The sequence below is a fragment of the Chiloscyllium punctatum genome, unplaced genomic scaffold, assembly GCF_047496795.1.
Source record: "Chiloscyllium punctatum isolate Juve2018m unplaced genomic scaffold, sChiPun1.3 scaffold_409, whole genome shotgun sequence".
In the NCBI taxonomy this organism is placed as follows: Eukaryota; Metazoa; Chordata; class Chondrichthyes; order Orectolobiformes; family Hemiscylliidae; genus Chiloscyllium; species Chiloscyllium punctatum.
Window position 1 is genome coordinate 1,053 of NW_027310143.1, and position 72,089 is coordinate 73,141.

The window sequence follows — 72,089 nt, forward strand, 5'->3', positions numbered from 1 at the left end:
TTAATATCCCACCCAGTCTAATCCCACTCTCCCCCCTCACTCCCTATTCCCTTTAATATCCCACCCAGTCTAATCCCACTCTCCCCCCTCACTCCCCACTCCCTTTAATATCCCACCCAGTCTAATCCCACTCTCCCCCCTCACTCCCCACTCCCTTTAATATCCCACCCAGTCTAATCCCACTCTCCCCCCTCACTCCCCGCTCCCTTTAATATCCCACCCAGTCTAATCCCACTCTCCCCCCTCACTCCCCCCTCCCTTTAATATCCCACCCAGTCTAATCCCAGTCTCCCCACTCACTCCCTTTAATATCCCACCCAGTCTAATCCCACTCTCCCCCCTCACTCCCCACTCCCTTTAATATCCCACCCAGCCTAATCCCACTCTCCCCCCTCACTCCCCCCTCCCTTTAATATCCCACCCAGTCTAATCCCAGTCTCCCCACTCATTCCCTTTAATATCCCACCCAGTCTAATCCCACTCTCCCCCCTCACTCCCCACTCCCTTTAATATCCCACCCAGCCTAATCCCACTCTCCCCCCCTCACTCCCCACTCCCTTTAATATCCCACCCAGTCTAATCCCACTCTCCCCCCTCACTCCCCCACTCCCTTTAATATCCCACCCAGTCTAATCCCACTCTCCCCCCTCCATCCCCGCTCCCTTTAATATCCCACCCAGTCTAATCCCAGTCTCCCCCTCACTCCTCACTCCCTTTAATATCCCACCCAGTCTAATCCCACTCTCCCCCCTCACTCCCTTTAATATCCCACCCAGTCTAATCCCACTCTCCCCCCTCACTCCCCACTCCCTTTAATATCCCACCCAGCCTAATCCCACTCTCCCCCCTCACTCCCCACTCCCTTTAATATCCCACCCAGTCTAATCCCACTCTCCCCCCTCACTCCCCACTCCCTTTAATATCCCACCCAGTCTAATCCCACTCTCCCCCCTCCATCCCCGCTCCCTTTAATATCCCACCCAGTCTAATCCCAGTCTCCCCCTCACTCCTCACTCCCTTTAATATCCCACCCAGTCTAATCCCACTCTCCCCCCTCACTCCCTTTAATATCCCACCCAGTCTAATCCCACTCTCCCCCCTCACTCCCCACTCCCTTTAATATCCCACCCAGTCTAATCCCACTCTCCCCCTCACTCCCTTTAATATCCCACCCAGTCTAATCCCACTCTCCCCCCTCCATCCCCGCTCCCTTTAATATCCCACCCAGTCTAATCCCACTCTCCCCCCTCACTCCCTTTAATATCCCACCCAGTCTAATCCCACTCTCCCCCCTCACTCCCCACTCCATTTAATATCCCACCCAGTCTAATCCCACTCTCCCCCTCACTCCCCACTCCCTTTAATATCCCACCCAGTCTAATCCCACTCTCCCCCCTCACTCCCCACTCCATTTAATATCCCACCCAGTCTAATCCCACTCTCCCCCTCACTCCCTGTTCCCTTTAATATCCCACCCAGTCTAATCCCACTCTCCCCCCTCACTCCCCACTCCATTTAATATCCCACCCAGTCTAATCCCACTCTCCCCCCTCACTCCTCACTCCATTTAATATCCCACCCAGTCTAATCCCACTCTCCCCCCTCACTCCCTTTAATATCCCACCCAGTCTAATCCCACTCTCCCCCCTCACTCCCCACTCCATTTAATATCCCACCCAGTCCAACCCCACTCTCCCCCTCACTCCCCACTCCCTTTAATATCCCACCCAGTCTAATCCCACTCTCCCCCCTCACTCCCCACTCCATTTAATATCCCACCCAGTCTAATCCCTCTCTCCCCCCTCACTCCCTTTAATATCCCACCCTGTCTAATCCCACTCTCCCCCTCACTCCCCACTCCATTTAATATCCCACCCAGTCTAATCCCTCTCTCCCCCCTCACTCCCTTTAATATCCCACCCTGTCTAATCCCACTCTCCCCCTCACTCCCCCACTCCATTTAATATCCCACCCAGTCTAATCCCACTCTCCCCCCTCATACCCTTTAATATCCCACCCAGTCTAATCCCACTCTCCCCCCTCACTCCCCACTCCCTTTAATATCCCACCCAGTCTAATCCCACTCTCCCCCCTCCCTCCCCACTCCCTTTAATATCCCACCCAGTCTAATCCCACTCTCCCCCTCACTCCCCACTCCCTTTAATATGCCACCCAGTCTAATCCCACTCTCTCCCCTCAATCCCCACTCCCTTTAATATCCCACCCAGTCTAATCCCACTCTCCCCCCTCACTCCCTGCCCCCTTTAATATCCCGCCCAGTCTAATCCCACTCTCCCCCTCACTCCTCACTCCCTTTAATATCCCACCCAGTCTAATCCCACTCTCCCCCTCACTCCCTGCTCCCTTTAATATCCCACCCAGTCTAATCCCACTCTCCCGCCTCACTCCCTGTTCCCTTTAATATCCCACCCAGTCTAATCCCACTCTCCCCCTCACTCCCCACTCCCTTTAATATCCCGCCCAGTCTAATCCCAGTCTCCCCCCTCACTCCCCACTCCCTTTAATATCCCACCCAGTCTAATCCCACTCTCCCCCCTCAATCCCCGCTCCCTTTAATATCCCACCCAGTCTAATCCCACTCTCCCCCCTCACTCCCCACTCCCTTTAATATCCCACCCAGTCTAATCCCACTCTCCCCCCTCACTCCCTTTAATATCCCACCCAGTCTAATCCCACTGTCCGCCCTCACTCCCTTTAATATCCCACCCAGTCTAATCCACTCTCCCCCTCACTCCCCACTCCCTTTAATATGCCACCCAGTCTAATCCCACTCTCTCCCCTCAATCCCCGCTCCCTTTAATATCCCACCCAGTCTAATCCCACTCTCCCCCCTCACTCCCTTTAATATCCCACCCAGTCTAATCCCACTCTCCCCCCTCCCTCCCCACTACTCCCTTTAATATCCCACCCAGTCTAATCCCACTCTCCCCCCCTCACTCCCTATTCCCTTTAATATCCCACCCAGTCTAATCCCACTCTCCCCCTCACTCCCTGCTCCCTTTAATATCCCACCCAGTCTAATCCCACTCTCCCCCCTCACTCCCTATTCCCTTTAATATCCCACCAAGTCTAATCCCACTCTCCCCCCTCACTCCCCACTCCCTTTAATATCCCACCCAGTCTAATCCCACTCTCCCCCCTCACTCCCCCGCTCCCTTTAATATCCCACCCAGTCTAATCCCACTCTCCCCCCCTCACTCCCCGCTCCCTTTAATATCCCACCCAGTCTAATCCCACTCTCCCCCCTCACTCCCCCCTCCCTTTAATATCCCACCCAGTCTAATCCCACTCTCCCCCCTCACTCCCTTTAATATCCCACCCAGTCTAATCCCACTCTCCCCCTCACTCCCCACTCCATTTAATATCCCACCCAGTCTAATCCCTCTCTCCCCCCTCACTCCCTTTAATATCCCACCCAGTCTAATCCCACTCTCCCCCCTCACTCCCCACTCCCTTTAATATCCCACCCAGTCTAATCCCACTCTCCCCCCTCACTCCCCGCTCCCTTTAATATCCCACCCAGTCTAACCCACTCTCCCCCCTCACTCCCCGCTCCCTTTAATATCCCACCCAGTCTAATCCCACTCTCCCCCCTCACTCCCTTTAATATCCCACCCAGTCTAATCCCACTCTCCCCCCTCACTCCCTTTAATATCCCACCCAGTCTAATACCACTTTCCCCCCTCACTCCCTTTAATATCCCACCCAGTCTAATCCCACTCTCCCCCCTCACTCCCCACTCCCTTTAATATCCCGCCCAGTCTAATCCCACTCTCCCCCCTCACTCCCCACTCCATTTAATATCCCACCCAGTCTAATCCCACTCTCCCCCTCACTCCCCTCTCCCTTTAATATCCCACCCAGTCTAATCCCACTGTCCCTCCTCACTCCTCACTCCCTTTAATATCCCACCCAGTCTAATCCCTCTCTCCCCCCTCACTCCCTTTAATATCCCACCCAGTCTAATCCCTCTCTCCCCCCTCACTCCCTTTAATATCCCACCCAGTCTAATCCCACTTTCCCGCCTCACTCCCTGTTCCCTTTAATATCCCACCCAGTCTAATCCCACTCTCCCCCTCACTCCCCACTCCCTTTAATATCCCGCCCAGTCTAATCCCACTCTCCCCCCTCAATCCCCGCTCCCTTTAATATCCCACCCAGTCTAATCCCACTCTCCCCCCTCACTCCCCACTCCCTTTAATATCCCACCCAGTCTAATCCCACTCTCCCCCCTCACTCCCTTTAATATCCCACCCAGTCTAATCCCACTGTCCGCCCTCACTCCCTTTAATATCCCACCCAGTCTAATCCCACTCTCCCCCTCACTCCCCACTCCCTTTAATATCCCACCCAGTCTAATCCCACTCTCTCCCCTCAATCCCCGCTCCCTTTAATATCCCACCCAGTCTAATCCCACTCTCCCCCCTCACTCCCTTTAATATCCCACCCAGTCTAATCCCACTCTCCCCCCTCACTCCACACTCCCTTTAATATCCCACCCAGTCTAATCCCACTCTCCCCCCTCACTCCCTTTAATATCCCACCCAGTCTAATCCCAGTCTCCCCCTCACTCCCTGCTCCCTTTAATATCCCGCCCAGTCTAATCCCACTCTCCCCCCTCACTCCCCACTCCCTTTAATATCCCACCCAGTCTAATCCCACTCTCCCCCCTCACTCCCTTTAATATCCCACCCAGTCTAATCCCACTCTCCCCCCTCCCTCCCCACTCCCTTTAATATCCCACCCAGTCTAATCCCACTCTCCCCCCTCACTCCCTATTCCCTTTAATATCCCACCCAGTCTAATCCCACTCTCCCCCTCACTCCCTGCTCCCTTTAATATCCCACCCAGTCTAATCCCACTCTCCCCCCTCACTCCCTATTCCCTTTAATATCCCACCCAGTCTAATCCCACTCTCCCCCCTCACTCCCCACTCCCTTTAATATCCCACCCAGTCTAATCCCACTCTCCCCCCTCACTCCCCACTCCCTTTAATATCCCACCCAGTCTAATCCCACTCTCCCCCCTCACTCCCCGCTCCCTTTAATATCCCACCCAGTCTAATCCCACTCTCCCCCCTCACTCCCCCCTCCCTTTAATATCCCACCCAGTCTAATCCCAGTCTCCCCACTCACTCCCTTTAATATCCCACCCAGTCTAATCCCACTCTCCCCCCTCACTCCCCACTCCCTTTAATATCCCACCCAGCCTAATCCCACTCTCCCCCCTCACTCCCCCCTCCCTTTAATATCCCACCCAGTCTAATCCCAGTCTCCCCACTCATTCCCTTTAATATCCCACCCAGTCTAATCCCACTCTCCCCCCTCACTCCCCACTCCCTTTAATATCCCACCCAGCCTAATCCCACTCTCCCCCCTCACTCCCCACTCCCTTTAATATCCCACCCAGTCTAATCCCACTCTCCCCCCTCACTCCCCACTCCCTTTAATATCCCACCCAGTCTAATCCCACTCTCCCCCCTCCATCCCCGCTCCCTTTAATATCCCACCCAGTCTAATCCCAGTCTCCCCCTCACTCCTCACTCCCTTTAATATCCCACCCAGTCTAATCCCACTCTCCCCCCTCACTCCCTTTAATATCCCACCCAGTCTAATCCCACTCTCCCCCCTCACTCCCCACTCCCTTTAATATCCCACCCAGCCTAATCCCACTCTCCCCCCTCACTCCCCACTCCCTTTAATATCCCACCCAGTCTAATCCCACTCTCCCCCCTCACTCCCCACTCCCTTTAATATCCCACCCAGTCTAATCCCACTCTCCCCCCTCCATCCCCGCTCCCTTTAATATCCCACCCAGTCTAATCCCAGTCTCCCCCTCACTCCTCACTCCCTTTAATATCCCACCCAGTCTAATCCCACTCTCCCCCCTCACTCCCTTTAATATCCCACCCAGTCTAATCCCACTCTCCCCCCTCACTCCCCACTCCCTTTAATATCCCACCCAGTCTAATCCCACTCTCCCCCTCACTCCCTTTAATATCCCACCCAGTCTAATCCCACTCTCCCCCCTCCATCCCCGCTCCCTTTAATATCCCACCCAGTCTAATCCCACTCTCCCCCCTCACTCCCTTTAATATCCCACCCAGTCTAATCCCACTCTCCCCCCTCACTCCCCACTCCATTTAATATCCCACCCAGTCTAATCCCACTCTCCCCCTCACTCCCCACTCCCTTTAATATCCCACCCAGTCTAATCCCACTCTCCCCCCTCACTCCCCACTCCATTTAATATCCCACCCAGTCTAATCCCACTCTCCCCCTCACTCCCTGTTCCCTTTAATATCCCACCCAGTCTAATCCCACTCTCCCCCCTCACTCCCCACTCCATTTAATATCCCACCCAGTCTAATCCCACTCTCCCCCCTCACTCCTCACTCCATTTAATATCCCACCCAGTCTAATCCCACTCTCCCCCCTCACTCCCTTTAATATCCCACCCAGTCTAATCCCACTCTCCCCCCTCACTCCCCACTCCATTTAATATCCCACCCAGTCCAACCCCACTCTCCCCCCTCACTCCCCACTCCCTTTAATATCCCACCCAGTCTAATCCCACTCTCCCCCCTCACTCCCCACTCCATTTAATATCCCACCCAGTCTAATCCCTCTCTCCCCCCTCACTCCCTTTAATATCCCACCCTGTCTAATCCCACTCTCCCCCTCACTCCCCACTCCATTTAATATCCCACCCAGTCTAATCCCTCTCTCCCCCCTCACTCCCTTTAATATCCCACCCTGTCTAATCCCACTCTCCCCCTCACTCCCCACTCCATTTAATATCCCACCCAGTCTAATCCCACTCTCCCCCCTCATACCCTTTAATATCCCACCCAGTCTAATCCCACTCTCCCCCCTCACTCCCCACTCCCTTTAATATCCCACCCAGTCTAATCCCACTCTCCCCCCTCCCTCCCCACTCCCTTTAATATCCCACCCAGTCTAATCCCACTCTCCCCCTCACTCCCCACTCCCTTTAATATGCCACCCAGTCTAATCCCACTCTCTCCCCTCAATCCCCACTCCCTTTAATATCCCACCCAGTCTAATCCCACTCTCCCCCCTCACTCCCTGCCCCCTTTAATATCCCGCCCAGTCTAATCCCACTCTCCCCCTCACTCCTCACTCCCTTTAATATCCCACCCAGTCTAATCCCACTCTCCCCCTCACTCCCTGCTCCCTTTAATATCCCACCCAGTCTAATCCCACTCTCCCGCCTCACTCCCTGTTCCCTTTAATATCCCACCCAGTCTAATCCCACTCTCCCCCTCACTCCCCACTCCCTTTAATATCCCGCCCAGTCTAATCCCAGTCTCCCCCCTCACTCCCCACTCCCTTTAATATCCCACCCAGTCTAATCCCACTCTCCCCCCTCAATCCCCGCTCCCTTTAATATCCCACCCAGTCTAATCCCACTCTCCCCCCTCACTCCCCACTCCCTTTAATATCCCACCCAGTCTAATCCCACTCTCCCCCCTCACTCCCTTTAATATCCCACCCAGTCTAATCCCACTGTCCGCCCTCACTCCCTTTAATATCCCACCCAGTCTAATCCCACTCTCCCCCTCACTCCCCACTCCCTTTAATATGCCACCCAGTCTAATCCCACTCTCTCCCCTCAATCCCCGCTCCCTTTAATATCCCACCCAGTCTAATCCCACTCTCCCCCCTCACTCCCTTTAATATCCCACCCAGTCTAATCCCACTCTCCCCCCCTCCCTCCCCACTCCCTTTAATATCCCACCCAGTCTAATCCCACTCTCCCCCCTCACTCCCTATTCCCTTTAATATCCCACCCAGTCTAATCCCACTCTCCCCCTCACTCCCTGCTCCCTTTAATATCCCACCCAGTCTAATCCCACTCTCCCCCCTCACTCCCTATTCCCTTTAATATCCCACCAAGTCTAATCCCACTCTCCCCCCTCACTCCCCACTCCCTTTAATATCCCACCCAGTCTAATCCCACTCTCCCCCCTCACTCCCCGCTCCCTTTAATATCCCACCCAGTCTAATCCCACTCTCCCCCCTCACTCCCCGCTCCCTTTAATATCCCACCCAGTCTAATCCCACTCTCCCCCCTCACTCCCCCCTCCCTTTAATATCCCACCCAGTCTAATCCCACTCTCCCCCCTCACTCCCTTTAATATCCCACCCAGTCTAATCCCACTCTCCCCCCTCACTCCCTTTAATATCCCACCCAGTCTAATCCCAGTCTCCCCACTCATTCCCTTTAATATCCCACCCAGTCTAATCCCACTCTCCCCCCTCACTCCCCACTCCCTTTAATATCCCACCCAGTCTAATCCCACTCTCCCCCCTCACTCCCCACTCCCTTTAATATCCCACCCAGCCTAATCCCACTCTCCCCCCTCACTCCCCACTCCCTTTAATATCCCACCCAGTCTAATCCCACTCTCCCCCCTCACTCCCCACTCCCTTTAATATCCCACCCAGTCTAATCCCACTCTCCCCCCTCCATCCCCGCTCCCTTTAATATCCCACCCAGTCTAATCCCAGTCTCCCCCTCACTCCTCACTCCCTTTAATATCCCACCCAGTCTAATCCCACTCTCCCCCCTCACTCCCTTTAATATCCCACCCAGTCTAATCCCACTCTCCCCCCTCACTCCCCACTCCCTTTAATATCCCACCCAGTCTAATCCCACTCTCCCCCCTCACTCCCTTTAATATCCCACCCAGTCTAATCCCACTCTCCCCCCTCACTCCCCACTCCCTTTAATATCCCACCCAGTCTAATCCCACTCTCCCCCTCACTCCCTTTAATATCCCACCCAGTCTAATCCCACTCTCCCCCCTCCATCCCCGCTCCCTTTAATATCCCACCCAGTCTAATCCCACTCTCCCCCCTCACTCCCTTTAATATCCCACCCAGTCTAATCCCACTCTCCCCCCTCACTCCCCACTCCCTTTAATATCCCACCCAGTCTAATCCCACTCTCCCTCCTCACTCCCCACTCCCTTTAATATCCCACCCAGTCTAATCCCACTCTCCCCCTCACTCCCCACTCCCTTTAATATCCCACCCAGTCTAATCCCACTCTCCCCCCTCACTCCCCACTCCATTTAATATCCCACCCAGTCTAATCCCACTCTCCCCCTCACTCCCTGTTCCCTTTAATATCCCACCCAGTCTAATCCCACTCTCCCCCCTCACTCCCCACTCCATTTAATATCCCACCCAGTCTAATCCCACTCTCCCCCTCACTCCCCACTCCCTTTAATATCCCACCCAGTCTAATCCCACTCTCCCCCCTCACTCCCCACTCCATTTAATATCCCACCCAGTCTAATCCCACTCTCCCCCTCACTCCCCACTCCCTTTAATATCCCACCCAGTCTAATCCCACTCTCCCCCCTCACTCCCCACTCCATTTAATATCCCACCCAGTCCAACCCCACTCTCCCCCCTCACTCCCCACTCCATTTAATATCCCACCCAGTCTAATCCCACTCTCCCCCCTCACTCCCCACTCCCTTTAATATCCCACCCAGTCTAATCCCTCTCTCCCCCCTCACTCCCTTTAATATCCCACCCTGTCTAATCCCACTCTCCCCCTCACTCCCCACTCCATTTAATATCCCACCCAGTCTAATCCCACTCTCCCCCCTCACTCCCCACTCCATTTAATATCCCACCCAGTCCAACCCCACTCTCCCCCCTCACTCCCCACTCCCTTTAATATCCCACCCAGTCTAATCCCTCTCTCCCCCCTCACTCCCTTTAATATCCCACCCTGTCTAATCCCACTCTCCCCCTCACTCCCCACTCCATTTAATATCCCACCCAGTCTAATCCCACTCTCCCCCCTCACTCCCCACTCCATTTAATATCCCACCCAGTCTAATCCCACTCTCCCCCTCACTCCCCACTCCCTTTAATATCCCACCCAGTCTAATCCCACTCTCCCCCCTCACTCCCCACTCCATTTAATATCCCACCCAGTCCAACCCCACTCTCCCCCCTCACTCCCCACTCCCTTTAATATCCCACCCAGTCTAATCCCTCTCTCCCCCCTCACTCCCTTTAATATCCCACCCTGTCTAATCCCACTCTCCCCCTCACTCCCCACTCCATTTAATATCCCACCCAGTCTAATCCCTCTCTCCCCCCTCACTCCCTTTAATATCCCACCCTGTCTAATCCCACTCTCCCCCTCACTCCCCACTCCATTTAATATCCCACCCAGTCTAATCCCTCTCTCCCCCCTCACTCCCTTTAATATCCCACCCTGTCTAATCCCACTCTCCCCCTCACTCCCCACTCCATTTAATATCCCACCCAGTCTAATCCCACTCTCCCCCCTCATACCCTTTAATATCCCACCCAGTCTAATCCCACTCTCCCCCCTCACTCCCCACTCCCTTTAATATCCCACCCAGTCTAATCCCTCTCTCCCCCCTCACTCCCCTTTCCCTTTAATATCCCACCCAGTCTAATCCCACTCTCCCCCTCACTCCCCACTCCCTTTAATATCCCACCCAGTCTAATCCCACTCTCCCCCTCACTCCCCTTTCCCTTTAATATCCCACCCAGTCTAATCCCACTCTCCCCCTCACTCCCTGCTCCCTTTAATATCCCACCCAGTCTAATCCCACTCTCCCCCCTCACTCCCCACTCCCTTTAATACCCCACCCAGTCTAATCCCACTCTCCCCCTCACTCCCTTTAATATCCCACCCAGTCTAATCCCACTCTCCCCCCTCACTCCCTTTAATATCCCACCCAGTCTAATCCCACTCTCCCCCTCACTCCCTTTAATATCCCACCCAGTCTAATCCCACTCTCCCCCCTCACTCCCCACTCCCTTTAATACCCCACCCAGTCTAATCCCACTCTCCCCCTCACTCCCTTTAATATCCCACCCAGTCTAATCCCACTCTCCCCCCTCACTCCCTTTAATATCCCACCCAGTCTAATCCCACTCTCCCCCTCACTCCCTTTAATATCCCACCCAGTCTAATCCCACTCTCCCCCCTCACTCCCACTCCCTTTAATATCCCACCCAGTCTAATCCCACTCTCCCCCTCACTCCCTTTAATACCCCACCCAGTCTAATCCCACTCTCCCCCTCACTCCCTTTAATATCCCACCCAGTCTAATCCCACTCTCCCCCTCACTCCCTTTAATATCCCACCCAGTCTAATCCCACTCTCCCCCCTCACTCCCGCTCCCTTTGATATCCCACCCAGTCTAATCCCACTCTCCCCCTCACTCCCCACTCCCTTTAATATCCCACCCAGTCTAATCCCACTCTCCCCCCTCACCCCTCACTCCCTTTAATATCCCACCCAGTCTAATCCCACTCTCCCCCCTCACTCCCTTTAATATCCCACCCAGTCTAATCCCACTCTCCCCCCTCACCCCTCACTCCCTTTAATATCCCACCCAGTCTAATCCCACTCTCCCCCCTCACTCCCTTTAATATCCCACCCAGTCTAATCCCACTCTCCCCCTCACTCCCCACTCCCTTTAATATCCCACCCAGTCTAATCCCACTCTCCCCCCTCACTCCCTTTAATATCCCACCCAGTCTAATCCCACTCTCCCCCTCACTCCCCACTCCCTTTAATATCCAACCCAGTCTAATCCCACTCTCCCCCTCACTCCCTTTAATATCCCACCCAGTCTAATCCCACTCTCCCCCTCACTCCCCGCTCCCTTTAATATCCCACCCAGTCTAATCCCACTCTCCCCCCTCACTCCCCACTCCCTTTAATATCCCACCCAGTCTAATCCCACTCTCCCCCTCACTCCCTTTAATATCCCACCCAGTCTAATCCCACTCTCCCCCCTCACTCCCTTTAATATCCCACCCAGTCTAATCCCACTCTCCCCCTCACTCCCCACTCCCTTTAATATCCCACCCAGTCTACTCCCACTCTCCCCCCCACTCCCTTTAATATCCCACCCAGTCTAATCCCACTCTCCCCCCTCACTCCCTTTAATATCCCACCCAGTCTAATCCCACTCTCCCCCTCACTCCCCCCTCCCTTTAATATCCCACCCAGTCTAATCCCACTCTCCCCCCTCACTCCCCACTCCCTTTAATATCCCACCCAGTCTAATCCCACTCTCCCCCCTCACTCCCCCCTCCCTTTAATATCCCACCCAGTCTAATCCCACTCTCCCCCCTCACTCCCCACTCCCTTTAATATCCCACCCAGTCTAATCCCACTCTCCCCCCTCACTCCCTTTAATATCCCACCCAGTCTAATCCCACTCTCCCCCCTCACTCCCCACTCCCTTTAATATCCCACCCAGTCTAATCCCACTCTCCCCCCTCACTCCCCACTCCCTTTAATATCCCACCCAGTCTAATCCCACTCTCCCCCCTCACTCCCTTTAATATCCCACCCAGTCTAATCCCAGTCTCCCCCTCACTCCCTGCTCCCTTTAATATCCCACCCAGTCTAATCCCACTGTCCGCCCTCACTCCCTTTAATATCCCACCCAGTCTAATCCCACTCCCCCCTCCCCCCCCCCCCCCCCCCCCCCCCCCCCTCACTCCCCACTCCCTTTAATATCCCACCCAGTCTAATCCCACTCTCCTCCCTCACTCCTCACTCCCTTTAATATCCCACCCAGTCTAATCCCACTCTCCCCCCTCCATCCCCTTTCCCTTTAATATCCCACCCAGTCTAATCCCACTCTCCCCCCTCACTCCCCACTCCCTTTAATATCCCACCCAGTCTAATCCCACTCTCCCCCCTCCATCCCCTTTCCCTTTAATATCCCACCCAGTCTAATCCCACTCTCCCCCCTCACTCCCCTTTCCCTTTAATATCCCACCCAGTCTAATCCCACTCTCCCCCTCACTCCCCACTCCCTTTAATATCCCACCCAGTCTAATCCCACTCTCCCCCTCACTCCCCACTCCCTTTAATATCCCACCCAGTCTAATCCCAGTCTCCCCCCTCACTCCCCACTCCCTTTAATATCCCACCCAGTCTAATCCCACTCTCCCCCCTCACTCCCTGCTCCCTTTAATATCCCACCCAGTCTAATCCCACTCTCCCCCCTCACTCCACACTCCCTTTAATATCCCACCCAGTCTAATCCCACTCTCCCCCCTCACTCCCTTTAATATCCCACCCAGTCTAATCCCACACTTCCCCTCACTCCCCACTCCCTTTAATATCCCACCCAGTCTAATCCCACTCTCCCCCTCACTCCCCACTCCCTTTAATATCCCACCTAGTCTAATCCCACTCTCCCCCTCACTCCCTGCTCCCTTTAATATCCCACCCAGTCTAATCCCACTCTCCCCCCTCACTCCCTTTAATATCCCACCCAGTCTAATCCCACTCTCCCCCTCACTCCCTTTAATATCCCACCCAGTCTAATCCCACTCTCCCCCCTCACTCCCTTTAATATCCCACCCAGTCTAATCCCACTCTCCCCCCTCACTCCCCGCTCCCTTTAATATCCCCCCAGTCTAATCCCACTCTCCCCCCTCACTCCCTTTAATATCCCACCCAGTCTAATCCCACTCTCCCCCCTCACTCCCTTTAATATCCCACCCAGTCTAATCCCACTCTCCCCCCTCCCTCCCCAAGCCCTTTAATATCCCACCCAGTCTAATCCCACTCTCCCCCCCCCACTCCCCACTCCCTTTAATATCCCGCCCAGTCTAATCCCACTCTCCCCCCTCACTCCCTTTAATATCCCACCCAGTCTAATCCCACTCTCCCCCCTCACTCCCTTTAATATCCCACCCAGTCTAATCCACTCTCCCCCCTCACTCCCTGCCCCCTTTAATATCCCACCCAGTCTAATCCCACTCTCCCCCCTCACTCCCCACTCCCTTAAAGATCCCACCCAGTCTAATCCCACTCTCCCCCCCCCACTCCCCACTCCCTTTAATATCCCACCCAGTCTAATCCCACTCTCTCCCCTCACTCCCTTTAATATCCCACCCAGTCTAATCCCACTCTCCCCCCTCTCTCCCTTTAATATCCCACCCAGTCTAATCCCACTCTCCCCCCTCACTCCCTTTAATATCCCACCCAGTCTAATCCCACTCTCCCCCCTCACTCCCTTTAATATCCCACCCAGTCTAATCCCCCCTCACTCCCCACTCCCTTTAATATCCCACCCAGTCTAATCCCCCCTCACTCCCCACTCCCTTTAATATCCCACCCAGTCTAATCCCACTCTCCCCCCTCTCTCCCTTTAATATCCCACCCAGTCTAATCCCACTCTCCCCCCTCACTCCCTTTAATATCCCACCCAGTCTAATCCCACTCTCCCCCCTCACTCCCTTTAATATCCCACCCAGTCTAATCCCCCCTCACTCCCCACTCCCTTTAATATCCCACCCAGTCTAATCCCACTCTCCCCCCTCACTCCCCACTCCCTTTAATATCCCACCCAGTCTAATCCCACTCTCCCTCCTCACTCCCCACTCCCTTTAATATCCCACCCAGTCTAATGCCACTCTCCCCCCTCACTCCCCACTCCCTTTAATATCCCACCCAGTCTAATCCCACTCTCCCCCCTCACTCCCTTTAATATCCCACCCAGTTAATCCCACTCTCCCCCTCACTCCCCACTCCCTTTAATATCCCACCCAGTCTAATCCCACTCTCCCCCTCACTCCCCACTCCCTTTAATATCCCACCCAGTCTAATCCCACTCTCCCCCCTCACTCCCTTTAATATCCCACCCAGTCTAATCCCACTCTCCCCCTCACTCCCCACTCCCTTTAATATCCCACCCAGTCTAATCCCACTCTCCCCCCTCACTCCCTTTAATATCCCACCCAGTCTAATCCCACTCTCCCCCCTCTCTCCCTTTAATATCCCACCCAGTCTAATCCCACTCTCCCCCCTCACTCCCTTTAATATCCCACCCAGTCTAATCCCCCCTCACTCCCCACTCCCTTTAATATCCCACCCAGTCTAATCCCCCCTCACTCCCCACTCCCTTTAATATCCCACCCAGTCTAATCCCACTCTCCCCCCTCACTCCCTTTAATATCCCACCCAGTCTAATCCCCCCTCACTCCCCACTCCCTTTAATATCCCACCCAGTCTAATCCCCCCTCACTCCCCACTCCCTTTAATATCCCACCCAGTCTAATCCCACTCTCCCCCCTCACTCCCTTTAATATCCCACCCAGTCTAATCCCCCCTCACTCCCCACTCCCTTTAATATCCCACCCAGTCTAATCCCCCCTCACTCCCCACTCCCTTTAATATCCCACCCAGTCTAATCCCACACTCCCCGCCCCCCCCCCCCCCCCCTCCCTCCTCACTCCCCTGTTCCATTCGGCGATGTCTGAATCCCAAACGCTGGACCGCTCGGTGTAAGAAGTTGGGGTTTGTAGATCCACTCGACCTGAAATCTCTCTCTTTCCCTTTCCCTGTGCATCCTGATCCAATCAGTCACTCTCCTTACAATCCGAAGGCAACCGAGGGGATCGGAAAACGTGGACTTCAGCTGGGATCGATGGTAACACCTGTCAGCGGAATCCCCTTCCCGTTTCCTCCCACTCTCCACAATCCCAATGTACCCAACCCCTTCCCGTTTCCTCCCACTCTCCACAATCCCAATGGACCCAAACCCCTTCCCGTTTCCTCCCACTCTCCACAATCCCAATGGACCCAAACCCCTTCCCATTCCCTCCCACTCTCCACAATCCCAATAGACCCAAAGCCCTTCCCATTCCCTCCCACTCTCCTCAATCCCAATGGACCCAAACCCCTTCCCATTCCCTCCCACACTCCTCAATCCCAATGGACTCAAACCCGTTCCCGTTCCCTCCCACTCTCCACCATCCCAATGGATCCAAACCCCTTCCCCTACCCTCCCACTCTCCTCAATCCCAATGGATCCAAACCCCTTCCCATTCCCTCCCACTCTCCTCAATCCCAATGGACCCAAGCACTTCCCATTCCCTCCCATTCTCCACAATCCCAGTAGACCCAAGCTCCTTCCTATTCCCTCCCACTATCCTGAATCCCAATGAAACTAAACGCCTTCCCATTCCCTCCCACTCTCCAGAACCCCAAAGGATCCAAACCCCTTCCCGTTCTCTCCCACTCACAACAATCCCAATGGATACAAACCCCTTCCCGTTCCCTCCCACTCTCCTCACTCCCACTGGACCCAAACCCCTTCCTGTTCCCTCCCACTCTCCTCAATCCCAATGGACCCAAACCCCTTCCCATTCCCTCCCACTCTCCACAATCCCAATGGACCCAAACCCCTTCCCATTCCCTCCCACTGTCCTCAATCCCAATGGACCCAAACCCATTCCCGTTCCCTCCCACTGTCCTCAATCCCAATGGACCCAAACCCCTTCCTGTTCCCTCCCACTCTCCTCAATCCCAATGAACCCAAACCCATTCCTGTTCCCTCCCACTCTCCTCAATCCCAATGGACCCAATCCCCTTCCCATTCACTCCCACTCGTCACAATCCCAATGGACCCAATCCCTTTCCCATTCACTCCCACTCTCCACAATCCCAATGGACCCAAACCCTTCCCATTCCCTCCCACTCTCCACAATCCGAATGGACCCAAACCCCTTCACATTCCCTCCCACTCTCCACAATCCAAATGGAGACAAACCCCTTCCCGTTCCCTCCCACTCTCCTAAATCCCAATGGACCCAAACCTCTTCCCACTCCCTCCTACTCTGCTGAATCCCAATGGACCCAAACCGCTTCCCTTTCCATCCCACTCTCCACGATCCCAATGGACCCAATCCCCTTCCCATTCCCTCCTACTCTCCTCAATCCCAATGGACCCAATCCCCTTCCCATTCCCTCCCACTCTCCTCAATCCCAATGGACCCAAACCCCTTCCCATTCCCTCCCACTCTCCAGAATCTCAAAGGATCCAAACCCCTTCCCATTCACTCCCACTCTTAACAATCCCATTGGACCCAGATCCCTTCCCGTTCTCTCCCACTCACAACAATCCCAATGGACCCAAATCCCTTCCTGTTCCCTCCAACTCTCCTCACTCCCACTGGACCCAAACTCTTTCCCATTCCCTCTCACCCTCCACAATCCCAATGGACACAATCCTCTTCCTATTCCCTTCCACTCTCCACAATCCCAATGGACACAAAACCCTTCCCGTTCCCTCCAACTCTTCACATTCCCAATGTACCCAAACCCTTCTCATTCCCTCCTACTCTCCACAATCTCAATGGACCCAAACCCGTTGACATTCCCTCCCACTCTCCACAATCCCAATGGACACAAACCCCTTCACATTCCCTCCCACTCTCCTGATTCCCAATGGACCCAAACCCCTTCCCATCCACTCTCCTGATTCCCAATGGACCCAAACCCCATCCCGTTCCCTCCCACTGTCCTCAATCCCAATGGACCGAAGCCCCTTCCCATTCCCTCCCATGCTCCACAATCCCAATGGATGCAAACCCCTTCCCATTCCCACACACTCTCCACATTCTCAATGGACCCAATCCCCTTCCCGTTCCCTCCCTCCCTCCTCAATCCCAATGGACCGAAGCCCCTTCCCATTCCCTCCCATGCTCCACAATCCCAATGGATGCAAACCCCTTCCCATTCCCTCCCACTTTCCACAATCCCAATGGACCCAAAGCCCTTCCCATTCCCTCCCACTCTCCACAATCCCAATAGATCCAATACTCTTCCCATTCCCTCACACTGTCCACAATCCCAGTGGACACAAACCCCTTCCCGTTCCCTCCCACTTTCCACAATCCCAATGGACCCAATCCCCTTCCCATTCACTCCCACTCTCCACAATCCCAATGGACCCAAAACCCTTCCCATTCCCTCCCACTCTCCACAATCTCAATGGACCCAAACCTCTTCCCATTCCCTCCCACTCTCCACAATCCCAATGGACACAAACCCCTTCACATTCCTTCCCACTCTCCTGATTCCCAATGGACCCAAACCCCTTCCCATTCCCTTCTACTCTCCTCAATCCCAATGGACCCAAACGCCTTCCCATTCCCTCCCACCCACCACAATCCCAATGGACCCAAACCCCTTCCCATTCCCTCCACCTCTCCTCAATCCCAATGGATACAAACCCCTTCCCGTTTCCTCCCACTCTCCTCACTCCCAATGGACCCACACCCCTTCCCATTCCCTCCCACTCTCCTCAATCCCAATGGACCCAATCACCTTCCCATTCCCTCACACTCTCCACAATCCCAATAGATCCAATCCCCTTCCCATTCACTCCCACTCTCCACATTCCCAATGGACCCAATCCCCTTCCCGTTCCCTCCCACTCTCCACAATCCCAATGGACCCAATCCCCTTCCCATTCCCTCCCACTCTTAAACCCAATAGACCCAAACCCCTTCCCATTCCCGCCCACTCTCCACAATCCCAATAGACCCAATCCCTTTCCCATTCCCTCACACTCTCCACAATCCCAGTGGACACAAACCCCTTCCCATTCACTCCCACCCTCCGCCATCCCAATGGACCCAAACCCCTTCCCGTTCCCTCCCACTCTCCACACTCCCAATGGACCCAAAACCCTTCCCATTCCGTCCCACTCTCCTCAATCCCATTGGATCCAAACCACTTCCCATTCCCTCCCACTCTGCACAATCCCAATGGACCCAAACCCCTTCCCGTTCCCTCCCACTCTCCTCAATCCCAATGGACCCAAAACCTTTCCCATTCCCTCCCACTCACCACAATCCCAATGGACCCAAACCACTTCCCGTACCCTCCCTCCCTCCTCAATCCCAATGGACCGAAGCCCCTTCCCATTTCCTCCCACTCTCCACAATCCCGATGGTTCCAAACCTCTTCCCATTCCCTCCCACTCTCCTCAATCCCAATGGAACCAAACACCTCCCCATTCCCGCCCACTCTCCACAATCCCAATAGACCCAATCCTCTTCCCAATCCCTCACACTGTCCACAATCCCAATGGACACAAACCCCTTCCCATTCCCTCCCACTCTCCACAATCCCAATGGACCCAAATCCCTTCCCGTTCCCTCCCACTCTCCTCAATCCCAATGGACCCAAAACCCGTCCCATTCCCTCCCACTCTCCTCAATCCCAATGGACCCAAAACCCTTCCCATTCCCTGCCACTCTCCTCAATCCCAATGGACCCAAAACCCTTCCCATTCCCTGCCACCCTCCTCAATCCCAATGGACCCAATCCCCTTCCCGTTCCCTCTCACTGTCCTCAATCTCAATGGACCCAAAACCCTTCCTGTTCCCTCCCACTCTCCACAATCCCAATGGACCCAAACCCTGTCCCATTCCCTCCCACTCTCCATGATCTCAATGGACCCAATCCCCTTCCCATTCCCCCCCACTCTCCACAATACCTTTGGACTCAGATCCCTACACGTTCCCTCACACTCTCCTCAATCCCAATGGACCCAAACCCCTTCCCATTCCCTCCCACTCTCCACAATACCTATGGACTCAGATCCCTACACGTTCCCTCCCACTCTCCTCAATCCCAATGGATACAACCCCCTTCCCGTTCCCTCCCACTCTCCTCACTCCCACTGGACCATAACCTCTTCCCGTCCCCTCCCACTCTCCACAATCCCAATGGACCCAATCCTCTTCCCATTCCCTCTCACCCTCCACAATTCCAATGGACCCAAACCCCTTCCCATTCCCTCCCACTCTCCACAATCCCAATGGACCCAATCCTCTTCCCATTCCCTCCCACTGTACACAATCCCAATGGACCCAATCCCCTTCCCATTCCCTCTCACCCTCCTCAATCCCAATGGATCCAAACCCCTTCCTGTTCCCTCCCACTCTCATCACTCCCACTGGACCATAACCCCTTCCTGTCCCCTCCCACTCTCCACAATCCCAATGGGTCAAAACCCCATCCCACACCCTCCCACACTCCAGAATCCCAATGGACCCAAACCCCTTCCCATTCCCTCCCACTCTCCTCAATCCCAATGGACCCAAACCCCTTCCCATTCCCTCCAACTCTCCTCAATCCCAATGGACCCAAACCCCTTCCCATTCCCTCCCACTCTCCTCAATCCCAATGGACCCAAACCACTTCCCATTCCCTCCCACTCTGCACAATCCCAATGGACCCAAACCCCTTCCCGTTCCCTCCCACTCTCCTCAATCCCAATGGACCCAAAACCTTTCCCATTCCCTCCCACTCACCACAATCCCAATGGACCCAAACCACTTCCCGTACCCTCCCTCCCTCCTCAATCCCAATGGACCGAAGCCCCTTCCCATTTCCTCCCACTCTCCACAATCCCGATGGTTCCAAACCTCTTCCCATTCCCTCCCACTCTCCTCAATCCCAATGGACCCAAACACCTCCCCATTCCCGCCCACTCTCCACAATCCCAATAGACCCAATCCTCTTCCCATTCCCTCACACTGTCCACAATCCCAATGGACACAAACCCCTTCCCATTCCCTCCCACTCTCCACAATCCCAATGGACCCAAATCCCTTCCCGTTCCCTCCCACTCTCCTCAATCCCAATGGACCCAAAACCCTTCCCATTCCCTCCCACTCTCCTCAATCCCAATGGACCCAAAACCCTTCCCATTCCCTGCCACTCTCCTCAATCCCAATGGACCCAAAACCCTTCCCATTCCCTGCCACTCTCCTCAATCCCAATGGACCCAATCCCCTTCCCGTTCCCTCTCAACTGTCCTCAATCTCAATGGACCCAAAACTCTTCCTGTTCCCTCCCACTCTCCACAATCCCAATGGACCCAAACCCTGTCCCATTCCCTCCCACTCTCCACGATCTCAATGGACCCAATCCCCTTCCCATTCCCCCCCCACTCTCCACAATACCTTTGGACTCAGATCCCTACACGTTCCCTCACACTCTCCTCAATCCCAATGGACCCAAACCCCTTCCCATTCCCTCCCACTCTCCACAATACCTATGGACTCAGATCCCTACACGTTCCCTCCCACTCTCCTCAATCCCAATGGATACAACCCCCTTCCCGTTCCCTCCCACTCTCCTCACTCCCACTGGACCATAACCTCTTCCCGTCCCCTCCCACTCTCCACAATCCCAATGGACCCAATCCTCTTCCCATTCCCTCTCACCCTCCACAATTCCAATGGACCCAAACCCCTTCCCATTCCCTCCCACTCTCCACAATCCCAATGGACCCAATTCTCTTCCCATTCCCTCCCACTGTACACAATCCCAATGGACCCAATCCCCTTCCCATTCCCTCTCACCCTCCTCAATCCCAATGGATCCAAACCCCTTCCTGTTCCCTCCCACTCTCATCACTCCCACTGGACCATAACCCCTTCCCGTCCCCTCCCACTCTCCACAATCCCAATGGTTCAAAACCCCATCCCACTCCCTCCCACACTCCAGAATCCCAATGGACCCAAACCCCTTCCCATTCCCTCCCACTCTCCTCAATCCCAATGGACCCAAACCCCTTCCCATTCCCTCCAACTCTCCTCAATCCCAATGGACCCAAACCCCTTCCCATTCCCTCCCACTCTCCTCAATCCCAATGGACCCAAACCACTTCCCGTTCCCTCCCTCCCTCCCTCCTCAATCCCAATGGATCCAAACCCCTTCCCAATCCCTCCCACTCTCCACTATCCCAATGGACCCAATCCTCTTCCCATTCCCTCCCACTCTCCACAATCCCATTGGACCCAATCCCCTTCCCATTCACTCCCACTCTCCACAATCCCAATGGTCCCAAACCCATTCCCACTCTCTCCCACACTCCAGTATCCCAATGGACCCAAAACCTTTCCCATTCCCTCCTACTCTCCTCAATCCCAATGGACCCAATCCCCTTCCCATTCACTCCCACTCTCCACTATCCCAATGGACCCAATCCCCTTCCCATTCACTCCCACTCGTCAGAATCCCAATGTACCGAAGCCCCTTCCCATTCCCACCCACTCTCCTGAATCCCAATGGACCCAAACCCCTTCCCATTCCCTCCTACTCACCTCAATCCCAATGGACCCAAACCCCTTCACATTCCTTTCCACTCTCCTGATTCCCAATGGACCCAAACCCCATCCCGTTCCCTCCCACTCTCCTCAATCCCAATGGACCCAAACCCTTTCCCGCTCCCTCCCACACTCCACTATCTCAATGGACACAATCCTCTTCCAGTTCCCTCCCACTCTCCACAATCCCAATGGACCCAATCCTCTTCCCATTCCCTCCCACACTCCACAATTCCAATGTACCCAATCCTCTTCCAATTCCCTCCCAATCTCCACTATCCCAATGGACCCAATCCTCTTCCCATTCCCTCCCACACTCCACAATCCCAATGGACACAATCCCCTTCCCATTCCCTCCCACTCTCCACTATCCCAATGGATCCAATCCTCTTCCCATTCCCTCCCACACTCCAAAATCCCAATGGACCCAAACCCCTTCCCATTCCCTCCCACTCTCCACTATCCCAATGGACCCAATCCTCTTCCCATTCCCTCCCACTCTCCACAATCCCATTGGACCCAATCCCCTTCCCATTCACTCCCACTCTCCACAATCCCAATGGTCCCAAACCCATTCCCACTCTCTCCCACACTCCAGTATCCCAATGGACCCAAAACCTTTCCCATTCCCTCCTACTCTCCTCAATCCCAATGGACCCAATCCCCTTCCCATTCACTCCCACTCTCCACTATCCCAATGGACCCAATCCCCTTCCCATTCACTCCCACTCGTCAGAATCCCAATGTACCGAAGCCCCTTCCCATTCCCACCCACTCTCCTGAATCCCAATGGACCCAAACCCCTTCCCATTCCCTCCTACTCTCCTCAATCCCAATGGACACAAACCCCTTCACATTCCTTTCCACTCTCCTGATTCCCAATGGACCCAAACCCCATCCCGTTCCCTCCCACTCTCCTCAATCCCAATGGACCCAAACCCTTTCCCGCTCCCTCCCACACTCCACTATCTCAATGGACACAATCCTCTTCCAGTTCCCTCCTACTCTCCACAATCCCAATGGACCCAATCCTCTTCCAATTCCCTCCCACTCTCCACAATCCCAATGGACCCAATCCTCTTCCCATTCCCTCCCACACTCCACAATTCCAATGTACCCAATCCTCTTCCAATTCCCTCCCAATCTCCACTATCCCAATGGACCCAAACCCCTTCCCATTCCCTCCCACTCTCCACTATCCCAATGGACCCAATCCTCTTCCCAATCCCTCCCACTGTCCACAATCCCAATGGACCCAAACCCTTTCCCATTCCCTCCCACTCACCACAATCCCAATGGACCCAAACTACTTTCCGTTCCCTCCCTCCCTTCTCAATCCCAATGAACCCAATCCACTTCCCATTCCTTCCCACTCTCCTCAATCCCAATGGACCCAATCCCCTTCCTATTCACTCCCACGCTTCACAATCCCAATGACCCCAATCCACTTCCCATTCCCTCGCACTCTACTCAATCCCAATGGACCCAATCCCCTTCCCATTCCCTCCCACTCTCCTCAATCCCAATGGACCTAAACCCCTTCCCATTCCCTCCCACTCTCCACAATCCCAATGGACTCAATCCCCTTCCCATTCCCTCCCACTCTTAATCCCAATGGACCCAAAACTCTTCCCATTCCCACCCACTCTCCACAATTCCAATGGACCCAATCCTCTTCCCATTCCCACCCACTCTTCACAATCCCAATGGACCCATCCCCTTCCCATTCACTCCCACTCTCCACAATTCCAATGGACCCAAACCCCTTCCCATTCCCTCCCACTCTCCACAATACCTATGGACTCAAATCCCTACACGTTCCCTCCCACTCTCCTCAATCCCAATGGATACAACCCCCTTCCCGTTCCCTCCCACTCTCCACACTCCCACTGGACCATAACCTCTTCCCGTCCCCTCCCACTCTCCACAATCCCAATGGACCCAATCCTCTTCCCATTCCCTCCCACCCTCCACAATCCCAATGGACCCAATCCTCTTCCCATTCCCTCCCACTGAACACAATCCCAATGGACCCAATCCCCTTCCCATTCCCTCTCACCCTCCTCAATCCCAATGGATCCGAACCCCTTCCTGTTCCCTCCCACTCTCATCACTCCCACTGGACCATAACCCCTTCCCGTCCCCTCCCACTCTCCACAATCCCAATGGTTCAAAACCCCATCCCACTCCCTCCCACACTCCAGAATCCCAATGGACCCAAACCCCTTCCCATTCCCTCCCACTCTCCTCAATCCCAATGGACCCAAACCACTTCCCGTTCCCTCCCTCCCTCCCTCCTCAATCCCAATGGATCCAAACCCCTTCCCATTCCCTCCCACTCTCCACTATCCCAATGGACCCAATCCTCTTCCCATTCCCACCCACTCTCCACAATCCCAATAGATCCAATACTCTTCCCATTCCCTCACACTGTCCACAATCCCAGTGGACACAAACCCCTTCCCATTCACTCCCACTCTCCACAATCCCAATGGACCCAAACCCCTTCCCGTTCTCTCCCACTCTCCACAATCCCAATGGACCCAAACCACTTCCCATTCACTCCCACTCTCCACAATCCGAATGGACCCAAACCCCTTCCTGTTCCCTCCCACTCTCCACAATCCGAATGGACCCAATCCCCTTCCCATTCACTCCCACTCTTCACATTCCCAATGTACCCAAACCCTTCTCATTCCCTCCCACTCTCCACAATCTCAATGGACCCAAACCCGTTGACATTCCCTCCCACTCTCCACAATCCCAATGGACATAAACCCCTTCACATTCCTTTCCACTCTCCTGATTCCCAATGGACCCAAACCCCATCCCGTTCCCTCCCACTCTCCTCAATCCCAATGGACCCAAACCCTTTCCCGCTCCCTCCCACACTCCACTATCTCAATGGACACAATCCTCTTCCAGTTCCCTCCCACTCTCCACAATCCCAATGGACCCAATCCTCTTCCAATTCCCTCCCACTCTCCACAATCCCAATGGAACCAATCCTCTTCCCATTCCCTCCCACACTCCACAATTCCAATGTACCCAATCCTCTTCCAATTCCCTCCCAATCTCCACTATCCCAATGGACCCAATCCTCCTCCCATTCCCTCCCACACTCCACAATCCCAATGGACACAATCCCCTTCCCATTCCCTCCCACTCTCCTCAATCCCAGTGGACCCAAACCCCTTCCCATTCCATCCCACTCTCCACTATCCCAATGGATCCAATCCTCTTCCCATTCCCTCCCACACTCCAAAATCCCAATGGACCCAAACCCCTTCCCATTCCCTCCTACTCTCCTCAATCCCAAAGGACCCAAACACCTTCCCATTCCCTCCCACTCTCCAGAATCCCAAAGGATCCAAACCCCTTCCCGTTCTCTCCCACTCACAACAATCCCAATGGACCCAAATCCCTTCCTGTTACCTCCAACTCTCCTCACTCCCACTGGACCCAAACTCCTTCCCATTCCCTCTCACCCTCCACAATCCCAATGGACACAATCCTCTTCCCATTCCCTCCCGCTCTCCTCAATCCCAATGGACCCAAACCCCTTCCCATTCCCTCCCGCTCTCCTCAATCCCAATGGACACAATCCCCTTCCCATTCCCTCCCACCCACCACAATCCCAATGGACCCAAACCCCTTCCCTCCAACTCTCCTCAATCCCAATGGACCCAAACCCCTTCCGATTCCCTCCCACTCTCCACAATACCTATGGACTCAAATCCCTACACGTTCCCTCCCACTCTCCTCAATCCCAATGGATACAACCCCCTTCCCATTCCCTCCCACTCTCCTCACTCCCACTGGACCATAACCTCTTCCCGTCCCCTCCCACTCTCCACAATCCCAATGGACCCAATCCTCTTCCCATTCCCTCTCACCCTCCACAATTCCAATGGACCCAAACCCCTTCCCATTCCCTCACACTCTCCACTATCCCAATGGACCCAATCCTCTTCCCATTCCCTCCCACTGTACACAATCCCAATGGACCCAATCCCCTTCCCATTCCCTCTCACCCTCCTCAATCCCAATGGATCCAAACCCCTTCCTGTTCCCTCCCACTCTCATCACTCCCACTGGACCATAACCCCTTCCCGTCCCCTCCCACTCTCCACAATCCCAATGGTTCAAAACCCCATCCCACTCACTCCCACACTCCAGAATCCCAATGGACCCAAACCCTTTCCCATTCCCTCCAACTCTCCTCAATCCCAATGGACCCAAACCCTTTCCCATTCCCTCCCACTCTCCTCAATCCCAATGGACCCAAACCACTTCCCGTTCCCTCCCTCCCTCCCTCCTCAATCCCAATGATCCAAACCCCTTCCCATTCCCTCCCACTCTCCACTATCCCAATGGACCCAATCCTCTTCCCATTCCCTCCCACTCTCCTCAATCCCAATGGACCCAAACCACTTCCCGTTACCTCCCTCCCTCCCTCCTCAATCCCAATGGACCCAAACCCCTTCCCATTCCCTTCCACTCTACACAATCTCAATGGACCCAATCCCCTTCCCATTCCCTCCCACTGTGCACAATCCCAATGGACCCAAACCCCTTCCCATTCCCCCCCACTCTCCACAATTCCAATGGACCCAAACCCCTTCCCATTCCCTCCCACTCTCCTCAATCCCAATGGACCCAAACCACTTGCCATTCCCTCCCTCCTCAATCCCAATGGATCCAAACCCCTTCCCATTCCCTCCCACTCTCCACTATCCCAATGGACCCAATCCTCTTCCCATTCCCTCCCACTCTCCACAATCCCATTGGACCCAATCCCCTTCCCATTCACTCCCACTCTCCACAATCCCAATGGTCCCAAACCCATTCCCACTCTCTCCCACACTCCAGTATCCCAATGGACCCAAAACCTTTCCCATTCCCTCCCACTCTCCTTAATCCCAATGGACCCAAACCCCTTCCTGTTCCCTCCCTCCCTCCTCAATCCCAATGGACCCAATCCCCTTCCCATTCTCTCCCACTCTCCTCAATCCCAATGGGCCTAAACCCGTTCCCGTTCCCTCCCACTCTCCACAATCCCAATGGACCCAATCCCCTTCCCATTCCCTCCCGCTCTCCTCAATCCCAATGGACCCAATCCACTTCCCATTCCCTCCCAATCTCCACAATCCCAATGGACCCAAACCCCTTCCCCGTTCCCTCCCACTCTCCTCAATCCCAATTGACCCAAACCCCTTCCTATTCCCTCCTACTCTCCTCAATCCCAATGGACCCAATCCCCTTCCCATTCCCTCCCACTCTCCACAATCCCAATGGACCCAATCCCCTTCCCATTCACTGCCACCCGTCAGAATCCCAATGGACCCAATCCACTTCCCATTCCCTCCCAATCTCCACAATCCCAATGGACCCAAACCCCTTCCCCGTTCCCTCCCACTCTCCTCAATCCCAATTGACCCAAACCCCTTCCTATTCCCTCCTACTCTCCTCAATCCCAATGGACCCAATCCCCTTCCCATTCCCTCCCACTCTCCACAATCCCAATGGACCCAATCCCCTTCCCATTCACTGCCACCCGTCAGAATCCCAATGGACCCAATCCCCTTCCCATTCCCTCCCACTCTCCACAATCCCATTGGACCCAATCCCCTTCCCATTCACTCCCACTCTCCACAATCCCAATGGTCCCAAACCCATTCCCACTCTCTCCCACACTCCAGTATCCCAATGGACCCAAAACCTTTCCCATTCCCTCCCGCTCTCCTCAATCCCAATGGACCCAATCCACTTCCCATTCCCTCCCAATCTCCACAATCCCAATGGACCCAAACCCCTTCCCCGTTCCCTCCCACTCTCCTCAATCCCAATTGACCCAACCCCCTTCCTATTCCCTCCTACTCTCCTCAATCCCAATGGACCCAATCCCCTTCCCATTCCCTCCCACTCTCCACAATCCCAATGGACCCAATCCCCTTCCCAGTCACTGCCACCCGTCAGAATCCCAATGGACCTAAACCCCTTCCCATTCACTCCCACTCTCCAGAATCCCAACGGACCCAACCCCCTTCCCATTCCCTTTCACTCTCCACAATTCCAATGGACCCAAACCCCTTCCCATTCCCTCCCACGCTCCACTATCCCAATGGACCCAATCCCCTTCCCATTCACTCCCACTCGTCAGAATCCCAATGTACCGAAGCCCCTTCCCATTCCCACCCACTCTCCTGAATCCCAATGGACCCAAACCCTTTCCCATTCCCTCCCACTCACCACAATCCCAATGGACCCAAACCACTTTCCGTTCCCTCCCTCCATTCTCAATCCCAATGTCCCGAAGCCCCTTCCCATTCCCGCCCACTCTCCATAATCCCAATGGACCCAAACCCCTTCCCATTCCCTCCCACTCTCCTCAATCCCAATGGACCCAATCCCCTTCCTATTCCCTCCCACGCTTCTCAATCCCAATGACCCCAATCCACTTCCCATTCCCTCGCACTCTCCACAATCCCAATGGACCCAATCCTCATCCCACTCCCTCCCACACTCCAGAATCCCAATGGACCCAAACCCTTTCCCATTCCCTCCAACTCTCCTCAATCCCAATGGACCCAAACCCCTTCCCATTCCCACCCACACTCCAGAATCCCAATGGACCCAAACCCTTTCCCATTCCCTCCCACTCTCCTCAATCCCAATGGACCCAAACCACTTCCCGTTCCCTCCCTCCCACCTCAATCCCAATGGACCCAAACCCCTTCCCATTTCCTCTCACTCTCCACTAACCCAATGGACCCAAACCCCTTCCCATTCCCTCTCACTCTCCATTAACCCAATTGGCCCAATCCTCTTCCCATTCCCACCCACTCTCCACAATTCCAATGGACCCAATCCCCTTCCCATTCACTCCGACTCTCCAAAATCCCAATGGACCCAATCCCCTTCCCATTCACTCCCACTCTTAATCCCAATGGACCCAAAACTCTTCCCATTCCCACCCACTCTCCACAATTCCAATGGACCCAATCCTCTTCCCATTCCCTCCCACTCTCCTCAATCCCAATGGACCCAAACCCCTTCCCATTCACTCCCACTCTCCACAATCCCAATGGACCCAATCCTCATCCCACTCCCTCCCACACTCCAGAATCCCAATGGACCCAAACCCTTTCCCATTCCCTCCAACTCTCCTAAATCCCAATGGACCCAAGCCCCTTCCCATTCCCGCCCACACTCCAGAATCCCAATGGACCCAAACCCCTTCCCGTTCCCTTGCACTCTCCTCAATCCCAATGGACCCAAACCCCTTCCCATTCCCTCCCACTCTCCACTATCCCAATGGACCCAATCCCCTTCCCATTCACGCCCACACTCCACAATCCCAATGCACCCAATCCTCATCCCACTCCCTCCCACACTCCAGAATCCCAATGGACCCAAACCCTTTCCCATTCCCTCCAACTCTCCTCAATCCCAATGGACCCAAACCCTTTCCCATTCCCTCCCACTCTCCTCAATCCCAATGGACCCAAACCACTTCCCGTTTCCTCCCAATCTCCACAATCACAATTGACCCAAACCCCTTCCTATTCCCTCCTACTCTCCTCAATCGCAATGGACCCAATCCCCTTCCCATTCCCTCCCACTCTCCACAATCCCAATGGACCCAATCCCCTTCCCATTCACTGCCACCCGTCAGAATCCCAATGGACCCAATCCACTTCCCATTCCCTCCCAATCTCCACAATCCCAATGGACCCAAACCCCTTCCCCGTTCCCTCCCACTCTCCTCAATCCCAATTGACCCAAACCCCTTCCTATTCCCTCCTACTCTCCTCAATCCCAATGGACCCAATCCCCTTCCCATTCCCTCCCACTCTCCACAATCCCAATGGACCCAATCCCCTTCCCATTCACTGCCACCCGTCAGAATCCCAATGGACCCAATCCCCTTCCCATTCCCTCCCACTCTCCACAATCCCATTGGACCCAATCCCCTTCCCATTCACTCCCACTCTCCACAATCCCAATGGTCCCAAACCCATTCCCACTCTCTCCCACACTCCAGTATCCCAATGGACCCAAAACCTTTCCCATTCCCTCCCGCTCTCCTCAATCCCAATGGACCCAATCCACTTCCCATTCCCTCCCAATCTCCACAATCCCAATGGACCCAAACCCCTTCCCCGTTCCCTCCCACTCTCCTCAATCCCAATTGACCCAACCCCCTTCCTATTCCCTCCTACTCTCCTCAATCCCAATGGACCCAATCCCCTTCCCATTCCCTCCCACTCTCCACAATCCCAATGGACCCAATCCCCTTCCCAGTCACTGCCACCCGTCAGAATCCCAATGGACCTAAACCCCTTCCCATTCACTCCCACTCTCCAGAATCCCAACGGACCCAACCCCCTTCCCATTCCCTTTCACTCTCCACAATTCCAATGGACCCAAACCCCTTCCCATTCCCTCCCACGCTCCACTATCCCAATGGACCCAATCCCCTTCCCATTCACTCCCACTCGTCAGAATCCCAATGTACCGAAGCCCCTTCCCATTCCCGCCCACTCTCCATAATCCCAATGGACCCAAACCCCTTCCCATTCCCTCCCACTCTCCTCAATCCCAATGGACCCAATCCCCTTCCTATTCCCTCCCACGCTTCTCAATCCCAATGACCCCAATCCACTTCCCATTCCCTCGCACTCTCCACAATCCCAATGGACCCAATCCTCATCCCAATCCCTCCCACACTCCAGAATCCCAATGGACCCAAACCCTTTCCCATTCCCTCCAACTCTCCTCAATCCCAATGGACCCAAACCCCTTCCCATTCCCACCCACACTCCAGAATCCCAATGGACCCAAACCCTTTCCCATTCCCTCCCACTCTCCTCAATCCCAATGGACCCAAACCACTTCCCGTTCCCTCCCTCCCACCTCAATCCCAATGGACCCAAACCCCTTCCCATTTCCTCTCACTCTCCACTAACCCAATGGACCCAAACCCCTTCCCATTCCCTCTCACTCTCCATTAACCCAATTGGCCCAATCCTCTTCCCATTCCCACCCACTCTCCACAATTCCAATGGACCCAATCCCCTTCCCATTCACTCCGACTCTCCAAAATCCCAATGGACCCAATCCCCTTCCCATTCACTCCCACTCTTAATCCCAATGGACCCAAAACTCTTCCCATTCCCACCCACTCTCCACAATTCCAATGGACCCAATCCTCTTCCCATTCCCTCCCACTCTCCTCAATCCCAATGGACCCAAACCCCTTCCCATTCACTCCCACTCTCCACAATCCCAATGGACCCAATCCTCATCCCACTCCCTCCCACACTCCAGAATCCCAATGGACCCAAACCCTTTCCCATTCCCTCCAACTCTCCTAAATCCCAATGGACCCAAGCCCCTTCCCATTCCCGCCCACACTCCAGAATCCCAATGGACCCAAACCCCTTCCCGTTCCCTTGCACTCTCCTCAATCCCAATGGACCCAAACCCCTTCCCATTCCCTCCCACTCTCCACTATCCCAATGGACCCAATCCCCTTCCCATTCACGCCCACACTCCACAATCCCAATGCACCCAATCCTCATCCCACTCCCTCCCACACTCCAGAATCCCAATGGACCCAAACCCTTTCCCATTCCCTCCAACTCTCCTCAATCCCAATGGACCCAAACCCTTTCCCATTCCCTCCCACTCTCCTCAATCCCAATGGACCCAAACCACTTCCCGTTTCCTCCCAATCTCCACAATCACAATTGACCCAAACCCCTTCCTATTCCCTCCTACTCTCCTCAATCGCAATGGACCCAATCCCCTTCCCATTCCCTCCTACTCTCCTCAATCCCAATGGACCCAATCCCCTTCCCATTCACTCCCACTCGTCAGAATCCCAATGGACCTAAACCCCTTCCCATTCCCTCCTACTCTCCTCAATCCCAATGGACCCAATCCCCTTCCCATTCACTCCCACTCGTCAGAATCCCAATGGACCTAAACCCTTTCCCATTCACTCCCACTCTCCAGAATCCCAACGGACCCAAACCCCTTCCCATTCCCTTTCACTCTCCACAATTCCAATGGACCCAAACCCCTTCCCATTCCCTCCCACGCTCCACTATCCCAATGGACCCAATCCCCTTCCCATTCACTCCCACTCGTCAGAATCCCAATGTACCGAAGCCCCTTCCCATTCCCACCCACTCTCCTGAATCCCAATGGACCCAAACCCCTTCCCATTCCCTTCCACTCTCCACAATTCCAATGGACCCAAACCCCTTCCCATTCACTCCCACTCTCCAGAATCCCAACGGACCCAAACCCTTTCCCATTCCCTCCCACTCACCACAATCCCAATGGACCCAAACCACTTTCCGTTCCCTCCCTCCCTTCTCAATCCCAATGTCCCGAAGCCCCTTCCCATTCCCACCCACTCTCCTGAATCCCAATGGAGCCACACACCTTCCTGTTCCCTCCCACTCTCCTCAATCCCAATGGACCCAAACCCCTTCCCATTCACTCCCACTCTCCTCAATCCCAATGGACCCAAACCCCTTCCCATTCCCTCCCACTCTCCACAATCCCAATGGACCCAAACCCCTTCTCGTTCCCTCCCAATCTCCACAATCCCTATGGACCCAATCCACTTCCCATTCCCTCCCACTCTCCTCAATCCCAATGAACCCAATCCCCTTCCTATTCCCTCCCACGCTTCTCAATCCCAATGACCCCAATCCACTTCCCATTCCCTCGCACTCTCCACAATCCCAATGGACTCAATCCCCTTCCCATTCCCTCCCACTCTTAATCCCAATGGACCCAAAACTCTTCCCATTCCCACCCACTCTCCACAATTCCAATGGACCCAATCCTCTTCCCATTCCCTCCCACTCTCCACAATCCCAATGTACCCAAACCCTTCTCATTCCCTCCCACTCTCCATAATCCCAATGGACCCAATCCTCTTCCCATTCCCTCCCACTCTCCACAATCCCAATGGACCCAAACCCCTTCCCATTCCCTCCCGCTCTCCTCAATCCCAATGGACCCAAACCCCTTCCCGTTCCCTCCCATTTTGCACTATCCCAATGGACCCAATCCCCTTCCCATTCCCTCCCACTCTCCACAATCCCAATGGACCCAATCCCCTTCCCATTCACGCCCACTCTCCACAATCCCAATGCACCCAATCCTCATCCCACTCCCTCCCACACTCCAGAATCCCAATGGACCCAAACCCTTTCCCATTCCCTCCAACTCTCCTCAATCCCAATGGACCCAAACCCCTTCCCATTCCCACCCACACTCCAGAATCCCAATGGACCCAAACCCTTTCCCATTCCCTCCCACTCTCCTCAATCCCAATGGACCCAAACCACTTCCCGTTCCTTCCCTCCCACCTCAATCCCAATGGACCCAAACCCCTTCCCATTTCCTCTCACTCTCCACTAACCCAATGGACCCAAACCCCTTCCCATTTCCTCTCACTCTCCACTAACCCAATGGACCCAAACCCCTTCCCATTCCCTCTCACTCTCCACTAACCCAATGGACCCAAACCCCTTCCCATTCCCTCTCACTCTCCACTAACCCAATGGACCCAATCCCCTTCCCATTGCCTCCTATTCCACATCACCCATGGATGTCAATCCATCGGTCTCTGTCTCACCCTCTTTGCTCATCCCTGTCTCCCTCTTGAACTCTGTCCCACTCTCTGTCACATCACATCACACTTTGTCTCGCACATTCTCACTCTCAGTCTCACTCTCTCATTTTCTCTCTCTCTCCTGAACTCTCACTCACGCTTTCCTTCCTCGCTCTCTTGTGCACACACACACACTCAGACTCTCTCCCTCTCTCTCTCTCTCTCTCACTAATGCACACACTCAGACTCTCTCCCTCTCTCTCTCACTAATGCACACACTCAGACTCTCTCTCTCTCTCTCACTAATGCACACACTCAGACTCTCCCTCTCTCTCTCTCACTAATGCACACACTCAGACTCTCTCTCTCTCTCACTAATGCACACACTCAGACTCTCTCTCTCTCTCTCACTAATGCACACACTCAGACTCTCTCTATCTCTCTCACTAATGCACACACTCAGACTCTCCCTCTCTCTCTCTCACGAATGCACACACTCAGACTCTCTCTCTCTCTCTCACTAATGCACACACTCAGACTCTCTCTATCTCTCTCACTAATGCACACACTCAGACTCTCCCTCTCTCTCTCTCACGAATGCACACACTCAGACTCTCCCTCTCTCTCTCACTAATGCACACACTCAGACTCTCTCTCTCTCTCTCACTAATGCACACACTCAGACTCTCTCTCTCTCACTAATGCACACACTCAGACTCTCTCTCTCTCACTAATGCACACACTCAGACTCTCCCTCTCTCTCTCTCACTAATGCACACACTCAGACTCTCTCTCTCTCACTAATGCACACACTCAGACTCTCTCTCTCTCTCTCACTAATGCACACACTCAGACTCTCTCCCTCTCTCTCACTAATGCACACACTCAGACTCTCTCCCTCTCACTAATGCACACACTCAGACTCTCTCCCTCTCACTAATGCACACACTCAGACTCTCTCCCTCTCTCTCTCTCACTAATGCACACACTCAGACTCTCTCTCTCTCTCTCACTAATGCACACACTCAGACTCTCTCCCTCTCCCTCACAATCCACACACTCAGACTCTCTCTCTCTCTCTCTCACTAATGCACACACTCAGACTCTCTCCCTCTCCCTCACAATCCACACACTCAGACTCTCTCCCTCTCTCCCTCTCACTAATGCACACACTCAGACTCTCTCCCTCTCCCTCACAATCCACACACTCAGACTCTCTCCCTCTCTCCCTCTCACTAATGCACACACTCAGACTCTCTCCCTCTCCCTCTCTCACTAATGCACACACTCAGACTCTCTCTCTCTCTCTCACTAATGCACACACTCAGACTCTCTCCCTCTCCCTCACAATCCACATACTCAGACTCTCTCCCTCTCTGTCTCTCACGAATGCACACACTCAGACTCTCTCTCTCTCTCTCACTAATGCACACACTCAGACTCTCCCTCTCTCTCTCTCACTAATGCACACACTCAGACTCTCTCCCTCTCTCTCTCTCACTAATGCACACATTCAGACTCTCTCTCTCTCTCTCACGAATGCACACACTTAGAATCTCTCTCTCTCTCACTAATGCACACACTCAGACTCTCTCCCTCTCTGTCTCTCACGAATGCACACACTCAGACTCTCTCTCTCTCTCTCTCACTAATGCACACACTCAGACTCTCTCTCTCTCTCACTAATGCACACACTCAGACTCTCTCTCTCTCACTAACGCACACACTCAGACTCTCCCTCTCTCTCTCTCACGAATGCACACACTCAGACTCTCTCTCTCTCTCTCACTAACGCACACACTCAGACTCTCTCTCTCTCTCTGTCACGAATCCACACACTCAGACTCTCTCTCTCTCTCACTAACGCACACACTCAGACTCTCTCTCTCTCTCTCTGTCACGAATCCACACACTCAGTCTCTCTCTCTCTCTCTCACTAATGCACACACTCAGACTCTCTCTCTCTCTCACTAATGCACACACTCAGACTCTTTCTCTCTCTCTCACTAATGCACACACTCAGACTCTCTCTCTCTCACTAATGCACACACTCAGACTCTCTCTCTCTCCCTCTCTCTCTCTCTCTAATGCACACACTCAGACTCTCCCTCTCTCTCTCACTAATGCACACATTCAGACTCTCTCTCTCTCACTCACTAATGCACACACTCAGACTCTCTCTCTCTCTCACGAATGCACACACTTAGAATCTCTCTCTCTCTCAATAATGCACACACTCAGACTCTCTCCCTCTCTCTTTCACGAATGCACACACTCAGACTCTCTCCCTCTCTCTCTCTCTCTCTCACTAATGCACACACTCAGACTCTCTCTCTCTCTCTCTCTCTCTCACTAATGCACACACTCAGACTCTCTCCCTCTCTCTCTCACGAATGCACACACTCAGACTCTCTCCCTCTCTCTCTCTCTCTCTCACTAATGCACACACTCAGACTCTCTCTCTCTCTCTCTCTCACGAATGCACACACTCAGACTCTCTCTCTCTCTCACTAATGCACACACTCAGACTCTCTCCCTCTCTCTCTCACGAATGCACACACTCAGACTCTCTCTCCCTCTCTCTCTCACTAATGCACACACTCAGACTCTCTCTCTCTCTCTCTCACTAATGCACACACTCAGACTCTCTCTCTCTCTCTCTCACGAATGCACACACTCAGACTCTCTCTCTCTCTCACGAATGCACACACTCAGACTCTCTCTCTCTCTCTCACTAATGCACACACTCAGACTCTCTCCCTCTCTCTCTCACGAATGCACACACTCAGACTCTCTCTCCCTCTCTCTCTCACTAATGCACACACTCAGACTCTCTCCCTCTCTCTCTCACGAATGCACACACTCAGACTCTCTCTCTCTCTCTCTCACTAATGCACACACTCAGACTCTCCCTCTCTCTCCCTCTCTCACTAATCCACACACTCAGACTCTCTCTCTCTCCCTCTCTCACTAATGCACACACTCAGACTCTCTCTCCCTCTCTCTCTCTCACTAATCCACACACTCAGACTCTCTCCCTCTCTCTCACGAATGCACACACTCAGACTCTCTCTCTCTCTCTCACTAATGCACACATTCAGACTCTCTCTCTCTCACTAATCCACACACTCAGACTCTCTCCCTCTCTCTCACGAATGCACACACTCAGACTCTCTCTCTCTCACTAATGCACACACTCAGACTCTCTCTCTCTCTCTCTCTCACGAATGCACACACTCAGACTCTCTCTCTCTCTCACGAATGCACACACTCAGACTCTCTCTCTCTCTCACTAATGCACACACTCAGACTCTCTCCCTCTCTCTCTCACGAATGCACACACTCAGACTCTCTCTCTCTCTCTCTCTCACTAATGCACACACTCAGACTCTCTCCCTCTCTCTCTCACGAATGCACACACTCAGACTCTCCCTCTCTCTCTCTCTCACTAATGCACACACTCAGACTCTCTCTCTCTCACGAATGCACACACTCAGACTCTCTCCCTCTGCCTCTCTCTCACTAAGGCACACACTCAGACTCCCTCACTCTCTCTCTCACTAATGCACACACTCAGACTCTCTCTCTCTCACGAATCCACACACTCAGACTCTCCCTCTCTCTCACGAATGCACACACTCAGACTCTCTCCCTCTCTCACTAATCCACACACTCAGACTCTCCCTCTCCCTCTCTCACTAATGCACACACTCAGACTCTCTCTCTCTCTCTCACTAATGCACACACTCAGACTCTCTCCCTCTCTCTCTCTCTCACTAATGCACACACTCAGACTCTCTCTCTCTCACGAATGCACACACTCAGACTCTCTCCCTCTGCCTCTCTCTCACTAAGGCACACACTCAGACTCCCTCACTCTCTCTCTCACTAATGCACACACTCAGACTCTCTCTCTCACTAATCCACACACTCAGACTCTCTCTCTCACTAATGCACACACTCAGACTCTCTCTCTCTCTCACTAATGCACACACTCAGACTCTCTCTCTCACTAATGCACACACTCAGACTCTCTCTCCCTCTCTCACTAATGCACACACTCAGACTCTCTCTCTCTCTCTCACTAATGCACACACTCAGACTCTCTCCCTCTCTCACTAATGCACACACTCAGACTCTCTCTCTCTCACGAATGCACACACTCAGACTCTCTCCCTCTGCCTCTCTCTCACTAAGGCACACACTCAGACTCCCTCACTCTCTCTCTCACTAATGCACACACTCAGACTCTCTCTCTCACTAATGCACACACTCAGACTCTCTCTCTCACTAATGCACACACTCAGACTCTCTCTCTCTCTCACTAATGCACACACTCAGACTCTCTCCCTCTCCCTCACAATCCACACACTCAGACTCTCTCTCTCTCTCTCTCTCATGAATGCACACACTCAGACTCTCTCTCTCTCTCTCTCTCTCACTAATGCACACACTCAGACTCTCTCTCTCTCACGAATGCACACACTCACTCTCTCCCTCTCTCTCTCTCTCACGAATCCACCCACTCAGACTCTCTCTCTCTCTCTCACTAATGCACACACTCAGACTCTCTCTCTCTCTCTCTCTCTCTCACTAATGCACACACTCAGACTCTCTCCCTCTCTCTCTCACGAATGCACACACTCAGACTCTCTCCCTCTCTCTCTCTCTCTCTCACTAATGCACACACTCAGACTCTCTCTCTCACTAATGCACACACTCAGACTCTCTCTCTCACTAATGCACACACTCAGACTCTCTCTCTCTCTCACTAATGCACACACTCAGACTCTCTCTCTCTCTGTCACTAATGCACACACTCAGACTCTCTCTCTCTCTGTCACTAATGCACACACTCAGACTCTCTCTCTCTCTGTCACTAATGCACACACTCAGACTCTCTCTCTCTCTCTCACTAATGCACACACTCAGACTCTCTGTCTGTCTGTCCCTCTCTCTCTTTCACACATGCCCACACTCCAAGTCTCTCCCTCTCTCTGGTCTAGCCTCTCGATCTCCGGGACCATTACACACCAGAAATGGAGTCACTGCTGAAGGGGCTGCTGGAACCAGTCGTGGACCAGAGGCTGGGATGTTCCGACCAGGGGTAGGTATCCCCCCCCCCAGTGTACAGATATCTCCCTGAGAGAGAGAGGGGACTGAGAGACACCAGTCAGTGTACAGATATCTCCCTGAGAGAGAGAGGGGACTGAGAGACACCAGTCAGTGTACAGATATCTCCCTGAGAGAGAGGGGGGACTGAGAGACACCAGTCAGTGTACAGATATCTCCCTGAGAGAGAGAGGGGACTGAGAGACACCAGTCAGTGTACAGATATCTCCCTGAGAGAGAGAGAGGGGACTGAGAGACACCAGTCAGTGTACAGATATCTCCCTGAGAGAGAGAGAGGGGACTGAGAGACACCAGTCAGTGTACAGATATCTCCCTGAGAGAGAGAGGGGGGACTGAGAGACACCAGTCAGTGTACAGATATCTCCCTGAGAGAGAGGGGACTGAGAGACACCAGTCAGTGTACAGATATCTCCCTGAGAGAGAGGGGACTGAGAGACACCAGTCAGTGTACAGATATCTCCCTGAGAGAGAGAGGGGGGACTGAGAGACACCAGTCAGTGTACAGATATCTCCCTGAGAGAGAGGGGACTGAGAGACACCAGTCAGTGTACAGATATCTCCCTGAGAGAGAGAGAGGGGACTGAGAGACACCAGTCAGTGTACAGATATCTCCCTGAGAGAGAGGGGACTGAGAGACACCAGTCAGTGTACAGATATCTCCCTGAGAGAGAGGGGACTGAGAGACACCAGTCAGTGTACAGATATCTCCCTGAGAGAGAGAGGGGGGACTGAGAGACACCAGTCAGTGTACAGATATCTCCCTGAGAGAGAGAGAGGGGACTGAGAGACACCAGTCAGTGTACAGATATCTCCCTGAGAGAGAGAGGGGGGACTGAGAGACACCAGTCAGTGTACAGATATCTCCCTGAGAGACAGAGAGAGAGGGGACTGAGAGACACCAGTCAGTGTACAGATATCTCCCTGAGAGAGAGGGGACTGTGAGACACCAGTCAGTGTACAGATATCTCCCTGAGAGAGAGAGGGGGGACTGAGAGACACCAGTCAGTGTACAGATATCTCCCTGAGAGAGAGAGGGGACTGAGAGACCCCAGTCAGTGTACAGATATCTCCCTGAGAGAGGGGACTGAGAGACACCAGTCAGTGTACAGATATCTCCCTGAGAGAGAGAGAGAGGGGACTGAGAGACACCAGTCAGTGTACAGATATCTCCCTGAGAGAGAGGGGACTGAGAGACACCTGTCAGTGTACAGATATCTCCCTGAGAGAGAGAGGACTGAGAGACACCAGTCAGTGTACAGATATCTCCCTGAGAGAGGGGACTGAGAGACACCAGTCAGTGTACAGATATCTCCCTGAGAGAGAGGGGACTGAGAGACACCAGTCAGTGTACAGATATCTCCCTGAGAGAGGGGACTGAGAGACACCAGTCAGTGTACAGATATCTCCCTGAGAGAGAGGGGACTGAGAGACACCAGTCAGTGTACAGATATCTCCCTGAGAGAGGGGACTGAGAGACACCAGTCAGTGTACAGATATCTCCCTGAGAGAGAGAGGGGACTGAGAGACACCAGTCAGTGTACAGATATCTCCCTGAGAGAGAGAGGGACTGAGAGACACCAGTCAGTGTACAGATATCTCCCTGAGAGAGAGAGAGGGGGGACTGAGAGACACCAGTCAGTGTACAGATATCTCCCTGAGAGAGAGAGGGGACTGAGAGACACCAGTCAGTGTACAGATATCTCCCTGAGAGAGAGGGGACTGAGAGACTCCAGTCAGTGTACAGATATCTCCCTGAGAGAGAGGGGGGACTGAGAGACACCAGTCAGTGTACAGATATCTCCCTGAGAGAGAGGGGACTGAGAGACACCAGTCAGTGTACAGATATCTCCCTGAGAGAGAGAGAGAGGACTGAGAGACACCAGTCAGTGTACAGATATCTCCCTGAGAGAGAGAGGGGACTGAGAGACACCAGTCAGTGTACAGATATCTCCCTGAGAGAGAGAGGGGACTGCGAGACACCAGTCAGTGTACAGATATCTCCCTGAGAGAGAGAGAGCGGGGACTGAGAGACCCCAGTCAGTGTACAGATATCTCCCTGAGAGAGAGAGGGGGGACTGAGAGACCCCAGTCAGTGTACAGATATCTCCCTGAGAGAGAGAGAGAGGACTGAGAGACACCAGTCAGTGTACAGATATCTCCCTGAGAGAGAGAGGGGACTGAGAGACACCAGTCAGTGTACAGATATCTCCCTGAGAGAGAGGGGACTGAGAGACACCAGTCAGTGTACAGATATCTCCCTGAGAGAGAGAGAGAGGGGACTGAGAGACACCAGTCAGTGTACAGATATCTCCCTGAGAGAGAGAGGGGGGACTGAGAGACACCAGTCAGTGTACAGATATCTCCCTGAGAGAGAGAGAGGGGACTGAGAGACACCAGTCAGTGTACAGATATCTCCCTGAGAGAGAGAGAGGGGACTGAGAGACACCAGTCAGTGTACAGATATCTCCCTGAGAGAGAGGGGACTGAGAGACACCAGTCAGTGTACAGATATCTCCCTGAGAGAGAGGGGACTGAGAGACACCTGTCAGTGTACAGATATCTCCCTGAGAGAGGGGGGACTGAGAGACACCAGTCAGTGTACAGATATCTCCCTGAGAGAGAGGGGACTGAGAGACCCCAGTCAGTGTACAGATATCTCCCTGAGAGAGAGGGGGGACTGAGAGACACCAGTCAGTGTACAGATATCTCCCTGAGAGAGAGAGGACTGTGAGACACCAGTCAGTGTACAGATATCTCCCTGAGAGAGAGGGGACTGAGAGACACCAGTCAGTGTACAGATATCTCCCTGAGAGAGAGAGAGAGGGGACTGAGAGACACCAGTCAGTGTACAGATATCTCCCTGAGAGAGAGAGAGGGGACTGAGAGACACCAGTCAGTGTACAGATATCTCCCTGAGAGAGAGGGGGGACTGAGAGACACCAGTCAGTGTACAGATATCTCCCTGAGAGAGAGAGAGGGGACTGAGAGACACCAGTCAGTGTACAGATATCTCCCTGAGAGAGAGAGAGGGACTGAGAGACACCAGTCAGTGTACAGATATCTCCCTGAGAGAGAGAGAGGACTGAGAGACACCAGTCAGTGTACAGATATCTCCCTGAGAGAGAGAGAGGGGACTGAGAGACACCAGTCAGTGTACAGATATCTCCCTGAGAGAGAGAGGGGACTGAGAGACACCAGTCAGTGTACAGATATCTCCCTGAGAGAGAGGGGGGACTGAGAGACACCAGTCAGTGTACAGATATCTCCCTGAGAGAGAAGGGACTGAGAGACACCAGTCAGTGTACAGATATCTCCCTGAGAGAGAGAGAGGGGACTGAGAGACACCAGTCAGTGTACAGATATCTCCCTGAGAGAGAGAGGGGACTGAGAGACACCAGTCAGTGTACAGATATCTCCCTGAGAGAGAGAGAGGGGACTGAGAGACACCAGTCAGTGTACAGATATCTCCCTGAGAGAGAAGGGACTGAGAGACACCAGTCAGTGTACAGATATCTCCCTGAGAGAGAGGGGACTGAGAGACACCAGTCAGTGTACAGATATCTCCCTGAGAGAGGGGGGGGGGACTGAGAGACACCAGTCAGTGTACAGATATCTCCCTGAGAGAGGGGGGGGGGACTGAGAGACACCAGTCAGTGTACAGATATCTCCATGAGAGAGAGAGGACTGAGAGACACCAGTCAGTGTACAGATATCTCCCTGCGAGAGAGGGGACTGAGAGACACCAGTCAGTGTACAGATATCTCCATGAGAGAGAGAGGACTGAGAGACACCAGTCAGTGTACAGATATCTCCCTGAGAGAGAGAGAGGGGACTGAGAGACACCAGTCAGTGTACAGATATCTCCCTGAGAGAGAAGGGACTGAGAGACACCAGTCAGTGTACAGATATCTCCCTGAGAGAGAGAGAGGGGACTGAGAGACACCAGTCAGTGTACAGATATCTCCCTGAGAGAGAGAGGGGGGACTGAGAGACACCAGTCAGTGTACAGATATCTCCCTGAGAGAGAGGGGGGACTGAGAGACCCCAGTCAGTGTACAGATATCTCCCTGAGAGAGAGGGGGGACTGAGAGACACCAGTCAGTGTACAGATATCTCCCTGAGAGAGAGGGGGGGGACTGAGAGACCCCAGTCAGTGTACAGATATCTCCCTGAGAGAGAGAGAGAGAGAGGGGACTGAGAGACACCAGTCAGTGTACAGATATCTCCCTGAGAGAGAGAGAGGGGACTGAGAGACACCAGTCAGTGTACAGATATCTCTCTGAGAGAGAGAGAGAGGGGACTGAGAGACACCAGTCAGTGTACAGATATCTCTCTGAGAGAGAGAGAGAGGGGACTGAGAGACACCAGTCAGTGTACAGATATCTCCCTGAGAGAGAGAGGGGACTGAGAGACACCAGTCAGTGTTCAGATATCTCCCTGAGAGAGAGAGGGGACTGAGAGACACCAGTCAGTGTACAGATATCTCCCTGAGAGAGAGAGAGGGGACTAAGAGACACCAGTCAGTGTACAGATATCACCCTGAGAGAGAGAGAGTGGGGACTGAGAGACACCAGTCAGTGTACAGATATCTCCCTGAGAGAGAGGGGACTGAGAGACACCAGTCAGTGTACAGATATCTCCCTGAGAGAGAGAGAGAGGGGACTGAGAGACACCAGTCAGTGTACAGATATCTCTCTGAGAGAGAGAGAGGGGGGACTGAGAGACACCAGTCAGTGTACAGATATCTCTCTGAGAGAGAGAGAGAGGGGACTGAGAGACACCAGTCAGTGTACAGATATCTCCCTGAGAGAGAGAGGGGGGACTGAGAGACACCAGTCAGTGTACAGATATCTCCCTGAGAGAGAGAGAGAGGGGACTGAGAGACACCAGTCAGTGTACAGATATCTCCCTGAGAGAGAGGGGGGACTGAGAGACACCAGTCAGTGTACAGATATCTCCCTGAGAGAGAGAGAGAGGGGACTGAGAGACACCAGTCAGTGTACAGATATCTCCCTGAGAGAGAGAGAGAGGGGACTGAGAGACACCAGTCAGTGTACAGATATCTCCCTGAGTGAGGGGACTGAGAGACACCAGTCAGTGTACAGATATCTCCCTGAGAGAGAGAGAGAGGGGACTGAGAGACACCAGTCAGTGTACAGATATCTCCCTGAGAGAGAGAGAGAGGGGACTGAGAGACACCAGTCAGTGTACAGATATCTCCCTGAGAGAGAGAGGACTGAGAGACACCAGTCAGTGTACAGATATCTCCCTGAGAGAGAGAGAGGACTGAGAGACACCAGTCAGTGTACAGATATCTCCCTGAGAGAGAGAGGGGACTGAGAGACACCAGTCAGTGTACAGATATCTCCCTGAGAGAGAGGGGACTGAGAGACCCCAGTCAGTGTACAGATATCTCCCTGAGAGAGAGGGGACTGAGAGACACCAGTCAGTGTACAGATATCTCCCTGAGAGAGAGAGTGGGGGTGGGGACAGCACATTTTGGTGAGCTTGATGCAGTTTGACTGGCCTGTGAACAGTGTGTTTAATCTGCTGTGTTGCAGGGCTCTGGAATTGAAATCGCACCCATTCTTCACCCATGTGATCTGGCACAGGGTCTTCGTGCAGGAGGTACATCTCCCTCAGGAAACCATCGGGAATCCCTTCACTTCACATCCGACTGTTTTCTCCACTTGGACCAAACTGCCGGTTTGGTATCAGGGAATTACTGAGCACAGTTACTGTCTCTATATCCCTCAGTCAGACCCACACTGGGAGCACTGTGCACAGTTCCAGTCTCTATATCCCTCAGTCAGACCCACACTGGGAGCACTGTGCACAGTTCCTGTCTCTATATCCCTCTGTCAGACCCACACTGGGAGCACTGTGCACAGTTCCAGTCTCTATATCCCTCAGTCAGACCCACACTGGGAGCACTGTGCACAGTTCCAGTCTCTATATCCCTCAGTCAGACCCACACTGGGAGCACTGTGCACAGTTCCGGTCTCTATATCCCTCAGTCAGACCCACACTGGGAGCACTGTGCACAGTTCCAGTCTCTATATCCCTCAGTCAGACCCACACTGGGAGCACTGTGCACAGTTCCAGTCTCTATATCCCTCAGTCAGACCCACACTGGGAGCACTGGGAACAATGAGGGTTGGAATCAGAGAGAGAAAGGGTTGTAAACATTTGCATAACGAGAAATTTCACAATTGCCCTGAGTCTGTCCCATCAGGAGGGGGTGTAGGGGCTGGAGGGGGTTACAGAGATAGGGAGGGGGTGTAGGGGCTGGAGGGGGTTACAGAGATAGGGAGGGGGTGTAGGGGGTTACAGAGATAGGGAGGGGGTGTAGGGGCTGGAGGGGGTTACAGAGATAGGGAGGGGGTTACAGAGATAGGGAGGGGGTGAAGGGGCTGGAGGGGGTTACAGAGATAGGGAGGGGGTGTAGGGGCTGGAGGGGGTTACAGAGATAGGGAGGGGGTGTACGGGCTGGAGGGGGTTACAGAGATCGGGAAGGGGTGTGGGGGGGGGTGTAGGGGGTTGCAGAGATAGGGAGAGAGTTAAGGGCATGGAGGGGTTACAGCGATAGGGAGTGATTATGAGGTGGAGGGTAGGTTCCTGCTCACTGACCCAGTCTGTGATGTCTGTTACAGTACACTCCCCCACTGATTCCACCCCGGGAATCTGTACTGGACACCAGCCTGCACTCTGAACACATCGACCGCAAAGAAGTCTCGGTAATAAACATTGTGTGAATCTGTGTGACTGTGAGAGAATCACACTCTCTCTGTGCTGTGTGACTGTGAGTGAGTCACACTCTCTCTCTGTGCTGTGTGACTGTGAGAGAATCACACTCTCTCTGTCCTGTGTGACTGTGAGTGAGTCACACTCTCTCTCTGTCCTGTGTGACTGTGAGTGAGTCACACTCTCTCTGTGCTGTGTGACTGTGTGTGAGTCACACTCTCTCTGTGCTGTGTGACTGTGAGTGAGTCACACTCTCTCTCTGTGCTGTGTGACTGTGAGTGAGTCACACTCTCTCTGTCCTGTGTGACTGTGAGTGAGTCACACTCTCTCTCTGTGCTGTGTGACTGTGAGTGAGTCACACTCTCTCTGTGCTGTGTGACTGTGAGTGAGTCACACTCTCTCTGTGCTGTGTGACTGTGAGTGAGTCACACTCTCTCTGTGCTGTGTGACTGTGAGAGAATCACACTCTCTCTGTGCTGTGTGACTGTGAGAGAATCACACTCTCTCTGTGCTGTGTGACTGTGAGTGAGTCACACTCTCTCTCTGTGCTGTGTGACTGTGAGAGAATCACACTCTCTCTGTGCTGTGTGACTGTGAGTGAGTCACACTCTCTCTCTGTGCTGTGTGACTGTGAGAGAATCACACTCTCTCTGTCCTGTGTGACTGTGAGTGAGTCACACTCTCTCTCTGTCCTGTGTGACTGTGAGTGAGTCACACTCTCTCTGTCCTGTGTGACTGTGAGTGAGTCACACTCTCTCTGTGCTGTGTGACTGTGAGTGAGTCACACTCTCTCTGTGCTGTGTGACTGTGAGTGAGTCACACTCTCTCTGTGCTGTGTGACTGTGAGAGAATCACACTCTCTCTGTGCTGTGTGACTGTGAGAGAATCACACTCTCTCTGTGCTGTGTGACTGTGAGAGAATCACACTCTCTCTGTGCTGTGTGACTGTGAGTGAGTCACACTCTCTCTGTGCTGTGTGACTGTGAGTGAGTCACACTCTCTCTGTGCTGTGTGACTGTGAGTGAGTCACACACTCTCTCTCTGCTGTGTGACTGTGAGTGAGTCACACTCTCTCTGTGCTGTGTGACTGTGAGTGAGTCACACTCTCTCTGCGCTGTGTGACTGTGAGTGAGTCACACTCTCTCTCTGTGCTGTGTGACTGTGAGTGAGTCACACTCTCTCTCTGTGCTGTGTGACTGTGAGAGAATCACACTCTCTCTGTCCTGTGTGACTGTGAGTGAGTCACACTCTCTCTGTGCTGTGTGACTGTGAGTGAGTCACACTCTCTCTCTGTCCTGTGTGACTGTGAGTGAGTCACACTCTCTCTGTCCTGTGTGACTGTGAGTGAGTCACACTCTCTCTGTGCTGTGTGACTGTGAGTGAGTCACACTCTCTCTGTGCTGTGTGACTGTGAGTGAGTCACACTCTCTCTGTGCTGTGTGACTGTGAGAGAATCACACTCTCTCTGTGCTGTGTGACTGTGAGAGAATCACACTCTCTCTGTGCTGTGTGACTGTGAGTGAGTCACACTCTCTCTGCGCTGTGTGACTGTGAGTGAGTCACACTCTCTCTCTGTGCTGTGTGACTGTGAGTGAGTCACACTCTCTCTCTGTGCTGTGTGACTGTGAGAGAATCACACTCTCTCTGTCCTGTGTGACTGTGAGTGAGTCACACTCTCTCTGTGCTGTGTGACTGTGAGTGAGTCACACTCTCTCTCTGTCCTGTGTGACTGTGAGTGAGTCACACTCTCTCTGTCCTGTGTGACTGTGAGTGAGTCACACTCTCTCTGTGCTGTGTGACTGTGAGTGAGTCACACTCTCTCTGTGCTGTGTGACTGTGAGTGAGTCACACTCTCTCTGTGCTGTGTGACTGTGAGAGAATCACACTCTCTCTGTGCTGTGTGACTGTGAGAGAATCACACTCTCTCTGTGCTGTGTGACTGTGAGAGAATCACACTCTCTCTGTGCTGTGTGACTGTGAGTGAGTCACACTCTCTCTGTGCTGTGTGACTGTGAGTGAGTCACACTCTCTCTGTGCTGTGTGACTGTGAGTGAGTCACACACTCTCTCTCTGCTGTGTGACTGTGAGTGAGTCACACTCTCTCTGTGCTGTGTGACTGTGAGTGAGTCACACTCTCTCTGTGCTGTGTGACTGTGAGTGAGTCACACTCTCTCTGTGCTGTGTGACTGTGAGTGAGTCACACACTCTCTCTCTGCTGTGTAACTGTGAGAGAATCACACCCTCTCCCTCTCCCTCCTTCCCTTTCCCTCTCCCTCCTTCCCTTTCCCTCTCCCTCCTTCCCTTTCCCTCTCCCTCCTTCCCTTTCCGTCTCCCTCCTTATCCTGATGTAGTTGTCGGGACGTGATGAGGAACTCTTCCGGAATTTCTCTGTGACCATGCCGGAGCGTTGGTCCTCGGAGATCGTTGATACCATTTTCTGGGAAGTGAATGTGGCTGCTGACCAGGCTGCAGCTGCTCACGGCTGGAAACACTGGGATCCTGAGGGCCTGGCAGGTAGGGAGAGTTAATCCTGGGGGCTTCAGCATTCCCGACACAGCGCCAGGCCCGGAACTGGACCAGCCCCACAGCAGGGCCGGTGTACATTTACACAGATACACGGGCCTGCGTCTGAGCCCACACACACACAGACACACGCAGAGGAGGAGGGAGTTACACACGCACAGACACTCGCACAGGCAGAGACAGTTACACACAGACACGCGCACAGGCACAGATAGTTACGCGCGCACAGGGGCAGCGACGGTAGCGCGCGCACAGAGAAAGTTACGCTCAGAGACAGTTACACACGCACGGACGTGCGCGCAGACTGTTATGCACGGACGCGCGAAGAAACAGTTACAGTCGCACAGACGCGCGCGCATAGACAGTTACACACGGACGCGCGCGCAGAGGCAGCTACACACGCACGGACACGCGCGCAGAGACAATTACACACAGACGTGCGCGCAGACAATTACACACGCACAGACAGTTACACACGCACATACGCGCACGCAGAGACAGTTACACAGACGTGCGCACAGACAATTACACACGGACGCACGCGCAGAGACAGTTACACACGCACGGACAAGCGCGCAGACAGTTACACATGCACAGACGCACATGCAGAGGCAGCTACACACGCACGGACGCGCGCGCAGAGACAGTTACACACACACACGGATGTGCGCGCAGTTACACACGGACGTGCGCGCAGACAATTACGCACAGACACGCATGCAGAGGCAGCTACACACGGACACACGCACAGAGGCAGTTACACATGCATGGACGCCACGCAGAGACAGTTACACATGGACGGACGCACATGCAGAGACAGTTACACACGCACAGGCGCGCACGCAGAGACAATTACACACGGACGCATGAGCAGACAATTACACACGCACGGACGCACACGCAGAGACAGTTACACATGGACGCGCACGCAGAGACAGTTACACACGGACGGGCACGCAGACAATTACACACGGACGGACGCACATGCAGAAGCAGCGACACACGCATGGACGCACACGCAGAGACAGTTACACACGGACGTGTGCACAATTACACAGGGACGCGCAGGCAGAGACAGTTACACACGGACGTGTGCGCAGAAAATTATGCACGGATGTGCACGCAGAGGCGGCTACACGCACGGACGCACACGCAGAGACAGTTACACACGGACGTGCGCACAGACAATTACACACGGACGCGCGCGCAGAGACAGTTACACACGGACGTGCGCACAGACAATTACACATGGACGCGCGCGCAGAGATAGTTACACACACACGGATGCAAGCGCAGTTACACACAGATGGGCGCGCAGAGACAGTTACACACGCACAAACGCACGCGCAGAGACAATTACACACGGACGCGCGCGCAGAGACAGTTACACACGGACACGCACACAGAGGCAGCTACACACGCACTGATGCGCGCGCAGAGATTGTTACACACGCACAAATGCGCACGCAGAGGCTGCTACACACAGACGTGCATGCAGACAGTTACACACAGACGCGTGCGCAGAGGCAGCTACACACGCACGGACGCGTGCGCAGAGACAGTTACACATGCACGGACGCGTGCACAGAGACAGTTACACATGCACGGACGTGCGCGCAGACAATTACACATGGTCGTGCGCACAATTACACACGGACACGCGCGCAGAGACAGTTACACATGGACGTGCGCACAGACAGTTACACACGCACGCACGGACGCACGCGCAGGGACAGTTACACACGGACGCACGCGCAGAGACAGTTACACACGGATGGACGCTGCGCAGAGACAGTTACACACGCACAGATGCTGCGCAGAGACAGTTACACACAGACAGACGCTGCACAGAGACAGTTACACATGCACAGACGCTGCGCAGAGACAGTTACACACGCGCAGACGCCACACAGAGAGAGTTACACACGCACAGACGCCGCACAGAGACAGTTACACACGGACGCACGCGCAGAGACAGTTACACACGCACAGACGCCACACAGAGACAGTTACACACACACAGACGCCACACAGAGACAGTTACACACACACAGACGCCACACAGAGACAGTTAGACACGCACAGACGCCGCACAGAGACAGTTACACACGGACGCACGCGCAGAGACAGTTACACACGCACAGACGCCACACAGAGACAGTTACACAGGCACAGACGCCACACAGAGACAGTTACACACACACAGACGCCACACAGAGACAGTTACACACGCACAGACGCCGCACAGAGACAGTTACACACGGACGCGCGCACAGAGACAGTTACACACACACAGACGCTGCGCAGAGACAGTTACACACGGACGCCCGCGCAGAGACAGTTACACACGCACAGACGCCACACAGAGACAGTTACACACAGACACGCACACAGACAGTTACACACGGACGCGCGCACAGAGACAGTTACACACACACAGACACGCGCACAGAGACAGTTACACACAGACACGCACCCAGAGACAGTTACACACGCACAGACGCTGCACAGAGACAGTTACACACACACAGACGCCACACAGAGACAGTTACACACGCACAGACGCCGCACAGAGACAGTTACACACGGACGCACGCGCAGAGACAGTTACACACGCACAGACGCCACACAGAGACAGTTACACACGCACAGACGCCACACAGAGACAGTTACACACACACAGACGCCACACAGAGACAGTTAGACACGCACAGACGCCGCACAGAGACAGTTACACACGGACGCACGCGCAGAGACAGTTACACAGGCACAGACGCCACACAGAGACAGTTACACAGGCACAGACGCCACACAGAGACAGTTACACACACACAGACGCCACACAGAGACAGTTACACACGCACAGACGCCGCACAGAGACAGTTACACACGCACAGACGCCACACAGAGACAGTTACACACGGACGCACACGCAGAGACAGTTACACACGCACAGACGCCACACAGAGACAGTTACACACGCACAGACGCCACACAGAGACAGTTACACACGGACGCACACGCAGAGACAGTTACACACGCACAGACGCCACACAGAGACAGTTACACACGGACGCGCGCACAGAGACAGTTACACACACACAGACGCTGCGCAGAGACAGTTACACACGGACGCCCGCGCAGAGACAGTTACACACGCACAGACGCCACACAGAGACAGTTACACACAGACACGCACACAGAGACAGTTACACACGGACGCGCGCACAGAGACAGTTACACATGCACAGACGCCACACAGACAGTTACACACGCACAGATGCCACACAGAGACAGTTACACACACACAGATGCCACACAGAGACAGTTACACACGGACGCGCGCACAGAGACAGTTACACACGCACAGACGCCACACAGAGACAGTTACACACGGACGCGCGCACAGAGACAGTTACACACACACAGACGCTGCGCAGAGACAGTTACACACGGACGCCCGCGCAGAGACAGTTACACACGCACAGACGCCACACAGAGACAGTTACACACAGACACGCACACAGAGACAGTTACACACGCACAGACGCCACACAGAGACAGTTACACACAGACACGCACACAGAGACAGTTACACACGGACGCGCGCACAGAGACAGTTACACATGCACAGACGCCACACAGACAGTTACACACGCACAGATGCCACACAGAGACAGTTACACACACACAGATGCCACCCAGAGACAGTTACACACGCACAGACGCTGCACAGAGACAGTTACACACGCACAGACGCTGCACAGAGACAGTTACACACAGACACGCACACAGAGACAGTTACACACGCACAGACGCCACACAGAGACAGTTACACACAGACACGCACACAGAGACAGTTACACACGCACAGACGCTGCACAGAGACAGTTACACACAGACACGCACACAGAGACAGTTACACACGCACAGACGCTGCACAGAGACAGTTACACACACACAGACGCCACACAGAGACAGTTACACACGCACAGACGCCGCACAGAGACAGTTACACACGGACGCACACGCAGAGACAGTTACACACACACAGACGCCACACAGAGACAGTTACACACGCACAGACGCCACACAGAGACAGTTACACACGCACAGACGCCACACAGAGACAGTTACACACGCACAGACGCCACACAGAGACAGTTACACACGGACGCGCGCACAGAGACAGTTACACACACACAGACACGCGCACAGAGACAGTTACACACGCACAGACGCCACACAGAGACAGTTACACACGGACGCGCACACAGAGACAGTTACACACAGACGCCACACAGAGACAGTTACACACGTACAGACGCCACAAGAGACAGTTACACATGCACAGACGCCACACAGAGACAGTGACACACGCACAGACACCACACAGAGACAGTTACACACGCACAGACGCCACACAGAGACAGTTACACACGCACAGACGCCACACAGAGACAGTTACACACGGACGCGCGCACAGAGACAGTTACACACATACAGACACGCGCACAGAGACAGTTACACACGCACAGACGCCACACAGAGACAGTTACACACGGACGCGCGCACAGAGACAGTTACACACACTCAGACGCTGCGCAGAGACAGTTACACACGGACGCCCGCGCAGAGACGGTTACACACGCACAGACGCCACACAGAGACAGTTATACACAGACACGCACACAGAGACAGTTACACACGGACGCGCGCACAGAGACAGTTACACATGCACAGACGCCACACAGACAGTTACACACGCACAGATGCCACACAGAGACAGTTACACACAGACACGCACACAGAGACAGTTACACACATACGCCACACAGAGACAGTTACACACGTACAGACGCCACAAGAGACAGTTACACATGCACAGACGCCACACAGAGACAGTTACACACGCACAGACGCCGCACAGAGACAGTTACACACGCACAGACGCTGCACAGAGACAGTTACACACGCACAGACGCCGCACAGAGACAGTTACACATGCACAGACGCCACAAAGAGACAGTTACACACGCACAGACGCTGCACAGAGACAGTTACACACAGACACGCACACAGAGACAGTTACACACGCACAGACGCCACACAGAGACAGTTACACACAGACACGCACACAGAGACAGTTACACACGCACAGACGCTGCACAGAGACAGTTACACACAGACACGCACACAGAGACAGTTACACACAGACGCGCGCACAGAGACAGTTACACGCACAGACGCCGCACAGAGACAGTTACACATGCACAGACGCCACACAGAGACAGTTACACACGCACAGACGCTGCACAGAGACAGTTACACACGCACAGACGCCGCACAGAGACAGTTACACACGCACAGACGCTACACAGAGACAGTTACACACGCACAGACGCCACACAGAGACAGATACACACGCACAGACGCCGCACAGAGACAGTTACACACAGACACGCACAAAGAGACAGTTACACACGTACAGACGCTGCGCAGAGACAGTTACACACAGACGCCCGCGCAGAGACAGTTACACACGCACAGACGCTGCGCAGAGACAGTTACACACGCACAGACACCGCACAGAGACAGTTACACACGCACAGACGCCGCACAGAGACAGTTACACACGCACAGACGCCGCACAGAGACAGTTACACACACACAGACGCCACGCAGAGACAGTTACACACACACAGACACGCGCACAGAGACAGTTACACACAGACACGCACCCAGAGACAGTTACACACGCACAGACGCCACACAGAGACAGTTACACACACACAGACGCCACACAGAGACAGTTACACACACACAGACACGCGCACAGAGACAGTTACACACAGACACGCACCCAGAGACAGTTACACATGCACAGACGCCACACAGAGACAGTTACACACGTACAGACGCCACAAGAGACAGTTACACATGCACAGACGCCACACAGAGACAGTTACACACAGACACGCACACAGAGACAGTTACACACAGACACGCACACAGAGACAGTTACACACAGACGCCACACAGAGACAGTTACACACGTACAGACGCCACAAGAGACAGTTACACATGCACAGACGCCACACAGAGACAGTTACACACGCACAGACGCCGCAGAGACAGTTACACACGCACAGACGCTGCACAGAGACAGTTACACACGCACAGACGCCGCACAGAGACAGTTACACATGCACAGACGCCACACAGAGACAGTTACACACGCACAGACGCTGCACAGAGACAGTTACACACAGACACGCACACAGAGACAGTTACACACGCACAGACGCCACACAGAGACAGTTACACACGCACAGACGCTGCACAGAGACAGTTACACACAGACACGCACACAGAGACAGTTACACACAGACACGCACACAGAGACAGTTACACACGCACAGACGCCACACAGAGACAGTTACACACGCACAGAGACAGTTACACACGGACGCGCGCACAGAGACAGTTACACACACACAGACGCCACACAGAGACAGTTACACACGCACAGACACCACACAGAGACAGTTACACACGCACAGACGCCGCACAGAGACAGTTACACACGCACAGACGCTACACAGAGACAGTTACACACGCACAGACGCCACACAGAGACAGTTACACACGCACAGACGCCGCACAGAGACAGTTACACACAGACACGCACACAGAGACAGTTACACACGTACAGACGCTGCGCAGAGACAGTTACACACAGACGCCCGCGCAGAGACAGTTACACACGCACAGACGCTGCGCAGAGACAGTTACACACGCACAGATGCCGCACAGAGACAGTTACACACGCACAGACGCCGCACAGAGACAGTTACACACGCACAGACACCACACAGAGACAGTTACACACGCACAGACGCCGCACAGAGACAGTTACACACGCACAGACGCTACACAGAGACAGTTACACACGCACAGACGCCACACAGAGACAGTTACACACGCACAGACGCCGCACAGAGACAGTTACACACAGACACGCACACAGAGACAGTTACACACGTACAGACGCTGCGCAGAGACAGTTACACACAGACGCCCGCGCAGAGACAGTTACACACGCACAGACGCTGCGCAGAGACAGTTACACACGCACAGATGCCGCACAGAGACAGTTACACACGCACAGACGCCGCACAGAGACAGTTACACACGCACAGACGCCACACAGAGACAGTTACACACACACAGACGCCACGCAGAGACAGTTACACACACACAGACACGCGCACAGAGACAGTTACACACAGACACGCACCCAGAGACAGTTACACACGCACAGACGCCACACAGAGACAGTTACACACACACAGACGCCACACAGAGACAGTTACACACACACAGACACGCGCTCAGAGACAGTTACACACAGACACGCACCCAGAGACAGTTACACACGCACAGACGCCACACAGAGACAGTTACACACACACAGACGCCACACAGAGACAGTTACACACACACAGATGCCACACAGAGACAGTTACACACGGACGCGCGCACAGAGACAGTTACACACGCACAGACGCCACACAGAGACAGTTACACACGGACGCGCGCACAGAGACAGTTACACACACACAGACGCTGCGCAGAGACAGTTACACACGGACGCCCGCGCAGAGACAGTTACACACGCACAGACGCCACACAGAGACAGTTACACACAGACACGCACACAGAGACAGTTACACACGCACAGACGCCACACAGAGACAGTTACACACAGACACGCACACAGAGACAGTTACACACGGACGCGCGCACAGAGACAGTTACACATGCACAGACGCCACACAGACAGTTACACACGCACAGATGCCACACAGAGACAGTTACACACACACAGATGCCACCCAGAGACAGTTACACACGCACAGACGCTGCACAGAGACAGTTACACACGCACAGACGCTGCACAGAGACAGTTACACACAGACACGCACACAGAGACAGTTACACACGCACAGACGCCACACAGAGACAGTTACACACAGACACGCACACAGAGACAGTTACACACGCACAGACGCTGCACAGAGACAGTTACACACAGACACGCACACAGAGACAGTTACACACGCACAGACGCTGCACAGAGACAGTTACACACACACAGACGCCACACAGAGACAGTTACACACGCACAGACGCCGCACAGAGACAGTTACACACGGACGCACACGCAGAGACAGTTACACACACACAGACGCCACACAGAGACAGTTACACACGCACAGACGCCACACAGAGACAGTTACACACGCACAGACGCCACACAGAGACAGTTACACACGCACAGACGCCACACAGAGACAGTTACACACGCACAGACGCCACACAGAGACAGTTACACACGGACGCGCGCACAGAGACAGTTACACACACACAGACACGCGCACAGAGACAGTTACACACGCACAGACGCCACACAGAGACAGTTACACACGGACGCGCACACAGAGACAGTTACACACAGACGCCACACAGAGACAGTTACACACGTACAGACGCCACAAGAGACAGTTACACATGCACAGACGCCACACAGAGACAGTGACACACGCACAGACGCCACACAGAGACAGTTACACACGCACAGACGCCACACAGAGACAGTTACACACGCACAGACGCCACACAGAGACAGTTACACACACACAGACACGCGCACAGAGACAGTTACACACGCACAGACGCCACACAGAGACAGTTACACACGGACGCGCGCACAGAGACAGTTACACACACACAGACGCTGCGCAGAGACAGTTACACACGGACGCCCGCGCAGAGACGGTTACACACGCACAGACGCCACACAGAGACAGTTACACACAGACACGCACACAGAGACAGTTACACACGGACGCGCGCACAGAGACAGTTACACATGCACAGACGCCACACAGACAGTTACACACGCACAGATGCCACACAGAGACAGTTACACACAGACACGCACACAGAGACAGTTACACACAGACGCCACACAGAGACAGTTACACACGCACAGACACCACACAGAGACAGTTACACATGCACAGACGCCACACAGAGACAGTTACACACGCACAGACGCCGCACAGAGACAGTTACACACGCACAGACGCTGCACAGAGACAGTTACACACGCACAGACGCCGCACAGAGACAGTTACACATGCACAGACGCCACACAGAGACAGTTACACACGCACAGACGCTGCACAGAGACAGTTACACACAGACACGCACACAGAGACAGTTACACACGCACAGACGCCACACAGAGACAGTTACACACAGACACGCACACAGAGACAGTTACACACGCACAGTCGCTGCACAGAGACAGTTACACACAGACACGCACACAGAGACAGTTACACACGCACAGTCGCTGCACAGAGACAGTTACACACAGACGCGCGCACAGAGACAGTTACACACGCACAGACGCCGCACAGAGACAGTTACACATGCACAGACGCCACACAGAGACAGTTACACACGCACAGACGCTGCACAGAGACAGTTACACACAGACACGCACACAGAGACAGTTACACACGCACAGACGCTGCACAGAGACAGTTACACACAGACACGCACACAGAGACAGTTACACACGCACAGACGCCACACAGAGACAGTTACACACAGACACGCACACAGAGACAGTTACACACGCACAGTCGCTGCACAGAGACAGTTACACACAGACACGCACACAGAGACAGTTACACACGCACAGTCGCTGCACAGAGACAGTTACACACAGACGCGCGCACAGAGACAGTTACACACGCACAGACGCCGCACAGAGACAGTTACACATGCACAGACGCCACACAGAGACAGTTACACACGCACAGACGCTGCACAGAGACAGTTACACACAGACACGCACACAGAGACAGTTACACACGCACAGACGCTGCACAGAGACAGTTACACACAGACACGCACACAGAGACAGTTACACACGCACAGACGCTGCACAGAGACAGTTACACACAGACACGCACACAGAGACAGTTACACACGCACAGACGCCACACAGAGACAGTTACACACGCACAGAGACAGTTACACACGGACGCGCGCACAGAGACAGTTACACACACAGACGCCACACAGAGACAGTTACACACGCACAGACACCACACAGAGACAGTTACACACGCACAGACGCCGCACAGAGACATTTACACACGCACAGACGCCGCACAGAGACAGTTACACACGCACAGACGCTACACAGAGACAGTTACACACGCACAGACGCCACACAGAGACAGTTACACACGCACAGACGCCGCACAGAGACAGTTACACACAGACACGCACACAGAGACAGTTACACACGTACAGACGCTGCGCAGAGACAGTTACACACAGACGCCCGCGCAGAGACAGTTACACACGCACAGACGCTGCGCAGAGACAGTTACACACGCACAGACGCCGCACAGAGACAGTTACACACGCACAGACGCCGCACAGAGACAGTTACACACGCACAGACGCCGCACAGAGACAGTTACACACAGACACGCACACAGAGACAGTTACACACGTACAGACGCTGCGCAGAGACAGTTACACACAGACGCCCGCGCAGAGACAGTTACACACACACAGACGCCACGCAGAGACAGTTACACACACACAGACACGCGCACAGAGACAGTTACACACAGACACGCACCCAGAGACAGTTACACACGCACAGACGCCACACAGAGACAGTTACACACACACAGACGCCACACAGAGACAGTTACACACACACAGACACGCGCACAGAGACAGTTACACACAGACACGCACCCAGAGACAGTTACACATGCACAGACGCCACACAGAGACAGTTACACACGTACAGACGCCACAAGAGACAGTTACACATGCACAGACGCCACACAGAGACAGTTACACACAGACACGCACACAGAGACAGTTACACACAGACACGCACACAGAGACAGTTACACACAGACGCCACACAGAGACAGTTACACACGTACAGACGCCACAAGAGACAGTTACACATGCACAGACGCTGCACAGAGACAGTTACACACGCACAGACGCCGCACAGAGACAGTTACACATGCACAGACGCCACACAGAGACAGTTACACACGCACAGACGCCGCACAGAGACAGTTACACACGGACGCGCGCACAGAGACAGTTACACACACACAGACGCCACACAGAGACAGTTACACACGCACAGACACCACACAGAGACAGTTACACACGCACAGACGCCGCACAGAGACAGTTACACACGCACAGACGCTACACAGAGACAGTTACACACGCACAGACGCCACACAGAGACAGTTACACACGCACAGACGCCGCACAGAGACAGTTACACACAGACACGCACACAGAGACAGTTACACACGTACAGACGCTGCGCAGAGACAGTTACACACAGACGCCCGCGCAGAGACAGTTACACACGCACAGACGCTGCGCAGAGACAGTTACACACGCACAGATGCCGCACAGAGACAGTTACACACGCACAGACGCCGCACAGAGACAGTTACACACGCACAGACACCACACAGAGACAGTTACACACGCACAGACGCCGCACAGAGACAGTTACACACGCACAGACGCTACACAGAGACAGTTACACACGCACAGACGCCACACAGAGACAGTTACACACGCACAGACGCCGCACAGAGACAGTTACACACAGACACGCACACAGAGACAGTTACACACGTACAGACGCTGCGCAGAGACAGTTACACACAGACGCCCGCGCAGAGACAGTTACACACGCACAGACGCTGCGCAGAGACAGTTACACACGCACAGATGCCGCACAGAGACAGTTACACACGCACAGACGCCGCACAGAGACAGTTACACACGCACAGACGCCACACAGAGACAGTTACACACACACAGACGCCACGCAGAGACAGTTACACACACACAGACACGCGCACAGAGACAGTTACACACAGACACGCACCCAGAGACAGTTACACACGCACAGACGCCACACAGAGACAGTTACACACACACAGACGCCACACAGAGACAGTTACACACACACAGACACGCGCTCAGAGACAGTTACACACAGACACGCACCCAGAGACAGTTACACACGCACAGACGCCACACAGAGACAGTTACACACACACAGACGCCACACAGAGACAGTTACACACGGACGCACGCGCAGAGACAGTTACACACGCACAGACGCCACACAGAGACAGTTACACAGGCACAGACGCCACACAGAGACAGTTACACACACACAGACGCCACACAGAGACAGTTACACACGCACAGACGTCACACAGAGACAGTTATACACGGACGCACGCGCAGAGACAGTTACACACGCACAGACGCCACACAGAGACAGTTACACACGCACAGACGCTACACAGAGACAGTTACACACACACACACATGCCACACAGAGACAGTTACACACGGACGCGCGCACAGAGACAGTTACACACACACAGACACGCGCACAGAGACAGTTACACACGCACAGACGCCACACAGAGACAGTTACACACGGACGCGCGCACAGAGACAGTTACACACACGCAGAGACAGTTACACACGTACAGACGCCACAAGAGACAGTTACACATGCACAGACGCCACACAGAGACAGTTACACATGCACAGACGCCACACAGAGACAGTTTACACACGTACAGGACGCCACAAGAGACAGTTACACATGCACAGACGCCACACAGAGGACAGTTACACACGCACAGACGCCACACAGAGACAGTTACACACACACAAGATGCCACACAGAGACAGTTACACACGGACGCGCGCACAGAGACAGTTACACACACACAGACACGCGCACAGAGACAGTTACACACAGACATGCACCCAGAGACAGTTACACACGCACAGACGCCACACAGAGACAGTTACACACACACAGACGCCACACAGAGACAGTTACACACGCACACACGCCGCACAGAGACAGTTACACATGGACGCACTCGCAGAGACAGTTACACACGCACAGACGCCACACAGAGACAGTTACACACGGACGCCCGCGCAGAGACAGTTACACACGCACAGACGCCACACAGAGACAGTTACACACAGACACGCACACAGAGACAGTTACACACGGACGCGCGCACAGAGACAGTTACACATGCACAGACGCACACAGAGACAGTTACACACGTACAGACGCTGCACAGAGGACAGTTACACACGCACAGACGCCACACAGGGACAGTTACACACACACAGACGCTGCACAGAGACAGTTACACACAGACACGCACACAGAGACAGTTACACACAGACACGCACACAGAGACAGTTACACATGTACAGACGCTGCGCAGAGACAGTTACACACAGACGCCCGCGCAGAGACAGTTACACACGCACAGACGATGCGCAGAGACAGTTACACACGCACAGATGCCGCACAGAGACAGTTACACACGCACAGACGCTACACAGAGACAGTTACACACGCACAGACGCCACACAGAGACAGTTACACACGCACAGACGCTGCACAGAGACAGTTACACACAGACAACGCACACAGAGACAGTTACACACGTACAATAGGCTGCGCAGAGACAGTTACACACAGACGCCCCGCGCAGAGACAGTTTACACACAGACATGCACACAGAGACAGTTACACACGGACGCCCACGCAGAGACAGTTACACACGCACAGACGCCACACAGAGACAGTTACACATGGACGCGCGCACAGAGACAGTTACACACACACAGACGCCACACAGAGACCGTTACACACAGACGCGCGCACAGAGACAGTTACACACACACAGACACGCGCACAGAGACAGTTACACACGCACAGACACGCGCACCAGAGACAGTTACACACGGACGCGCACACAGAGACAGTTACACACGCACAGACGCCACAAAGAGACAGTTACACACAGACACGCGCACAGAGACAGTTACACACGCACAGACACGCGCACAGAGACAGTTACACACGGACGCGCACACAGAGACAGTTACACACGCACAGACGCCCACAAAGAGACAGTTACACACAGACGCGCGCACAGAGGACAGTAACACACACACAGACACGCGCACAGAGACAGTTACACACGCAGAGACACGCGCACAGAGACAGCTACACACACACAGACACGCGCACAGAGACAGTTACACACGCACAGACGCCACACAGAGACAGTTACACACACACAGACGCTGCGCAGAGCCAGTTACACACGCACAGATGCCACACAGAGACAGTTACACACGCACAGACGCCACACAGAGACAGTTACACACGGACGCGCACACAGAGACAGTTACACACGCACAGACGCCACAAAGAGACAGTTACACACAGACACGCGCACAGAGACAGTTACACACACACAGAGACAGTTACACACGGACGCACGCACAGAGACAGTTACACACGCACAGACGCCACACACAGACAGTTACACACGGACGCGCACACAGAGACAGTTACACACGCACAGACGCTACACAGAGACAGTTACACACGCACAGACGCCACACAGAGACAGTTACACACGCACAGAGACAGTTACACACGGACGCGCGCACAGAGACAGTTACACACGCAGAGACACGCGCACAGAGACAGTTATACACACACAGACACGCGCACAGAGACAGTTACACACGCACAGACACGCGCACAGAGACAGTTACACACGGACGCGTGCACAGAGACAGTTACACACGCACAGACACGCGCACAGAGACAGTTACACACAGACACGCGCACAGAGACAGTTACACACGCTCAGACGCTGCGCAGAGACAGTTACACACGGACGCGCGCACAGAGACAGTTACACACGCAGAGACACGCGCACAGAGACAGTTATACACACACAGACACGCGCACAGAGACAGTTACACACGCACAGACACGCGCACAGAGACAGTTACACACGGACGCGTGCACAGAGACAGTTACACACACACAGACACGCGCACAGAGACAGTTACACACGCTCAGACGCTGCGCAGAGACAGTTACACACGGACGCGCGCACAGAGACAGTTACACACGCACAGACGCCACACAGAGACAGTTACACACACACAGACGCCACACAGAGACAGTTACACACGCACAGAGACAGTTACACACGCACAGACGCCACACAGAGACAGTTACACACAGACACGCACACCGGGACAGTTACACACACACAGACGCCACACAGAGACAGTTACACACGCACAGAGACAGTTACACATGCACAGACGCCACACAGAGACAGTTACACACACACAGACACGCGTACAGAGACAGTTACACACGCACAGACGCCACACAGAGACAGTTACACACGCACAGAGACAGTTACACACAGACGCGCGCACAGAGACAGTTACACACACACAGACGCCACACAGAGACAGTTACACACGCACAGACGCCACAAAGAGACAGTTACACACGCACAGACGCCACACAGAGACAGTTACACACAGACACGCACCCAGAGACAGTTGCACACAGACGCCACACAGAGACAGTTACACACAGACACGCACCCAGAGACAGTTACACACAGACGCCACACAGAGACAGTTACACACGCACTGACGCCACACAGAGACAGTTATACACGCACAGACGCCGCACAGAGACAGTTACACACGCACAGACGCCACACAGAGACAGTTACACACGCACAGACGCCACACAGAGACAGTTACACACATACAGACGCCACACAGAGACAGTTACACACGCACAGACGCCACACAGAGACAGTTACACACAGACACGCACCCAGAGACAGTTACACACGCACAGACGCCACACAGAGACAGTTACACACGCACAGACGCTGCACAGAGACAGTTACACACGCACAGACGCCACACAGAGACAGTTACTCACGCACACAGAGACAGTTACACACAGACACGCACACAGAGACAGTTACACATGTACAGACGCTGCGCAGAGACAGTTCCACACGGACGCCCGCGCAGAGATAGTTACACACGCACAGACGCCACACAGAGACAGTTACACACAGACACGCACACAGAGACAGTTACACACGCAGAGAGGCTGCGCAGAGACAGTTACACACACACAGACGCACGCACAGAGACAGTTACACACAGACACGCGCACAGAGACAGTTACACACGCACAGACACGCGCACAGAGACAGTTACACACGCACAGACACAGTTACACACACACGGACGCGCACACAGAGACAGTTACACACAGACGCGCGCACAGAGACAGTTACACCTGCACAGACGCCACACAGAGACAGTTACACATGCACGGACGTGCGCGCAGACAATTACACATGGTCGTGCGCACAATTACACACGGACACGCGCGCAGAGACAGTTACACATGGACGTGCGCACAGACAGTTACACACGCACGCACGGACGCACGCGCAGCGACAGTTACACAGGGACGCACGCGCAGAGACAGTTACACACGGACGGACGCTGCGCAGAGACAGTTACACACGCACAGACGCTGCGCAGAGACAGTTACACACAGACAGACGCTGCACAGAGACAGTTACACATGCACAGACACTGCGCAGAGACAGTTACACATGTGCAGACACTGCACAGAGACAGTTTCACACGGACACGCGCACAGAGACAGTTACACATGCACAGACGCTGCGCAGAGACAGTTACACACGCGCAGACGCCACACAGAGAGAGTTACACACGCACAGACGCCGCACAGAGACAGTTACACACGGACGCACGCGCAGAGACAGTTACACACGCACAGACGCCACACAGAGACAGTTACACACGCACAGACGCCACACAGAGACAGTTACACACACACAGACGCCACACAGAGACAGTTAGACACGCACAGACGCCGCACAGAGACAGTTACACACGGACGCACGCGCAGAGACAGTTACACACGCACAGACGCCACACAGAGACAGTTACACAGGCACAGACGCCACACAGAGACAGTTACACAGGCACAGACGCCACACAGAGACAGTTACACAGGCACAGACGCCACACAGAGACAGTTACACAGGCACAGACGCCACACAGAGACAGTTACACACACACAGACGCCACACAGAGACAGTTACACACGCACAGACGCCGCACAGAGACAGTTATACACGCACAGACGCCACACAGAGACAGTTACACACGCACAGACGCCACACAGAGACAGTTACACACGCACAGACGCCACACAGAGACAGTTACACACGGACGCGCGCACAGAGACAGTTACACACACACAGACGCTGCGCAGAGACAGTTACACACGGACGCCCGCGCAGAGACAGTTACACACGCACAGACGCCACACAGAGACAGTTACACACAGACACGCACACAGAGACAGTTACACACACACAGACACCCGCACAGAGACAGTTACACACAGACACGCACCCAGAGACAGTTACACACGCACAGACGCTGCACAGAGACAGTTACACACACACAGACGCCACACAGAGACAGTTACACACGCACAGACGCCGCACAGAGACAGTTACACACGGACGCACGCGCAGAGACAGTTACACACGCACAGACGCCACACAGAGACAGTTACACACGCACAGACGCCACACAGAGACAGTTACACACACACAGACGCCACACAGAGACAGTTAGACACGCACAGACGCCGCACAGAGACAGTTACACACGGACGCACGCGCAGAGACAGTTACACACGCACAGACGCCACACAGAGACAGTTACACAGGCACAGACGCCACACAGAGACAGTTACACACACACAGACGCCACACAGAGACAGTTACACACGCACAGACGCCGCACAGAGACAGTTACACACGCACAGACGCCACACAGAGACAGTTACACACGGACGCACACGCAGAGACAGTTACACACGCACAGACGCCACACAGAGACAGTTACACACGCACAGATGCCACACAGAGACAGTTACACACGGACGCGCGCACAGAGACAGTTACACACGCACAGACGCCACACAGAGACAGTTACACACGGACGCGCGCACAGAGACAGTTACACACACACAGACGCTGCGCAGAGACAGTTACACACGGACGCCCGCGCAGAGACAGTTACACACGCACAGACGCCACACAGAGACAGTTACACACAGACACGCACACAGAGACAGTTACACACGGACGCACGCACAGAGACAGTTACACATGCACAGACGCCACACAGACAGTTACACACGCACAGATGCCACACAGAGACAGTTACACACACACAGATGCCACCCAGAGACAGTTACACACGCACAGACGCTGCACAGAGACAGTTACACACGCACAGACGCTGCACAGAGACAGTTACACACAGACACGCACACAGAGACAGTTACACACGCACAGACGCCACACAGAGACAGTTACACACGCACAGACGCCACACAGAGACAGTTACACACGCACAGACGCCACACAGAGACAGTTACACACGCACAGACGCCACACAGAGACAGTTACACACGGACGCGCGCACAGAGACAGTTACACACACACAGACACGCGCACAGAGACAGTTACACACGCACAGACGCCACACAGAGACAGTTACACACGGACGCGCACACAGAGACAGTTACACACAGACGCCACACAGAGACAGTTACACACGTACAGACGCCACAAGAGACAGTTACACATGCACAGACGCCACACAGAGACAGTGACACACGCACAGACGCCACACAGAGACAGTTACACACGCACAGACGCCACACAGAGACAGTTACACACGCACAGACGCCACACAGAGACAGTTACACACACACAGACACGCGCACAGAGACAGTTACACACGCACAGACGCCACACAGAGACAGTTACACACGGACGCGCGCACAGAGACAGTTACACACACACAGACGCTGCGCAGAGACAGTTACACACGGACGCCCGCGCAGAGACGGTTACACACGCACAGACGCCACACAGAGACAGTTACACACAGACACGCACACAGAGACAGTTACACACGGACGCGCGCACAGAGACAGTTACACATGCACAGACGCCACACAGACAGTTACACACGCACAGATGCCACACAGAGACAGTTACACACAGACACGCACACAGAGACAGTTACACACAGACGCCACACAGAGACAGTTACACACGCACAGACACCACACAGAGACAGTTACACATGCACAGACGCCACACAGAGACAGTTACACACGCACAGACGCCGCACAGAGACAGTTACACACGCACAGACGCTGCACAGAGACAGTTACACACGCACAGACGCCGCACAGAGACAGTTACACATGCACAGACGCCACACAGAGACAGTTACACACGCACAGACGCTGCACAGAGACAGTTACACACAGACACGCACACAGAGACAGTTACACACGCACAGACGCCACACAGAGACAGTTACACACAGACACGCACACAGAGACAGTTACACACGCACAGTCGCTGCACAGAGACAGTTACACACAGACACGCACACAGAGACAGTTACACACGCACAGTCGCTGCACAGAGACAGTTACACACAGACGCGCGCACAGAGACAGTTACACACGCACAGACGCCGCACAGAGACAGTTACACATGCACAGACGCCACACAGAGACAGTTACACACGCACAGACGCTGCACAGAGACAGTTACACACAGACACGCACACAGAGACAGTTACACACGCACAGACGCTGCACAGAGACAGTTACACACAGACACGCACACAGAGACAGTTACACACGCACAGACGCCACACAGAGACAGTTACACACAGACACGCACACAGAGACAGTTACACACGCACAGTCGCTGCACAGAGACAGTTACACACAGACACGCACACAGAGACAGTTACACACGCACAGTCGCTGCACAGAGACAGTTACACACAGACGCGCGCACAGAGACAGTTACACACGCACAGACGCCGCACAGAGACAGTTACACATGCACAGACGCCACACAGAGACAGTTACACACGCACAGACGCTGCACAGAGACAGTTACACACAGACACGCACACAGAGACAGTTACACACGCACAGACGCTGCACAGAGACAGTTACACACAGACACGCACACAGAGACAGTTACACACGCACAGACGCTGCACAGAGACAGTTACACACAGACACGCACACAGAGACAGTTACACACGCACAGACGCCACACAGAGACAGTTACACACGCACAGAGACAGTTACACACGGACGCGCGCACAGAGACAGTTACACACACAGACGCCACACAGAGACAGTTACACACGCACAGACACCACACAGAGACAGTTACACACGCACAGACGCCGCACAGAGACATTTACACACGCACAGACGCCGCACAGAGACAGTTACACACGCACAGACGCTACACAGAGACAGTTACACACGCACAGACGCCACACAGAGACAGTTACACACGCACAGACGCCGCACAGAGACAGTTACACACAGACACGCACACAGAGACAGTTACACACGTACAGACGCTGCGCAGAGACAGTTACACACAGACGCCCGCGCAGAGACAGTTACACACGCACAGACGCTGCGCAGAGACAGTTACACACGCACAGACGCCGCACAGAGACAGTTACACACGCACAGACGCCGCACAGAGACAGTTACACACGCACAGACGCCGCACAGAGACAGTTACACACAGACACGCACACAGAGACAGTTACACACGTACAGACGCTGCGCAGAGACAGTTACACACAGACGCCCGCGCAGAGACAGTTACACACACACAGACGCCACGCAGAGACAGTTACACACACACAGACACGCGCACAGAGACAGTTACACACAGACACGCACCCAGAGACAGTTACACACGCACAGACGCCACACAGAGACAGTTACACACACACAGACGCCACACAGAGACAGTTACACACACACAGACACGCGCACAGAGACAGTTACACACAGACACGCACCCAGAGACAGTTACACATGCACAGACGCCACACAGAGACAGTTACACACGTACAGACGCCACAAGAGACAGTTACACATGCACAGACGCCACACAGAGACAGTTACACACAGACACGCACACAGAGACAGTTACACACAGACACGCACACAGAGACAGTTACACACAGACGCCACACAGAGACAGTTACACACGTACAGACGCCACAAGAGACAGTTACACATGCACAGACGCTGCACAGAGACAGTTACACACGCACAGACGCCGCACAGAGACAGTTACACATGCACAGACGCCACACAGAGACAGTTACACACGCACAGACGCCGCACAGAGACAGTTACACACGGACGCGCGCACAGAGACAGTTACACACACACAGACGCCACACAGAGACAGTTACACACGCACAGACACCACACAGAGACAGTTACACACGCACAGACGCCGCACAGAGACAGTTACACACGCACAGACGCTACACAGAGACAGTTACACACGCACAGACGCCACACAGAGACAGTTACACACGCACAGACGCCGCACAGAGACAGTTACACACAGACACGCACACAGAGACAGTTACACACGTACAGACGCTGCGCAGAGACAGTTACACACAGACGCCCGCGCAGAGACAGTTACACACGCACAGACGCTGCGCAGAGACAGTTACACACGCACAGATGCCGCACAGAGACAGTTACACACGCACAGACGCCGCACAGAGACAGTTACACACGCACAGACACCACACAGAGACAGTTACACACGCACAGACGCCGCACAGAGACAGTTACACACGCACAGACGCTACACAGAGACAGTTACACACGCACAGACGCCACACAGAGACAGTTACACACGCACAGACGCCGCACAGAGACAGTTACACACAGACACGCACACAGAGACAGTTACACACGTACAGACGCTGCGCAGAGACAGTTACACACAGACGCCCGCGCAGAGACAGTTACACACGCACAGACGCTGCGCAGAGACAGTTACACACGCACAGATGCCGCACAGAGACAGTTACACACGCACAGACGCCGCACAGAGACAGTTACACACGCACAGACGCCACACAGAGACAGTTACACACACACAGACGCCACGCAGAGACAGTTACACACACACAGACACGCGCACAGAGACAGTTACACACAGACACGCACCCAGAGACAGTTACACACGCACAGACGCCACACAGAGACAGTTACACACACACAGACGCCACACAGAGACAGTTACACACACACAGACACGCGCTCAGAGACAGTTACACACAGACACGCACCCAGAGACAGTTACACACGCACAGACGCCACACAGAGACAGTTACACACACACAGACGCCACACAGAGACAGTTACACACGGACGCACGCGCAGAGACAGTTACACACGCACAGACGCCACACAGAGACAGTTACACAGGCACAGACGCCACACAGAGACAGTTACACACACACAGACGCCACACAGAGACAGTTACACACGCACAGACGTCACACAGAGACAGTTATACACGGACGCACGCGCAGAGACAGTTACACACGCACAGACGCCACACAGAGACAGTTACACACGCACAGACGCTACACAGAGACAGTTACACACACACACACATGCCACACAGAGACAGTTACACACGGACGCGCGCACAGAGACAGTTACACACACACAGACACGCGCACAGAGACAGTTACACACGCACAGACGCCACACAGAGACAGTTACACACGGACGCGCGCACAGAGACAGTTACACACACACAGACGCTGCGCAGAGACAGTTACACACGTACAGACGCCACAAGAGACAGTTACACATGCACAGACGCCACACAGAGACAGTTACACATGCACAGACGCCACACAGAGACAGTTACACACGTACAGACGCCACAAGAGACAGTTACACATGCACAGACGCCACACAGAGACAGTTACACACGCACAGACGCCACACAGAGACAGTTACACACACACAGATGCCACACAGAGACAGTTACACACGGACGCGCGCACAGAGACAGTTACACACACACAGACACGCGCACAGAGACAGTTACACACAGACATGCACCCAGAGACAGTTACACACGCACAGACGCCACACAGAGACAGTTACACACACACAGACGCCACACAGAGACAGTTACACACGCACACACGCCGCACAGAGACAGTTACACATGGACGCACTCGCAGAGACAGTTACACACGCACAGACGCCACACAGAGACAGTTACACACGGACGCCCGCGCAGAGACAGTTACACACGCACAGACGCCACACAGAGACAGTTACACACAGACACGCACACAGAGACAGTTACACACGGACGCGCGCACAGAGACAGTTACACATGCACAGACGCCACACAGAGACAGTTACACACGTACAGACGCTGCACAGAGACAGTTACACACGCACAGACGCCACACAGGGACAGTTACACACACACAGACGCTGCACAGAGACAGTTACACACAGACACGCACACAGAGACAGTTACACACAGACACGCACACAGAGACAGTTACACATGTACAGACGCTGCGCAGAGACAGTTACACACAGACGCCCGCGCAGAGACAGTTACACACGCACAGACGATGCGCAGAGACAGTTACACACGCACAGATGCCGCACAGAGACAGTTACACACGCACAGACGCTACACAGAGACAGTTACACACGCACAGACGCCACACAGAGACAGTTACACACGCACAGACGCTGCACAGAGACAGTTACACACAGACACGCACACAGAGACAGTTACACACGTACATAGGCTGCGCAGAGACAGTTACACACAGACGCCCGCGCAGAGACAGTTACACACAGACATGCACACAGAGACAGTTACACACGGACGCCCACGCAGAGACAGTTACACACGCACAGACGCCACACAGAGACAGTTACACATGGACGCGCGCACAGAGACAGTTACACACACACAGACGCCACACAGAGACCGTTACACACAGACGCGCGC

General features: G+C 54.1%; 1 protein-coding gene across 1 annotated transcript; it reads left to right on the forward strand.

Moving 5' to 3' along the window:
- Positions 1-15,449: 15,449 nt before the first annotated feature.
- LOC140472681 (beta-adrenergic receptor kinase 1-like) lies at positions 15,450-48,024 on the forward strand (the record flags this gene model as incomplete). The annotated part of the gene is made up of 5 exons (XM_072567509.1): positions 15,450-15,511; positions 38,640-38,740; positions 44,328-44,394; positions 45,420-45,503; positions 47,862-48,024. Coding segments are annotated over exons 1-5 (418 nt in total), but the record flags the coding sequence as incomplete, so codon positions are not given.
- Between the last annotated feature and the right edge of the window lie 24,065 nt (positions 48,025-72,089).